The 72,089-nt window shown below is 41.1% G+C and overlaps 2 protein-coding genes across 10 annotated transcripts in view; one reads left to right on the top strand and one right to left on the bottom strand.

Moving 5' to 3' along the window:
* The window catches only part of LOC135252467 (kynurenine--oxoglutarate transaminase 3), a 9,654-nt gene extending 2,035 nt beyond the window's left edge, over positions 1-7,619 (top strand). For 6 of the 9 annotated variants that reach the window (XM_064330543.1, XM_064330544.1, XM_064330545.1 and 3 more), the window contains exons 2-14: positions 1-72; positions 363-427; positions 541-685; positions 1,084-1,233; positions 1,448-1,534; positions 1,632-1,757; positions 2,553-2,673; positions 2,789-2,865; positions 3,620-3,709; positions 4,277-4,463; positions 6,202-6,275; positions 6,468-6,554; positions 7,251-7,619. The exon at positions 1-72 is cut by the window's left edge and continues 29 nt beyond it. In XM_064330543.1, the coding sequence (XP_064186613.1) occupies positions 1-72; positions 363-427; positions 541-685; positions 1,084-1,233; positions 1,448-1,534; positions 1,632-1,757; positions 2,553-2,673; positions 2,789-2,865; positions 3,620-3,709; positions 4,277-4,463; positions 6,202-6,275; positions 6,468-6,554; positions 7,251-7,310 (1,341 nt within the window). In that variant the 3' untranslated portion in view covers positions 7,311-7,619. The remainder of the gene's footprint in view (positions 73-362; positions 428-540; positions 686-1,083; positions 1,234-1,447; positions 1,535-1,631; positions 1,758-2,552; positions 2,674-2,788; positions 2,866-3,619; positions 3,710-4,276; positions 4,464-6,201; positions 6,276-6,467; positions 6,555-7,250) is intronic. The other 3 variants (XM_064330547.1, XM_064330548.1, XM_064330550.1) reach the window with 2 other exon arrangements.
* A 7,399-nt stretch (positions 7,620-15,018) lies between these two features.
* LOC135252466 (serine/threonine-protein kinase N2-like) lies at positions 15,019-51,538 on the bottom strand. Its single transcript, XM_064330540.1, has 22 exons — positions 51,118-51,538; positions 40,578-40,878; positions 30,637-30,791; positions 26,775-26,898; positions 26,258-26,400; positions 25,352-25,565; positions 24,102-24,287; positions 22,940-23,049; positions 22,199-22,342; positions 21,858-21,933; positions 21,048-21,207; positions 20,438-20,561; positions 20,084-20,220; positions 19,745-19,820; positions 19,539-19,630; positions 19,261-19,437; positions 18,801-18,863; positions 18,450-18,526; positions 18,139-18,281; positions 17,747-17,854; positions 17,317-17,397; positions 15,019-17,223 (listed from the first exon to the last, which is right to left on the bottom strand). The coding sequence occupies exons 1-22, from the start codon at positions 51,136-51,138 to the stop codon at positions 17,020-17,022; spliced, it is 2,916 nt and encodes a 971-aa protein (XP_064186610.1). The 5' UTR covers positions 51,139-51,538; the 3' UTR covers positions 15,019-17,019.
* Between the last annotated feature and the right edge of the window lie 20,551 nt (positions 51,539-72,089).

The following is a 72,089-nucleotide window of genomic DNA, read 5'->3' as shown; positions in this document are numbered from 1 at the left end:
TGCTGCAAGCCAGCATGGCGTGTCCTTAGTGTACATTCAAAGAGAACATTGCGTCAGTTTTCTACCACACCCGTGAGTTATAGTTATGTTTTTAGTGTTTGTTTTGAATGATATTTTCCTTGTAATGTCGGTGTAGGCTACTTCAGTGTGTAACAACCTACAGTTGTTTAATAACATAGGCTACTATTTTTAAACTGTGGAGTTCATTTATGATTCTATTTAACGCATGAGGCCATTAAAGCCTACTTAAACTTTATTTTTTTTCTTCTTTAAAAATAAATAAAGACGGGTTTTTTTCCATACATAATCATATTTATTTATTTATTTATTTTAATTAAATTCATTCATTCATTCCCTTCAAGCATGCAATGGCGTCTTTTAAGCATAAACATTCCAAGAGAATAGAGGGACTGGATAAGAATGTTTGGTGAGTAGACTACGTTCAATGATAGCTTGAAATGGAAGGTTAAAAAACCTACAGATCTGTTCTTACCTATTCCCTCATCATAACCATTAAAGTTCCTGTTTGTCTGTCCCCAGGGTGGCCTTTACCTCTGTAGCAGCAGACCCTTCCATTGTCAACCTGGGCCAAGGGAACCCAGACATCCCTCCTCCAGCGTACATCAAGGAGGGTCTGGCACAGGCTGCGGCACTGGACAGGCTGAACCAGTACACAAGAGGATTTGTAATCGCTTTTATTTGTTCTATTCCATGCACTTTGGACCAATAGTTTTATAATAATAATAACAATAATAATAGTAATAATAATTATTATTATTATAAGGACATGTGCACGCACGCACGCACACGCACACACACACACACACACACACAGTGTGTGTTTGTGTTTGTGTGTGTAAAGTTCTTGTGGATACATTTTTTTTGACACCTAATGTGGATAAATTACCATCTCTTTCAAACTTACATGTGGATTACTCTGCTTTTTGTAGATTCAGTGCAGAACCATTATAATGGTGCGTTCTTCCAAAATAATTAAATAAGGGAGCAATGGCTTAATTTTGGTAGTTAACCACTAACTGCACAACTGATGGCCATTTGTTGGTGACATTTGTTTCAAAACAGGGGCATCCATCTCTAGTCAAGGCACTGTCCCAAGTGTACGGGAAAGTATATGACCGAGACATTGACCCATTCAAAGAGATTCTGGTGACAGTAGGAGGCTATGGCTCTTTATTCAGTATCATGCAAGGTCTGGTAGATGAAGGAGATGAGGTAAGGTTTTCCCATCTGTGTTTCCATTCTTATTTTAAGGCATAGCTAGAAGCTTGATTTCAGTGATTCTGTTTTGTTTTTATAGTTTACTTTGACAAGAAAATACTCAGTTGCTCAGTATATACACATGAGTGTAGTGGAGGCAATGAGTATTGAAAACAAAATGTGCAAGTAAAAAACAACTAATTTTTGTCACTCTTTCTATCCGTTTAAGGTTATAATTATTGAGCCTTTTTTTGATTGCTATGTACCCATGGTTCGAATGGCGGGAGCAAAGCCTGTTCTAATTCCCTTAAGACTTGTAAGTTTGACCAGTTTTTTTGTGGAAGTCATATTCACCTGAAAATACAACTTATGATCGTGACAGCTTCACAATTTCTTCTGTTTGCAATTTTCAGAAGTCTGAAAACAAGGCTAGCATCACTAGCGCTGACTGGGTTCTGGATCCAGATGAGCTTGCAAGTAAATTTAACTCAAAAACCAAGGCTATAATTATCAACACACCCAACAATCCTGTTGGGAAGGTGAGTGTTCTATAGGTCACCAAAGAATAATTGTTAGGCTTTATGTGTTTAAAGGAAACACAAAGACAAAAAGCAAATTTCCTTTCCTATCTTACCCATAGTTAGATGATAAGATTGATATAATTTCATCCATGTGTGTCCTGTGCTAAAATATTAGTCTATTTATGGGCTGCATGCTAACTGTGCTCCCACTATGAATGGCTGCAGAAACAATGTTATATTAGCAACGTTAAATAGTCTTTTATTTTAGTACTGGGTGGACAGGAATGAAATGGTATCCATCTTTAAGATGGGTAAAAATCCAAAAAGCAAATTTACGAAGAAGTTGTACTATCCCTTTAACTTTGTTTTGGAGTTCATGCTAGCTTGAAGCCTGTAATGCAGTGTCTTGTGAATGTGCCTGTTCCCGTTCCTCTTTTAAGACATGTAACGTCATGAATATGAGCCTGACCTGAAGCAACACATTGAGTGTGAGTGTGTGTTTCATTTATAATTGCTGAATTTTAAATGGTCTCATGGTTCAAGCACTACAGATTTAGAATACTTTTACTGTAGTTATAGAAACTCAATTCCCAGTGGGGTCCCCCTAGCATCCCTCCAATAAAGAAGGGAATGCATTGTTTCCGTCTTCCTTTTCCAGGTGTAGGCAGTTTTCTGTTGACTTACAGTTCCTATTATTGTCTTCAGATATTTCTCCCTCTAAATAGGTCACGTAAAAAGAATGGTAATTGGCAAGAACAGTCATTATAGAATTGATTGACATTTCTAGACCCTCCTTTTGCGTGTCCCCAACAGATTTTCACCAGAGAGGAGTTGCAGGTGATTGCTGACTTGTGCACCAAGCACGACACGCTCTGCTTCAGTGATGAGGTTTACGAGTGGCTGGTGTACAAAGGCCACAAGCACATCAAAATAGGTACTGCTATCTATTTAGGTATATTAAATATGTCTAGAATATTGTAATACAATCTATTACAATGATAGCAATTCTCATGTAGCTGTGAACTGAAGTTCAACTCTGTCTCTCACAGCTACTCTCCCTGGCATGTGGGATAGAACCATCACTATCGGCAGTGCTGGGAAGACGTACAGTGTGACTGGATGGAAGGTGAGAGCTAACGCTTGATGCTGTCTTTCCTCAGAAGCGTGGCGTACAGTATGATGCCTTTAATCAGCCACACCGTTTGTGCGGCCTGGTGGAAGTGATGAAATAAATAAAAATGTTAGTCACAGCATGAATAACATTCATATACTGGTAGAGTTTGGTACATGGATATTTGACCATTTTGGGGATCTTTCCAGGGAGGATCTGTGTAGGACTATTGCATCTCATTGGTGCAATAAACTACAAGTTCAAAAAAAAGAGATGTATTGATAATTGTAAGATTCTATTCATATTTGTTATATAATTAGGGAAAAGTACATCAACAAATTGAGATTTGATTGGTACACTTTACTTAATTGCAAAATCCAATGGACCAAACGGCATTTTGACCTCAGGGAGAGCAGGATTGCTGCACTCCTGTGGAGGTGTTTAGCCTTTAGCTGACTACATTCTAAGCTATCAAATGAATACCATGTGCTCCTTAAAGTTCCTGTGCTCAGCATCGGTCCTTGGTTCTTAATGTAAAATGTACACATTGATCCTCGGTTCTATAATATACATTATAGTAACTTGGTTCTTCATGTATAATACACTCATTATACCTAGGTTCTTAATGTACAGTATACAGTACACATTTGTATCATGGTTGTTTAAGTGAAATATGCCCTTTTATCTTGGTTCTTTGTGTTTAATATGCACTGTTCACATTATGCCCAGCAGAACCACATTAACATATCTTTCCTTTTTTTCTATAAAGCTTGGCTGGTCCATTGGCCCAGAACACTTGGTAAAACATCTTCAGACAGTCATGCAGAATACATTGTATACCTGTCCAACTCCTTTACAGGTAAACCCATTATAATACATTTTGTTTCAGTTAAATCCACTGTAAATTAACTCTGTACTCTCCAAGAAGGTCTAGGACAGTGGTTCTGAAACTTGGTCCTGGAGTACCACTATGTATGCTGATTTTCATACCAAACTTTTTGATTCACTGTTTAAAAAAAATCAGCAGCGTCTTAAAATTCTGAGATTGAATTGTGGTTAGAATGAAAACCACCATGCAGTGGTACCCCAGGACCGAATTTGAGAAGTGCTGGTCTAGGATATTCCTTACATGTTTCAAGAAGCTTTAAAATTGAAGAAGCTTGAAGAACAGTTGCTCCAGTACAAAATTCCATACTTGGCAAAAAAATGGCCTGGAATCCTCCATGTTCTCAGCATCGTCATGTAATAAAGGTGGCAAAGGTTAAATTGTTTTAATGCCTTTGCAGTAGCCCCTGCAATCCCTTCAGGTTAAATATATTTAGGATTTCACAAAGCTTTGTGACAGTCTGTGGTGAAAGACATGTCGAGCAGTGGCGATGCACAGGAAGTCCCAGAGCAAAAAGGGCATGTTGTGTCTGCTGCGCAGGAAGCCGTAGCTCAGGGACTCCTCCGGGACTACAGCCTCATGGGCAGCCCGGACTGCTACTTCTCCTCGCTGGCTGTGGAGCTGGAGGACAAGAGGGAGCGCATGGCCGCCATCCTCCGGTTGGGCGGCATGTCCCCCGTCGTCCCCGAGGGGGGCTACTTCATGATCGCTGATGTCACTTCCCTCAGTGAGTTTTCTAGAACTTTAGCATACGGAAGATGATCTAGAATCAATCAAAGCGTCCTTAATTTATACTAAATCAATCAGTCGATCGATCATCCTTTATTTATATAGCACATTTCATACACCTTGGTGCAACACAAAGTGCTTTGCAGTGAATTAAAAGATAAATTAACAACATAAAAGGCATTAAAATAATTGAAAGAAATGCAACAAAAGTAAAAATAAAATTAAAATAAAATAAGATATAAAACATTTAAAAAATATTAAATCGGGGCCAGTAAGAATTCATATAAAAGCAATGTTTAAAAAGGTATATCTTTTTAAAATCATCGAAGGACTGAACAGCCCTTAGATACTGACTGACTATTCCAAAGGTTGGGGCCAGAGACACTAAATGATGCCCTGCCAAAGGTCTGAGTCCTGTATCTGGGTATGAATAATAGGTTACTGCCTGTGGATCTGAAGGCCTGTTAGGCACATACCTTAAAAGCAAGTCAGAGGTCAGAAGGTACTAGGCCACGAAGAGACTTATAAACTAAAAGAATATTTTAAAAATTAATCCTAAAACGAATAAGTAGCCAGTGATGTGCTGTTATGTGCGCTTTTGGACTAACTGTAAATGAATGATAATGGATAATGATAAAAAAAGGGCATTACAGGAGTCAAGTCTGCTCATAATAAAATCATGTATTAGTTTCTCTGCACTCTCCTGTGTTGAAAATGGTTGTACCGTAGCAATGGATTTAAGATGATAAAGAGCTGATTTCTTTATGTGCTAAATATGCTTCTCAAAGGTTAGCTCAGGGTCCATGATCACAGCAAGGTTCTTCAGACTATAACTGACTATGCAAAAAATCAGGTTACACGTGTAAATGCAAACTGTTTGGAGAGTAATTTTGCATATTGCTGAACTTGCTAAACTGTGCTACTGAATTAAAAAGTGGAAACTTTTAAACTAATATTTAAGGTTAATTGTAGCTTGAATACAGGCCATTGTTTTAGTTTTGCAGTTATAGATTGAATGGATTGAGATTGGTATTATAATGCAGCACACGCATAGTAAAGTATTTCTCCTGATAACATAACATACATACAACCTAAAGTGTATACAAGTGAACTGTTTTACAGTGTATAATGTATCACAACTGTGTACAGAATCTATTTGAAATTGCCTGTAGCAGGGCCTCAACACAGGTCTGTTTGATATAACTGGATCTTTTGGAGGAGAAATTGAAGTAAAGTACTGTGCTCAGTGGTTCGGAGCCACAATTGTCTCAGATCAACCTTAACCCTCATTTTGAGAATCTATCTATTCATTACTATGCAGAGAGCACTACATTTAAATCAGCCTGTCCCAGTTTTAAAAACTGTAAATACTTTGCATACCAGTTCACCCTCTAGTGGTAAAATGTCATTAATGCAGAGACTATGGAGGGAGGGTAATTTTTTTCCCATAGTGCTGCTTGTTCCATTCACAGCTGAAAAAGAGCAGCAAACGATGTTGGCAATGGGTTAGGCTGACAACTGCAAGGCAGTTTTATAGAATATGAAACATCTATACTGATACTCAGTAAATCATTCACTTTTTTTCTCTATAGGAGCCACCTATACATTTTTCTCATCTAATGTTAAGTGCAGGGTAACCTGGAATGTATATAGATTTTAAAAAGTATTGAGCATTTAAGTAAAATATACACTGCACAATTCTTTAAACCGAGGAACTAACACTTTGTTTTTTGCAGACAAAGATCTGTCACACATGGGAGACAATGAGCCGTATGACTACAAGTTTGTGAAATGGATGATCCAGGAAAAGGTGCCACATAAATTTTCCTTGTTTTTGTAACCAAAGGCCATAAATAAATGCACCATTATGATAAAGCCCATCTGTGCTGTAATAACTTGGTACTGTTATGCATGTTCATGTATTAATTTGTATATTTACAACACACCGAGACCAGGGTTGTGGCACACACCCTTCCTCACTATAAAATGTTTCATTTTTTAGAAACTGGCAGCTATTCCAGTGACGGCCTTCTGTGGGGAGGATTCTAAGAAGCAGTTTGAGAAGTACATCCGCTTTTGCTTCATAAAGGTAACTTGGTTTGGTGTCTCCGTAATGGATGTTGCAGTCATGTGCGTTGGAAATGGAATACCCCCCCCTTCCCTCCCCCACTCCCCTTCCACCATGTGACATCTTTCACCTGCCAGTCAGATTGTTTGAGTTGTTCAAGGGGGTTTTAGAATAGAGCACTCTGGGATTATGAGTCGTGTGATGCAGGATATGAAGTATGAGTATATGATTTAGTTCTGTTCCCATAATGTGGGGCTGTCAGTCTTGCGTTGTGCTTCTGAAATTCACCATTTAAAAAAAATAAATAAATAAAGAAACTGAAACTGTTATAGGTAAGAGGAATGCTTCAGTTCCTCTCAGGAAGCTGTTTATTTTTGCAGTATGATCAGGCTAATGGTTTACTGTTGGAACGTATTGTAAATTCCTAAGAAACCATCTGGTTTCTTAGAGCCCAGCTGTGAACTAACTAACAAGATATTGTATGACCTGTGTCGGGGTGTATTACTGTATGGACACATTGTGCAGTGTATTTTAAAATAATTTTACTTGGTGCGTTTTAAATGTGTCACACAAAGTTCGCTCTACGCGGCTTCACACTGAACTATTTATCTTTATATTCTTATTGTGCGTAAATCATAAGTGCACTGATTACGGCATGGAAACATGTGAGGATGTGATGCATTTCATATTACACTGACATTGTACTTTTTTCTGCAGCAAGACAGCACTTTGGATGCAGCTGAGGTTATACTGCGTAACTGGAACAAAGACTCCTAATTCAGCAATAAGTGAAACACTGTCCCTGCTTCCGAGGTTGCAACTTCTTAGTAGAAATGCGAAGCATGTTCTTTGACAAAATACTGTTGCAGTATGTGCCACAAAAAACAGCCTAATCCAGATTTGTAATTTAAGTAAAGAAAATAATATTTCATCCGTAGGCCTTATGCCCTTTCGTTGATGTCATATGTGGAACCCTTGTATGACCATCAAGCAATAACAAAAATAAAAATAAATAAACTAAACAAAATCAAAAGTGAAGTAATGTGTGTTGAGATCAAAAATAAAATGGGAAATGCTTTAAAAATACATTTGAAAAGGATTCAGTTGTACACTTGTGTCATGGAGGCAGGGTTGGAGAAAGGCATGACTTTGGTCATTTACACTTGCAGATTTGTCAAAGTGATTCGCATGTGGTTAAAGTGCAGATTCTCAGCTTTGATTAAAGCTTATTTCATGTTTTTGATTCACCATGTAGGGATTACAGCACTTTTTGCACACGATTCTAAGACAAACACAATGTCTGCTCTTTCTTCCTTTTTTAGGTTTTTTTTCTCTTTGCTCAGAAGGTCAGTGTCATCCACAAATGAAGTTTGGTATTCCAGCCAATTGATAAAGCTGTAATTGCATTGAGATGTCTTTTTTTGGAGAAATTAGATTATCTGTAGCTCTAGGCTCTAAACAGATTCAGAACTTCCCCATAGGAAGGCACTCCCAAATTGCATCCTGCAGCCTTGACCTCTGCGTGGCTGTGGGAGGAACAATTGTATGCTTTCAGTCTTATGCAGTACTGGTGTGCATGCATGCATGTGGATGTGTGTATATATAGTACACAGTGCATTTGTCTTTGTGATGAGGGGTTTATGCACTACCACCCTACTATAATATCCCTCTCTATGTAGTTGTCGACAACCTGTTCTTGCTGGCACAGTCTGATCACGTCCTGCATTGACATTCTCAGTCACCTGAGGAAGAGCTGCTCTTCTGTTTTTCCTTACATGTCGCACTAATGCGTGAGCATCACAGTCATTGACTGTGTTTTCGACCCTATTTACTGATGTCTTTCCCATAGGTCTAAGTGCAGATGTCTTTCAAAGTCACTTAGATCTATTCCTCTCTCCATCTTTATCTAACATTGAGGTCAACTAGGCCTGCTTAGCATTTTTATACATGCCACAGAGCATGATGGGATGTTAATTCCTTAATTGTATCATGCAGTACCCCTGTATGGAAGCATCTGGATTCGTTGTTTTTCTACTCATTTTTTCAGGTTTTTCCTTTGATTTGTCACCCATCTGTATATATGTTTCGGGCCTTACTTGATGTGTTAACAGCCCAGACTCACCCACTGTACAGCACCTTTAGGCCACAGGTTCAAAGTCCCACTGACAAGGAAGGCTTTATATAAATGATTCCTCAACCCTATATCACTATATCTGCCTTTAGTGTATCCAGTGAATCACCAAACAGGGCATTAATACAAAAAAGCACTTTTGAGAACGTGATTTAGGCCCCATTATTCTATCAAGGTTGGCGGCATTAGTCATGAAGCCATGGCAAAAGTTTCGCTTTTTATTGTGAAGTGGACAATGACGCTTTTGAGCCATTTACCATTTTGAAGTATGCTCTTGGATTTAGCACTTGGCACTGCTGGGGTTGCAACTAGAAGGGTGGACAGAATTATTGCTTAGCCCATAAATAATTTCTTATGGAGGTACTGCTATCTACGTTACGTCTGAAGGCGAAAACACTCCTTTACATTCAATGTGGAGAGATGGGGTGGTTATTACCCCCATATTTACACATTGACACTGAAATTTTCTTCCACCAGTCCTCTTGTGCCTTGGCAGCTGCGACTGTCTTGCATTTTTGACTAGTGACACTTCTACACTCATATTTTGACATGAGAATAACTTGCTCTTCAGTGGTGAAATACGTGGCACTTGCTCTCTCCATGATTCTGTGCGATTGGCTTGTTGATACAGTACACCCATTATTTTATGTGAACGTGTAGATGCATGATTACGATTTGGTTAGGATTTGTTGAGCCAGCTAAGTTGGACTTGGCTCAGATAAGCTGAGCTTCTTTGGTGATACAGGCCCATCATGTGTGTACTGTATATATACAATATAATTAACAATGGCCATGGCAATGTTGATAGATATTTACTGTTGTTGGTTGATAGAACACGCTGTCTACAGGCATGTGATACCCTAGATTTTAGTTTTACTGCAGATCCTTTTGCATTAAATTATGGATGGTGGTTGTGTTCTTTAAAAGCACATGAAATGTGTGCATTCTGAATACCACTGCATTTCATGTAATTTATATATGCATTCTTTGCATTCTGCATCCTGTTGTTAATCCAGTTCAACCAATTTCCACTAGATGGCAGTGTACTCTTGATAACCTTGGTATGAAAACATTTGCTTTCAATTTACTGGGACTAAAGATTAAATTATAAGTTATACTGATTTACACCACTTGTGCAGCCAACAAGGATTTTAATTATGTGATGTCAAGTTATTAAAGTACAGATGCTAATTAATATTTGTATTTGCAAGATAGAATGCACAAATTATAATTCTTTCATAGGATTCAAAAACCTACCCATCGAAATAGCCCCTATATGTATTCACACCCTTTATAATCCTAAATGATCCATACATGTGTGGTGCTATCCATCTGTTCCTCAGTTCTAACCAGCGAACCAGGACCAGAACAAACATCCAAAAAGAAAATTTTTTAACTCAGTATTTTTTTTTTCTTCAAGGCTACAGCATTCTGAAACAGAACATACTGCCGATTCTCAGCGTTCGTTGCTGAGAACATTTCAGTTGCTTTTCAGTTTCTGTCTCATTAGTCCCCAGTGCCTTTTAGATCCGCCCTGGTAATTATACAACCCACTTTTAGGTGTGGCCTTCTCATAGCTCATCTGTCTTGAACACAGATTCGTACAGCCACCATCGACTGGTTGTTTATTAACGTTGCACACGTATTCTGAATATGCCAGGCTTTTTTGAGATGCAATCTCCACTAGTTGCCCTTGAGGTTCAGTTGGTCACTTAACTAACAGCAACACACTGTGATACAGTAGTTGTATCCTCCTCCTGCCTTTGGCAATGCCAATGTTTCCCATAGAATTTCAGGAGCCTTATATAAACTTGAGCTTTTATACATGAATAATTTATTTATATATATATATATATATATATATTCTTTTAACCAATAGGATTCTGACTTTTAACCAATAGGATACTGAATTTGTAATCATGGTTAACATTACTAATGGGAGGCTTTGTTGCGTAACATCACTCACAGAGTTGTCATAGGGCACAGAAGCTTCTGGTAACTTCCAGACAGCAGAAGACAAGACAGAATATAGTTTAAAATTGATCTTCTAATCAATTTGATATGAACTAATTTGGTGCTTTGTGCAATTATATAGGACTTTCAATTTATTTTAGCAAATGGCTGTGTACTTTCAGCAGATTTTTCCATTGAATATTTGTTGTGTAGTTCATTGAGGGTATTGATAACTTTGGAGGCCTCTGTATATTTATAAAATATCAGTAGATGAATGTCCATTCGTATGCAAGCTCTGCTAGCTCTCCCTTCCTGTTTGCCCATTGACTACAGTAGGTGAGGGTTCCACTATTACTGACAGGTGGGTCCAGATTCCTGTCTTTCAAGTCTCACCTTTTCACATGGAAATTAGTCATGGTTTAAAAAAAAAAAGTTTACAGGATTTCCTACTTGCTCTCGACAAAATGAAGGATTGCATCACACCAATCAGCAGGCTCTGGTTTGTAAGAAGCACACCGAAAGGGCTCCCACTCCATTCAGGGATCATAAACACAGATTTGAGGTAATGCACATATACACGAGCATCTGCTGAGCCAAATAATCCTGAAAGAAGAAGAATCCAAAAGTTATTTGAGAAATTACACTGTTACTCCTTCCAAAAGCTTGCTTTACCCTTCGTGGTTCCTTCTGAGTGTTTTTGGGGTGTTTTTAGGAGGTCAGTGAAATATGGAAGCAGCTGGTAAAGCATGTGCAACTCTCCAAATGTGACAAATGGACCCTGTTTGTCTTCGAAAAACCAGCAGGTGACTGTGACACTGACATGGGGTCCCCGTGAAGGACATTCTGTAATGAAAAATGCCCACCCTGTACAGGTGACAACCAGGACCTACTTCTCAGTGAGGGAGACCTGAGGGTTATGTAAAAAATTATTTGCCATGTTGCCAAAAAGGCTTGAACACAGTAGCGAATGGTACCAGCTGGTTCAGCCTATTCGGACACACTTTCAAATGTCTAGATCACTGAATCATGCTCCAAAAAGTCGACAATGCAACAATAGCAAATGCGTGCAAAAATTAGGATTCCACAAACATGTAGTGAAAATACTAGATTTGCATGCTTTGCTGAAAGGGAACTAATATTCTCAGGAATTTTACTACATTTGACAGCTCCAAGTACAACAACCACAAAAACACAAGTAGTTCAACAGATCATCACCAAAGGGAATAGAAACTGGCCATACTGATTCTATGTTGTTTTGCTATGTTTTATGCACCAGCTAATTAGGATCCTGCAGATAGTAAATTGCGCCTTTTCAATTGTCATGGCAAATCAAATAGCTGATTTTAACAAGCCTTCTAAGCTTAAATACTCAGAAGTAATGAAGCCAATACTTCTGCTTGTTTCTGTATCGCATAAAGAGAACGGGGCCCCACGCATATTCAAAAGCAGGCTCCCCAACTTAGACTGAATGCAGTTGGAGCTTCTACAATTCAAGGATTTCCTTTACCTTTTTAGATGTCAGGTTACTGATATACATATCATCAGGGTCATTTGCATAGCCTTCATAGAATGATCTGATGACACCTTAAGCAACCATGTTGTAAACTCGTTCAAAATGAAAACTAAGGTTCACTCTGGAAAGTGAAGAGTTAGACAGTAAGAAACTGCCAACTATTAACTTATTTAGGGGAATAATGTATCCAGTTTAATATATTGTATAATTTATCGTTCCGTATACTTCTTTGGCATTTAATTTCAGTCTTACTGTGAAACTTCTCCATCTCTGCCACTGTCCTTTTTTACGACTGTGTGTCTTCTCTCAAAAGACCCATCATTTATACCTGTTTAAATAAGTACACCATATCACATGCAGACTGCCCTCTCCCCCTTCTCTTCCTCAGTTGTTTTTAGAAATATCCTGAGACGGAAATCAGTCAGCACCTCACAGTGATGTTTAAGGCCTTAGAGATGAGCGTTGATTTGATCATGACAGAGTACCTGACAGCATTTCTTCTCCAACTTGGGCCTGCCCAAACAGATATGGGTGCCAGGTACCCCCGAGGAAGGCTGCAGAGGTGAACGGTATGGACACAGCCTCCATCCTCAGCACAGCCGTATACATGCTGAAAAGGCCAAGAAAGATAGGGGCATCTGCTCCTCCCCCCATGCCCCAGTCTCTCCTGGGACGAGAGCCAAGGATTCTTCAGGGCATTGACCGAAACCCAATTAATAAATATAAAATGGCATTCAGTGTTCTGTGAGGATGTGTCCAATTTTACCCCCCAACCTCCATTCCTTGCTAATTATAGGGCAATCGGTGCTTTTTTGCAATGTGCTTATTCGCTGCACTCATTCTTTGCAAAGTAACTGACAAACCTACCTGATTCAGTGCGCTTCTGGAAACTAGACACCATGGGAGTCGGCGACATCATCGCCTGACTCACCTACCCCCACACAAGCGGTCTTCTCCCACGGATCTTCAGATATGACACATCGGAGGACGCACTGGCTCATTTCTCCGTCGGGTGCTTTTCCTTCGCATTCCTTCGTGTCAGGGCCGCCCATCCCTGCTCCCAGAGATCTATTGTCCTGTGGATTTTCGCTCCAAACCTAATTTGACACACCTGATTCTACTAGTTAGCAGCTCAACCAGATCTCTAGCTGTCGATTGAGGTGTGCTTTGAAAACCTACAGGATGGTAGGCCTCCAGAAACAGGGTTGGGCAGGCCTGCTTTATGTCAAGTTATATTTATTTAATAATTAGTGCAAGTACATGGCAAATTCCAAGATTACAAAATATATAAAGTCATAAATTACTGCGCAAACTTAAATTGGGCGCTAATCACTGAATAAAGCAATAAATCAAAAAGAAAAGAGGCTCAGAATAACAAAAAATGGAGGCAAACTTTTCAGTGTAAAGCTTCCTTCAGTGTTTTAACAAAAAGAACAAAGGAAGGTCACTCTGTACAGATGAAGATTAAAAAAAGAAAGCAAATATACCCCAGCCATAATAACCAAGTACAATGCAATTACAGTAAGCATTGCGTCAAAACATAACATAATGCTGAGTTTTCAAAAAAAAAAAAAAAAATCTTAAAAGAACTTGATGTTACATGAATTGAAAGAAAAATGGAGAAGAATGAAGGGAAAGCAAATGGTTCTGTTAAGAATGGACGAAGTTGGGCTGCTGGGTGGTTCATTCAATTAAGGCACCATGCTGTGGTGCACAGACAAGCCCGTGATCTCAGATTGAATCCGGACTGTGCCAGTGTTGACTGTGGCCGATATATATTAGTGTCATTGAGGGGAAGCAGGGATCTGCTTAGTAGGGGTGTAACCTAACCATTTGGAAATGCAGATAATGCACAGTATTTCTGCAAGGTTTTTCCTCCTGGAAGTGGGTCACTGATATTGAGAATATTTTTGAAAGATATGATTGGTGGTGAAAATGAGAATTAACCAGAGAATAAAACAATGGTAAAGTATTTCACGGATGTCAATGCATTCCTGGCAGATGCAGTTATTAAATAACAGTTAGCCCCTAGCCTCTTCCGGATACGGATAATTTTGCCGGTTGAACAGATACAGGTAGTGTTGTGTTTCCGCACACCCCTACCACTTATCAGTTCCTATTGTTATGAAACATGCCAGGAATGTTTCGGTCATATCCATTTTACCGTTTGTCACACATCCTCGATTAAACCATAGCAATACCACCATTCCTTTGTTTTCCCAGAATATAATGGCTGCTTCTTTCCCCTCCTCAACACGGCCTTTCAGGACGGCTGGACGAGTTTAACAGGTTAGCGCATACTTAAGCTTGGTTCACACCACACAGCAGAAAGCAATGTCATTATTCAGAACCTTCAGGCAAGGTCTGCGTTCTGCATAGCGCATCTGTTCCTACACGTAGATTCCCAAAAGGCACAACTGGGCCCAGAAACCACCATCGTTACAATCGTTACTCTTTTCAGATCCACAAAGACCCACAAACCTTTTTTTTTTTTTTGCCAGAGCAGCAGTTTCTGCAGAGGTTTAAGACAAGTAAAATGTCGCTTGGTGGCGTTTGCCGCGTAGTGGATCGGCTAGCCTAGCCCACTTTCTGTTTTGAGTTAAATTGTAAACAGCTGAACACTAAGCTCTTTTTTCAGCCGTCCTCCTCCTCCTCCTCTCGCCAGCTGGGGTTTGGCGGGGGAGCTTTTCGTTCACAGACGCCTATTCAAACACTAAGCCGAGCTAACCCCCTCCCCCCCAGGCCCACGGGGGCCCCCCACTCAACACTATAAACTTCCTCCTACTCTCTGCAGATATACTATACAGGAAGAGGATTTTCATCAAAACACCAAACTGGGGTGAGATGCACACATTAGAATGAAACAAAAATGATGAACAAAGAGTATATTATTTTCAATTACATCTTTTTTTTTTATTTGTGCATTCATGATATCAATGACTGCAACCACTTTCTCTCATTAGCACCCTTATAACTTCAACTCAGAGTACCACTGAAAGAAACATTCACTTTTCACAATGTGCTTAAGAAGCCAATTTATGTACAGTATATAGAAAAAGTTATTTACAATCCATTTCCATAATTAAGCTAAGAAGTTCATCATTAAAAAAAAAGAAACAAAACATAAAATTAGTGCTTTGAGCTTTTGTACGTATACCCTGACATCAATACCTCCCAATACCCCTTATCTTTAAAAGCCTTCTGTACAACTTCTGTTACAGTAACTGAGCTAGTTTTATCATCAGTTTAGTTTTTGTGTTGTGTGTGTGTGTGCGTGTGTGTGTGTGTGCCTGCGTACGTGTGAGTGTGCATGTGTAACCGTGCAATCCCCTCTGTATCCACTGGACTGAAACAAATGGAGATTTTGCATCAAGTTGCACTGGGTGTATTTATAGGATTTTGGTAATTAGCTGTGTGGGATTCTTGGCTTGGCACTGCTTCACCTTCAAACGCCTTGATCTCAAACCTTGCCTGAGCTCATCCTAAAGGATTGTCTTGAATCAGCTGGCTCTGTTATACGTGTTGGCATACAGACATCCACTTTGTCAGAGTGTAATGGGAAAAAAAAAAAAACTAAAACATTCAAGCCCTGTAACAAGAAATACCTGACTGAAAATGCAAACAAAGATCCATGTTTCCGAAAGTGCCACTCGCCCACAACTGGTACTCATGTCAGCTAAGTTACAGGACTAAAGCCTTCGACACAGCCCCCACTACACATGCCACTTCGAAATCACAATAAAAAAACATGGCCTGCTTTGGCATATTATGGTATACGCCGACATGTATCCTTTAAGAATATTCGTTTTTACATTCCATTTTACAATAGTCCAAAATTGGTCTCTACCATTTGGCCTACGCTCGTGATCTTGACATGTCCTAACACCCTTAAGTTTCCACATAAAACACACGGTTTTCCTATACAGCAGATGCTAAAACTCGATATAAAACTATAACTTATTTTATTCCACCGACTGGTATGCGGTGGAGAGAATTACGAAAATGCATAAAACCAGAAAACCACAAAGAGCGGAAGGTATACAGTCTCGTATCAATGTAGAGAGATTTTAAGAAGGTTCAGGCTCCTCCATTGGTGTAGTCATGGTCGAGGTCTCATTGGAGATCCACACAGGGATCAGAAAAGCACAAGCCTATTTGGCAGCTGGCTAGGTTTTCAGGACTGTAGTAGACAGTTGTTGCTTGAAGGTCCTTAACAAACACATCTTGGGCATCGTGAAAAATGGTAAATTCATGGTAAATAGTAAATAAATACGAAGGCAAAGAAAGTACTAAAGCTAGTGTTCTGAAAGAGAAACTTAGGAAGCTTGTCAGTTTGAATAAAATGCACATTTCTATGCTAAGTGGAAAGTAGTAGACTTGGCTGTATTGGACTTGATGAGCCCAAGGTTCAGTGTTGTTTAAAAATAGCATCTCGAGTATCAACGGGGAACGTTCACGCTCATCCAACAAATGAAATGAGGATTGTGACAACTGTATTTAAGGCAGAAAAATGGGGGGTGAAGTGCATTGTGGGATGAACTTAATTTAGTTGTAATGAGGCCTGTAGTGGAGCCATTCCCTGAATTAGTTTTTTGAAAATCTCTCTCTATAGTGCTAAATATTTTATAAAACAGACAGCTTGAGGCCACTTCTGTCAGTATAATGACAAATTCTTTTTTGTAAGTTTTTTTTTGTTGTTGTTGCAACTTTTAAAAATACATCTGAGTTTCGGTTCAAAGGCATTTAGCGGTTCCTTTGGGTGGCACAGACAGCAACGGAAGGTTGGGAGAGCACAGCTGCTGATGTTCGCAGGGAGTCGCGAGCCGCCGTCAGCCGTGGCGAGTTTACAGTGTCGAGGGGGCGCGGCGGCGCGTGGGGGGGGCGGGGGGCTAGCACCAGTCGGCGATGTAGTCGAAGTCGGCGAACATCTTCTGTTCGTCCCCCGTCAGGACCCTGGGCTCCCTGGGCGGGGTAAGAATCGGTGCCTCAGAGGTAAACTCGTCGTCGAAGTTGCTGACGTCCTCCCGGCCTTTGATGGTTGGCACGAAGGGGGGCTTCATCCTCTTGGCAAGTAGGCCGCTCCAGTCAACGTTCTAGGAGAACAGAGAGAGCAGAAAGGGATGTGAATGTTGCCCCGACGACCGTTTTCTGGACTGAAGACCAACGGTAAATGAGTGCTGACGTACTCTGAAGAGGGGGTGCTTCTTGACCTCCTCCGCGTCCTGCTCTCCTGCGCCAAGACGTCTTTCTGGATTTCTTCTCAAAAGCTGCATGTGAGCGGATAAATGATGTCCATCATTAATACTGGTTTCTTTAGACATTCACCAAGAAACTGAACTAAAAGAGTCATCATAATGCACTCTTCATTCACACATTGTAAATGGAGGAAAGAAAAAACCTTCAATATTCTTCAATAATTATCAACAGAAGATGAACACTACTTTATGTATGCATGTATAAAATATAATTCATTTGAAGTTTAGTTTGAAGATGCACATATCAGACCATATCGAAGGCTGACCTGTTTTTAAGTTGCGGTTTGTAAATTTGTAAAAGGAAATATAGAACAAGACAGGAGAGATTGGTGCTTATTATCTATGAGTCCTGTAAACTAACCCTTCTCATTATGGAGATAGCCTCTGTAGACAGGAATCTCGGGTAGCGGACTTCGTCGTTGACAATACTGTCAAACACTTCCTCTTCATCATCACCAGGGAAAGGAGACTGCACAAAAGGTGGAAAGGGCACAGACACAGATTAAATAAGAGAAGTCTGTGTGGCATAATTAAAATGTGACATCATTCTGAAGGTTACATCTCATTCATTAATTGCTATGACTGCATTTGCCTTGATTAAGTTTAGCTGTTAACTGCTACCTAGCATGCCACACAAAAGGTCTTTTTGGGGATGGTGGTATCCAGTTGCATTTCACATGGTGCCTCTAAACTCACCCTGAGCACAAGATCTTGTAAATGAGAGACCCAGGAGATGAAAAGTTGAATGCCTACCTCCCCAACCAGCATCTCAAAGATGAGGACACCCAGCCCCCACCAGTCCACCGCCCGAGTGTACGAAGTTTCTGTCAGCACCTCCGGGGCCAGGAACTCAGGCGTACCGCAGAACGTGCTGGTGCGGTCCCGGAATCCCATTCCTAACAGGGCAGGCAAATGATTGGTTTAAATAATCAAATCAGACATGATTCAACTGGCCCTCTCACCACCAACAGATTTAAATAAACAAGGATAAGATAAATGGCTAAATTGTCGCGTTGACCAAAACCATCCCCTTGATGATAAAGCCCGCTTAGAATTTTTCATACCTTCTTTGCAGAGGCCAAAGTCGGCGATCTTCACGTAACCCTCAGTGTCAAGCAGCAGGTTATCCAGCTTTAAATCTCTGGTGGGGAAATTGGGGCAATGACTTTATTTTGAGGAACAGAAGACAACAGTGACCCTGGAAGGCTATTTTGGAAGCAGTCTAGCAACACATGCTGGTGAACAAAGATACTGTAACCATGTGAACTGCAAATTACTTTATGTGGAGGACAATGGTACTTCAAGGGTCCCTAAAGTAATATTAAACACAGGGAATGAGAAAGGGGCAAAATATAAGGGAAATCTTGAAGAGCTACAATGAAAAGCTGAAAGCATTGTGGACTGTGCAACCTTACCTGTATACAATCTTGTTATCATGCAAGAACTGCAGCCCCAGGATCACACAAGCAGCATAGAAACTACAAAGAACAAAACATGATCGTTGATTATAAGAGCCCATTAATGAAGTCACACAGGAAAATGATCCTAGTTCTAACATTTTTTGTTTCAAATGTCACGGTGTTCCCGTTTTAAACAATGCTGCAATTGAACTTTGTGCCACAACTGGTTCAGTAGAAATTCAGGAGCTTTAAAAAAAAACACTGGTTTCAGTGCAGTGAACATCACTACGGTGCGTTACTGATCCAAACCATGCAAGTCGCTCGAAGGGATGGCATGAACATACGAATATTATTAGGCATTCCAAATTGGGAAAGAAATAAAACAACACCGGCAACTGGTTAAAAAAAAAAGACAAAAACCAAAAAATGAATGCAAAGGCTGGAACTGATTCTAGACCGGTTCCTTAAATCTTACACGGCTCGAGTTTCGGAGAAGACGTCGGCGTGGATGTGCATCATCAGGTCCCCTCCTGCCGCGTACTCCATCACAAAGCACACGTGATCTTTGGTTTGGAAGCAGGCGAAGAGATTGACCAGGAAGGGGTGACGAACGCTGTTGACCGTCTCAAAGATCCTCTTCTCACACATCAGACTGACGGGAAAATAACGAGAGATGGCAACACCAATTGAATTTGCTCAACGTCCTCGGGCAAACTCCTCTTAAAGGAGGGTCGGAGTTCAGAGTCGCCTTACCTGTCCACCTCATCGCGAGTGACGATGTCTCCTTTCTTTAAGGCCTTGATGGCGAACATTTCTCCCGTCATTTTGTAATCTGCTAGCAACACCTGTCGAAACAAATAGAATCACTGATGTGTGAATTACACAAGGAAGGCTAACAGCTTCTTCAATTCGACAAGATGCGGCATTGATCAATCGATAAAGATGTGAAATCAAGTTACTTTTCCAAAATGCCCCCGGCCGAGAACTGCAACACACTTGAAATCTTTGAGATTAAACTGGAATTGTTCTTCTTCCCTGGAGAGGGAGAGAGAGAGAGAGACAGCAAGGGGGTGAGAGAGAGAACGAGAGCAAGAGAGTGCGAGAAAGAGAGAGAACATACAATTCAGGGAGCGTCAATTAAAACTCACCCCTACTCATCTGAAAATCCCCAGAAACATGGATTTATATACCTTCATGTACCATAAAGCTTACTGTAAACACTAGGACAAGAACTGTAAATGGTTACTGAAATCCCAATGCATTTACTGCTAAGACTTTGACAGTGTGGGAGATGGTACCTTGTGTCTGTGGTCTGTGGAGCAGTTATCAGCTCAAGATCTGGCTTCTGGATCTCATTCTCCACAATTCTGTCATTGTCCAGTTTGACAGCCGAGCTGTTCCTGTTGTTCAGGAAATCAAACGTTGCTAGCGCATCCTGTTCAAAAAAAAAAAAAGTCGTGTTAGGAGGAGGAAACCGGGAGACCGTCACAGCCGGGGGCACCGCGCTTTGCTAGTGTGGCAGCTGTCATTACAATGATACCCATCGTCATGTAAACAGATCGTTATAGAGTTTTCCTCTTCCTTTTGACCTTACGCAACCCAAAGCCACGCCGCCGGTGTTTGGGCGCCGGTGTTTGGACGCCGGTGCTCACCTGCACTTCCCGTTTGTCCGGCGCCTTGATCCGCACCATGGGCTCTCCAAACTCGTCCGCGGTGGAGTGAAACTTCGGAGAGGTGGCTTCTTTGTCGAAGTCCAATTTGGTCACCGTAGGGTCACTGGAAACATTTATTCCATTTTAATTATTTGGCAGGGATCGTGTATACAGCCATTTCCAGCATGGATGTTGTGAAAATACTAATTTCAACTCTAGCAGGATAATCCAACTATATAAAGTATACAAGTTTCCGTGGGAATAGAGAACCATACAAAACTGTATGATACAAGGGCAGATTGACCAGAGATATAAACACAAGCCTGCCGTCTGTGCTACCTAAAAAAAGAGGGAACAGTACTTAGAGGCTTTAACGCTTCACCCTCGCCCTCCTCGCGCCGTTTGCACAGCTGGGCTCTCGCCACGGCCGTAAAGATTTAGCGGCGTCGCCACGGCGCTGAAAGGCCTGACGCGGCGCCGAACCGTGACCTCACTCCTCCGCGGCGCGGCGAGGTGCGGGCTACTCCCGCGACGGCTAAAGCTCACTCTAATTAAAGAAAGAACAACACGGGGGAAAAGCCCGAGGTGGGGGGACAGGGGGAGGGGGTACCTTGGGGAGGCGGGGAAACCAGACTGGACGGGGGAGTCCGGGGTGAACCCGGGCACCTGGGGGCTGTACGAGTTGTGCACGGAGGGGATGGCGCGCCTCACCAGCCGGCCCCAGGTGGCGATGTTGATGTTCATCTGAGGGGCGCGGAGGAAGGTCTTTCCTGGGGGCGGGTGGGGGGGAATCGGTTACATTCGGCACGTTGGGGACTGTGGACGCACCCTTTTTGCTATCTACCTCACATCTGAATGATTTCATTGAAGCCTGTGATTGCAGGGGCAGCTAAATCACCTGCGTTTCCAGGGCTAAGTCAACCGCACATTTAAAATTTGCCTGTGAAAACACTCCTAAGCCAACATTTCCATCCGTTGTGGCCGGGCCTAGTCCACAGCTGGTGTGCGACATTAAACCCCGAAAAAGTTAACTGCTCCCAGAAAGCTGAGGCATCCTGCAGTTTTCTAGTGTTTAAAGTCTCTGTGAACCATGGTTTACTGAACACTGTGAATGGAGTCATTTACACTCGTTAAGTTGACCATTATTATCATTTTAAGCCAGCTACAGCTTTCTATGACCCAACACTGGACTGGACCCTCAAATTGTAATTAGAAAAATCACGGACGCATGGAAGAAATATTCATTCAGTTGCAACTGTTAAACTGCTCTACAGACATGCTTATCAAGAGTGACTATCCTCATTATTCCATCCACTTCATCTTGCAGCACACTTACGCAGCTTCATGTTTTGTTTTTCAACTCAATTTAAAGTCCGGTGGAAACAACTACAGGTGCTGAAAGGCGCAGTCCGATAGTTACCTTGTTGCTTTGAGAAAATCTTCTTTTGCCTTTGCAGTTTGGGTCTCCTCTCAATAACAGGGTTAAAAAATGTAACCTGTGCAATCACAAAAAAACCCAATCACAATTTTCCACATATATGCACAACGCAATACTAATAAATCAACTCAATTCTGCAACCCATTTTTTATGACTCCAGCTCTTCTGGTGGCACCAAGGTTGAGGGGCAATTAGGGGTCGGGTCCTGATGACATAAATCACTGCAACCCTTGGAAGATGTGGTTGAGGTCTGTCTTGAAGTAACTGGAGAATGTACAAATGTGTGTGTGTGAGGGAACATGGAGGGGAAAAAAGTGAAATACCTCAGCGAAGAGTGTACCTTGCGGCTCAAGGTACAGGCACATCCCGTGTCGCTGGTTGTCCAGGAAGTCCTCCAGTCGGAGGAATTTGACGGCGCACAGTGCCCGCCAGTCCCTCCAGTACACCGAAATCTCCAGTTCGCGAGACTGTGGGATGCATTTGCCCGAATTAAAACTTTACAAGCGCTCTTTGTAACGAGGCATACTTTAACAGCCAGTACGAAAACAAGAGCCAAAATGGCATCTAAAGTAGCATTTTTCATTGTCCTATACAATGTTTATAGTTTTACAAAGAAACCATGAAATAACAGATATAGGACAGAGGAAGTCAGTAAGTTGTGTTACAATACTACTGAGGTTCTAGAGGAATATAGCCAGATAGGCCTCTACCTTTTTTCAAGTTTGGAGGATAATTTGCTTCCTAAAACGTAGGAAGTCACACCATAACCTTAAATATCAATGTCAGACAAAATGAACCACACTGGTGGGAAATGTGAAGGTTGGCACATAATTCAGAGGACCAATACTGTAAGCAAATAACATCTGCATCATTGTGAACAACCATATCAGCAAAAACAAACAGTTTACAGATAAGGTATAGCAGCTTTTTTCATTCATCTTGGAAGCTCCTTCTGCAACTTTCCCTAAGACAAGCGAGTCGCCAGATTAAAGTTTCCAGGTTTAACTGAGGTGTGAGTGGGCTTGGTGACGCGTTTGGCACGGGAGGGGCACCGGGGGTCATACTCGGTCAAGCTCCAGCGTAAACTTCTGGTCCCACGCCTGATTGCTGACTGGCTTCCAGCTCGTCTGTCCCACCACGGTGTTATCCAGCTTCAGCACGGCACTGATCTCATCTGCAAGGGAGACAAAACGCACAGCTTGCTAACTGCTACGCTCACTGGGGTGGTTTTAAAAAAAAAGCATGCTGGACTGTTCAACTGCCACAGCGTTGCTTCCAGGTTTGCTTCCATGTCTTGAAATACATTTCATTTATCTCACTCAAAACGTAGGGTACAGTATTAACATACAAATGCCACGTTAAAGACACTGCATTTTAGCCTTGTTTAGCCTTGTTGCGGTCCAATGTTTACAATCAAAGAAGTCTCCTTCTCTGTCTTCAACCCCGCATCCTCATCCACAGTACCCGACCACCTAACACAGCTAGCTGGATAGCTAGAGGCAACGTTACTAACAGGACCAAACAAAAATCAAGTCAGCCAACAACTGATGCCACAGAGGAAATGGTTAACACTAGTTCTTGAATGAGCCCTGTCGGATTGTCTTTTTGCTTCGCTGTATCTGGGCTTCTTCGCCTCCGCCACTGTAGCAGCTAGCTAGCTAGCGACACACTCTGTTGAAATCTGATTTCAAAATAGCTGAGGTTCAGGAGAGGGACCACGCCACAAACACTCCCCTTCCGCTTATTCCTAAGGTTGCACATAAACTTCAAAGCAGCCAAAACTTAAACTTGGAATACAGTACCATTCATCAACAAATTGTACCAGTACCTGCACAGGCTATTCCAATTTCTAATTTTATGGGTGTTTTTTTTTTTTTTGCACGAGATCCTATAGGTGGCTTGAAAAATCACTTAGGTGGCCCAGCCAAAGACATTTCAATGCAGGAAAAACCCTGGCTTCCTGGCTCTGTCTTGATAAAAGGAGAAAAGGGCACTTTCCAAATTGGCTCATAAAGAACACGTTCAAAGTGTTTCTACAGGTTGGCAGATTGATATGATGAAGAAAAAAAAAAAAAAAAACAACCACAGAAGACAAATGCATTTCAAACATTTCTTAAAAGACAAAATGAGCAAGAAAATACTTCAAATGTTACAAATGTTAACGAGAGCACATTTTACAACGACCGCTGCCGTACGCTAGAAAGATTAATTCAAGGGCTACTCAACTGGATATATTGTCGGTCTTCAGGACGTTCCGGGTGCTGCCCACTCTGTTCTTGTTGGCCCTGATCAGGAAAGAGGACCTGTTTTCGCTTGGGCTCCAGCCCGGCAGAGCCACAGAGGTTGCTTTGACCCGGCCCGGAACATTCTCCAGCAGGTCCTGACAGCCCATTAGTCTCACATCCAGGGTACCTGTTTGGCACACAGCGACGCCCGGGTCAGAATAGCATGGGGCATACGTGCCAAAGTAATGCCAAGGCAAGCAAAGTGGATGGGGGTGGGGAAGGGATGGGGGGGGGGGGGGGGAGGGCTTTGCCAATGTAAACACAAACATTTGTAAATCCCTCCAGACAACTTGGCCCGGAGCTGCATTTCCACAGGAAGGCATGTCCCCTTGTGTGAGGTGAAGATTTAATAAGTTACCAGAGGCCGGTGCGTTTGAGGGGAGGGTGAGGAGCAGTAAGTCAGCGAGCGAAGTCTGCGGGACTCCTCGAGCGTGTGTTTTTCCCTCCGGGCAGACGGCCACGACATTTACGCATGTGCCGCCGCACGTGCGTCTTAACGCACGTCTCGGCTGCTGATTAACGCGGCGGCCGCCATTCTGTGCGTGCGCGCTAAGTAAACCTCTCCCCCGGGAGCAGTGCGTTTTGAAGCGCAGCGGCCCGGGTTGACCGCTGGAAAAGGCCAGGTCTGCAGGGAGGTGATGCTCCGCTCATGCGGCTGTCGTAGTTCAGACAGCGCACAGAGCGTAGTTCGCGCACAGCCCCTGCAGAGCAAGCACCACGATCGGAGCGTTGCAGAAAGGGACCCGCTTAGAAACGCGAATCAACAGCCTGCAAAGAATCACGAATTCACAGCATTTTTCTGTTGGTTTTTGCTTTTTTTTAAACAGCATTAACAGCATTAAAAAAAAAAAAAAATCACTTTTGTTATATTTTTTTTATTATTGTATGGGGCATGCTGCCTCGACAAGGCGTAACTTGGCGGGATGGCATACCTGCCATTCCAAAAAAGTATGTATTAATGTATTCTCTTTATGGTACTACTGTACTTCTACTATACAGTACTAATATACTGATATATTTTACTAATATGTATAATACTAGTATAAAATACTAATTAAAGAAATAAAACAAAAAAAAATGATGATCAGCCTGCAGAAAGGCACCACTCTACAACTGAACAGGACAAAGACGATACCGTCCTAGGTCCTTCGGTTTTGAGTTGCGTGTGGCAGTCAGGCCATTCAGCCTCACCTGTCAGGGCGGCGGGCTTGTTGACCGTGCTGTACTGGTGGTGCGTGGAGATGACGCTTTGGCGGGGGCCCAGGGTGGGCGACGCCACCAGCGTCAGCTCCTCCATGATGGCGTCGGCCATGGGGTGGTTTTTCGGGAGCTCGCTCAGCCTCTGCTCCAGCGAGTATTTCAACAGGTCCAGCTTCTGACTGGACTCATCGAATCTGGCTTGAGCCTGGACGAGAAGAAACAATGACTTAAAACAAAGCAAAGCTGCATACGTGTGCACAAGGAAATCATGGCCTTTCCTTGGACACAGTTTACTTTGTAAAATTTTTTGTATAATTTCTATATGATTACTCGTATAATTTCTTTGGCACTTGATTTGTGCTTCTCACAAAGTGTGACATGGCAGTGCTGCCACTGATTCTAGTTACTTCATTGACAGTACAGCTCCAGAGTCCCATATTGTGCCCTCAATATATGAACTTGCTTCTTCAATAAAAATACAGGGCTACATGCCTAAAGATAAGGCAACCACACCTCTTGAATGCTAGTGATACCGTTTCATCTTAAAAGGGACCATCCTCCTTTTGTGGTTGCTTGTTTTTAAACAGCATCTATACCAAGGGCAGTAGCACTGCTGGTTTCCATTCCTCCCCCCTAATCAGGGACTGATTTAAACCTGACGCACCAGGTGAATGTAATCTCTGGCCACTCGGCGACATTACTGGCCTATGGACTATCCAGGCAGAAGAGAAAACCATTAGCACTACGGGTCGGACCCTGAGGACCGGATTTGAGTTTCCCTGATCCCTACCGACAGAATAAGTTAAATCCCTGTCAGTGAGCATTGTGAGGTGCTCCGCAGTAACTGACGGCGGGAGGCGGTGAATTCGGGGGGACTCGGTGACTTTCGGCGAGTACCTCGGAGTACGCCTTCTTCTCTGCGCCCAGCAGCTTCATGACGTTCTTGGTGCCCTCGAGGACGGCGTTCTCGATCTGCAGATGATGGCGGAGCTCTTCCACCCGGAGGTCCAGTGGGCTGAGGAGGGGCTTCGGAGTGGAGGCTGCAGAACAGCAAATGACCCACGGTGTCTTACACTCTCCTCTATGCGGTTTACCACTGAATATGTACAGGTACTTCCATAGAAACTTCCCATCCTGCAGATACCAGGTAATTATCTAAAACCCCAAAACTGTCTGAAATATTTGACTGACTTATTATAAGCTTAAAATAAATATACAGCATCATTAAAAAGGATAGGAATCCTTAGGGGAAATATCTCTTTTATAGCTCTTAGTGTTCGACAGCAGGTCATTGGCTCCTGACAAGACCCCCTGACAAAACAATCACCACAAAGCACAGAGGACACACACACACATAACAGAAACGGTTCACAAAGCATGCTGGCAGAAGCGTTGGGGTATGACCCATGCCTACCGTCACTGTTATCCAAACCCATCTCACTGGTCTGGCTGGCTTTCAAAATCTGCATCCGGATGAACTTTATCTTTGTTTTACTGTCCTGTAGCATCTGCTCAGCAGTTGCAAGCAATTTGCGGTCCTGCAGAAGAATGAAAACATTGAATATCGGAAACATGTTTCCTCATATCCTTAAATGACAGTCACAACAGTTGGATATGAAACTACTGGTGCTGAAAGTAAGTACAAAGTTGGTACGTTACTCAAATTCTGTCATGTTATTGATCATTCTTTAAGCTGAAATGTTCTTATTAAAAAACACATAAATTCCAAGCAGCACATTTTACGGAATTGCCCTGATTTTGTTACTCAGAACACAGTATGTTATTGCTGAAATTTGAAAATATGGCAACAGAAAGCTGTCCACTTTCTGTTAGCTGCAATGCAATTGAGAGCGAATGCATAATTCATAGTTTAAGTTGCTGTGCACAAAATTCAGCTCCATTTCCAAAGAAAACAGTATTCTTTACTGTGACACACAATCCCAATAACCAAAATAAACCATTTTTAATGTTTAATAAATTAAATTAAAAAGACCTGTACTCTGTCAAACTGTTGCTCAAAAGCACTGCTGTTGACAGCATCACAACAATGGATGTTAACTACTTTATTTTAAATAACCTTTTTCCCCATCTTTAAATATTCTTTGTTAATTATACTGTTATATAGTGAACACATTATGCACTTAATACCGTTTCAAAACTTTGGTTTGATTGATGCATCGCTCTGATTAATATGCTGATCTGAACATCACAATTAATCATAGATTTTACCATTAAAACTACATTGTAAGGTACATGAAACCACATTCAAGCACTGGAAGCTCAACATTTTGAATGTGATGATGCCTAGATTAAAGAAGTAAATGCAGATTAAAAAAATAAAAAAAACCCTAGTTTCTTCTGCTCAAGTACTGATGCCTGGCGAAGGTATCTGCGGTCACTCAAATCTTCGAGCAGGAAAATTAACAATAAATCAGTTATGGTGGCTTTGGATGTGCTTCATGAGTATTTTCAGTAAAGACCCTAAATCTAAGTGTGGCTGGATTTAGAATGGAGCACCATATTTTAACACATTTACATTCAATGAAATTGTGTCTAATACATTTTGTATTATTGTGTCTAATATTGCAAGGAGAAAACAAATTTTCCTTCAGGACTGCTTTTTCGTCCAATTCCAGATTATGTTCCTGCCATTTCTGGCATTTCATGACTTCCTTTAGCAGTAACTTCCTGGCTGACAGCAGTTTTGGGTTGTTTCCTATAGAATGTGTTGCCCACTGAGGCTTACAGTCCTGATAGAGAGAGGCCAAGAGCTACCCACCCTTAACACCAGACTCAGTGTGAAAACATTGCAAGAGCCCTCACAAAATAGAAAAATACTGTTTTGTTTGGCCCTTCCAACAATAGTTTTTTTTTTTTTTTTACATGTGTTTAATCCACAATGTTAATAGTTCTTATTAAACTATATTACCTGAACTTCCTACAGTAAAAATTATGCCACGCGTTGCCCCTACAATACAGAGAAACTACGACTGCCAAGATTGTTGACAAGGAGTGGATTAATGTCAGTGGATTCTAGCAGAATTCAACTGAATTACAACCTCCAAAATCCAGGGTCCTAGGCGTAGGACACATCACAAGATATATCACAATTCAGAATTTAGCAGACGCAGTTTTCCAGAGTGACACACGGGAATTACAGACGACCCGTTTATACAGCTGGATATTTTCCTGAAACAAGTCAAGTTAAGTACGTCGCTCGAGGGCACAACGGCTGTGTCAGAACCTTTGAGTTACAAGCCCAGTTCCCGACTCTTTATAACTACACCGCCCCCGCAGCCAACACAATACGAACAGAGCCAACGACTGGGCAAGCGTGTGTTATGACACACAGACAAATCTGACTAAAAGCAGGAAGAGAGAGAAAAAAAAGACCCCAGCACCTCTGATATACGAGAAAAAGGGAATGTAGTCATGGATCAGCCACGGCATTTGAACTGTCAGGCCTGACTAACCAAACTAATGAAAAGCCTTGTGTGTGGTTTCCTGAGAATAAATGCAGTAATTCCAACATAAAGGCCAATTAAGTGTTACTTTGGGGGGAAGAAGGGCCACATTTTTCTTTCCACCAGAAAGCGTAATAATTCAAATAAAACGTCCGAGTAGCATTAGGAAAGGATTCTTGCACTGTTAATCCTCACAGGAAGTTTTAAGCACTCCATAATTAGTAGAACTAATAGAATATTAACCTGACGATTTCTAAACGCTGGCCCCGCAGTGTTTGAATAACATAAGGACTAGGACCAAGCCGAGTGGATAGTTTTCTTTGTCAGTGATGTGTGGAGAGCAGTATCCCTACATGGGGGAGGTGCATGCAGAGCTATCCAATGTTAATTACAATGCACATTGCTCAGCTATTACAACAGGCCTGCTAAACAGGGAACAGGGAGGAGGAAGGCTAGATTGCTCCATGACGCCAACTGCACTGGAGCTATTTCATCTGTGGTTTAGCAGCCAGGACCACACTACTGTAGGCTGAAACACAAGTTCTTACCATATCTGACACTACTTCATACAGTCGAGATCTGACAGTTAACTTATCTTAATTTTATTTAATTAATCACTCGGCTTAAACATGGAAATATTTGATTGATGATTCCTAACGATTCTCAAATTGAGACTGTTACATTCCAGAATGTATTCATTTTTAAACAATATGATACAAACAAAACACTTCCTGGAACTGGTGGAGACTGAAAAACAGTTGATGGTCTGAAATAATGCCTGATTTTTCAAACTGTAAACTTCCTAAATGCTCCAGTCCAAAACCAAACGTTTTTTAGAAACGCTACTGGGAGAGATTCCTGAAAACGGACATAATGAAATCCAAACCATGCCATCCGTCCGCTTCCGATTTTAAAAGCGTGCACGCTAGAGATCGTATTCGGAAGTAGCGCACAAGAGAAAAGGCCGGGGACAGGGGATGTGGGGTGAGGGGATGCATAGTTTGCATTCCGTCGACATGAACAAAGAATGCGACGAGGTGATGTCATGTCTTGCACAATGCAAAAATCCCATAGGAATCAGCTGGTTGAAGGTCACCCCCTCTGTTCACTAAAGAGAGGCTTTTCTCATTAACTAATGTCAGAGTTTCCTCACTAGCTTGCCTCATTAGCTTTGAGTTCGCTCCTAATTATTACAAACACTGTATGCGAAGGCAGATAAAGGAGAAGCAGGCCGTGTCAGGAATTCAGAATGCAAAAGCGCGGGAATGTGGGGGAGGGAGTGCCGCGGAGGGACTCGGGTCAAGTCGGCGCTGACATCGAGAGAAAATGAGCCCTGCATCTTGGGCCTTGCTAACTACCGCAGCACGTCGTGCACTGCGGGGTGAATCAGACCTCAAGAAACCATTCAAACGTTTTTCAGCAGTGCAACACTATTTAAGCATCGTGACTTTGAAATGAGCACAATAACTTGAAGCCCTTTTCTTTTTTTTGTTTGTTTCCATTTCCCTTACTTCATCACAATTTACTAGTGATTTCATTTGGTGTCACATTTACTTAGACTTAAGCTTACTAGAATCAACATTTTTTGTTTTAAGCTATTTTATATTTTGCATGTAGAACTCTAAATATTAAAGCTTATCAATGTTTTACATATGTACTCTGGGAACTGATGGGGCCTATACAATGCCCCTGCCTCAAAATATGTTTAACGAAGCAATGAAACCAAATCCTTCACAACAGGACAATGCACAGAAGCACAGAGTACGGGTGGTCAGAGGAGAGTATGATGAGAGACAGAGGGAGCGGAGCTACCTTTGAGGAGCCATTGGAGTACATCTGGATCATATTCTCCGCCCCCTGTTTCACTTTCATTTCGATGTCGATCTGCTTCTTCAGGGCAGCTATTCGGCTGCTGTTGTTACTCGCCCGCGTTTCGCTGTTGGGGGCGTCTGGCGTTTGGGGCGAGTCTGAAATTAAGGACAAAAAAAAAAACAAAACACAAAAAGATAAATAACAGATTTGAAAAATATGGAATTCAGAGACTGATAAGACAGACCGCGCTTGCTCCACGACGGTGAGAAAACCTATTAGGGCGACCGTGATGGTGTGAAATATGCATGTCGGTGCTGAACGGTTTTCACGAACGTTACGAAAGATTACACCAGAACAGCTTGTCATCAGCACTGCAACGGTGCTCCTGTTACTAGAACCTAGGTGCTGCTTGTGTCAATTTGAAGACTCATGTCTTCTCCCTTGAGATCCTTCACCTGTGGTGAATCTCTGTCACGCACCTGCAAACTCAGAATATGTGCGCCTTACACAACAACGCAGTGCCAGTGCACTGGGCATTGCAAGATACTTCATCAGAACAAGATACTCAATCTTCACTCAATCGTGTTCAGAGTGACCAGATATTGGAGAGCTTTCACCAATAAAGGCCTTAAAAGCTTAGGTTGATTTCTAAAGAAATTCATTACCTCAAATCAATTTCAGGCCAAGGTTTTAATTAATCCACATTTCTCTCTTCTCCCTAATGCGTAGCTTGCAGTATGTGCTTGTGACCTCGTCTGAACCCTGCAGCATCCTGTTCATTTGGGCGAGTACGCACGAACGTGTAAACACACGAACGTGTTGTGCCAGCTCCCGCTTCTGTTTACCATTCACAATCCCACCGACCCAAACTCTCCCTCCCTGGGAAACTATGCGGTCAGTTAAGTGCTGCCCCGCAGAGCTCCCAGCCACAGTTAAGCACAGTCCGGATTCCATACCAGAGAGTGGGAGACAAACAAAACCGAACCCACTGCCTTAACAACAGGAACCACCAAGCAGCTCAGGCCAGCATTTTTTCATATGATTAATTCAGTATGAAGTGCAGGATTCTTCACAGACTTCACCACCAATGGCGCATTAATCATTCAGCATCTCATATCTAAAATGTTTTGGTAAATTTCAAATTTTGCGGTTGAAAAGGGTTGAAATATATGAAGGCAATCTAATTTGGGCAACAGTGCACACAACAGTACTGTAACTGAAGCTATAATATACTGTAAATGTGGCAATAGGACAAAACACTTCACAAAAAGGACAGATATTGCGAAATCAGTTTACAGTACGAAACTACTCTAACATTTATTTCCTGTTCTGTTCATAAGCAGTACAAAAATGAAAACACAGAGTAACAGAAAATATTATATTGACAGATTAATTAGATGGAGCACAACTAGAGGCATGTGCTAACAAGCCCGGTTTCACTCCAAACCACAGAACAGGTTTTCAGGTTTATTTCAGTGAGGATTTCCCAGGTGAAATGAAAATAGTTGCAGGCATGTCTTTCAACAGAAAAAAATTCAGACCAAATCAACATTTTCCTCCAAAAACACTCGCCCTTTTCTCTTTGCTTTGTGCAACAATTCCATCCTGTGTTGTGAATGCCTACAGAAAATGATCAATGATAATGTTTTTCACATTATAAGGTGCCTGAGAAACAGCGAAAAAGGAACAAAATCACAAATTAAAGCTGTTTTTTAAAATCTAAAAGAATAAAACTCCGCATATGACAACGTCAGGACCGTAAATGTCTGACAACATTTCAGGCTCAGTACGCGACCTAAAATCAGTACGCGATCTTGCGTGGCTATACAAGCGCCTCCGTCACCGTTCGGTTACGCACGTTTCCTTCGTCCCTCCCAGCCGGGGGGGGGGGGGGTTGATATACACCCAGCTGAAGTCGAAAACAAACGTTTTCTCTGTAATTCCAGAAAGGCTGGAGCCCTGAAGGATGAGCTCACGATTTTCGTGCCTGGGCTAGAGTCTCAGCCCATCCCTCCAGGACCGAGAGCAGCGCTCAAAGGCTGCTTTTCGCCGAGGGGGCTGCCCCTTTCCCATGAGCTGATCTAAAGCACCGCCGGCAGGGTACGGGAAAGGGCGTCCGCTGCTCTCCGCTCCACCGCCACCTTCAGAGCCGTCGCACCAAACATCGGCCCAGTTCTTTTTTTTAACTTAATTATTGTCCGTGCAAATTTGCAGACAAAATATATATTTTCATTTGGAAAAAATTGCAAGGAAAGGCTGTGTAAAATAAACAAAAGGGGTAATGAGCTAGATTCTGTGCTTAAAAAAGGAAATATACATTTTATATCAATACAGTTTATGAAGAGAAAAAAGATGTTGCTGAACAAGTTATATTTTTTCCCAAAAAAACAGTTTCAAAATGATTCACACCCATAAAGATTCCTTTACAGGAGATTCCTTCACAAATGAATTAAATTAACCAGATGCCACTTTCCAAATTAACTGTGCCATTATGCACCCTTACATTCTGCATACATCCATGTTTGACAGTATATTCTTCCAAGCTTACAAGCTAAAACATACTTCTTAGTACGCGATAACACAAGTATACTTTGATTTTGTTACATTTGGACTCATTTGACAATATAGTCGCAATCCTGTACTGAATACTGGACCTCTGATCCAACTGGAAAAACAAAAGTACTGTACTTGTACCTGAACTGTATTGGTTGGTAGCATTAATATAAATAAGTGCTTATTAACCAGGTCCTACCAGCTATGAAGACCAATAACCAGTGTGTGAATAATTTGAGGGTACCTGCACATACATAAAGTGCATTATATCACTCACACGCGCTTTAGTTTCTGGAGCCTGGGAACCAATGGGCACTAAAGATTCCACTACCAGGAAGCCAATGAAGCAACAGCCAAGTTTAATGAGGTCTTACATCTCCATAGTTACATAAAGCAGGTTTTGCAACTTTCTTTTGAGACAATATCAGTGAGTCACAGTTCAAGATAAAAGCCACACGATGCATGTCCATATGCAAATTAACCCTGGTTAAAACTATGCCTAGTACAAGTATTTCCTGGTACAGAAAGAAAAAAATAAATACGCCAAAATACACTTAGTCAATAACCACTGCGAAACTCTTTATTACTTATTAACTCTGAGTCCCTTGTCATTTTCATTGGGTTTTACAGTCTACAAACAGCGTGTGAAGATTATTTTTAGCACCATCTGACCCGGCCCTCAGCCTGAAGAGCTACAGTACCATTGCTGTGGGACTGGCCTTCACACTTCAGAACAACAGCCAGTCCTCCACACACTCCCGGATGAACTCAATTCACATGGACCTGAGATCTCTAGCTGAGATGCTAGCAGAATCACAGAAGTGACTTTTGGTGATGGATCACTGGCTGCGCATTATAATAGAGATTGATTAGGAAGCACTTTTAATTATCTGGGCTATTGTAATGAGTAGATGCACACATTGACTGATGCTTACCTAAAATATTACAAACCAATGAACAGGCAGGACATCACCAAAGTCAGCTCAAAGCAACTACAACAAATGCACATTAGATAAACATTGCATTGCTGCACGGGTGTTTTTTTCTTCCCTTGCACTCACTTAACATTGAAAGTAATTTACTTTTCTACGTGATTCAACATTTTGGTGGGCCAGTCTTGGATAGTTTGAACTAATCTAGAACTACAGACAGGTGAATCTTTAGATGACAATATGCATCTTTGCACAACAGGCCTAATTTATAAATGGTGCTTACGCAGAAAAAATCTAACTTGACCCCAAAATATAAGCACATTTATGCAAACTATGACCCCTGTGTATGCACATTATGGAGACTGTGGGATTTGGCGACTCCAACAGAAAATTAGTGAAATACAGTTAAATGTCCTACAGACCCATTTATCTCAAATCTAAGTACACAGCCTTCTAATAACCATATCCCTCATCAGAGGAACATCCAGACCTGAGTGGTTTCTGTCTTTTTGTTGTTAGTCTATCTTGTTAGTCTTATGCTACTGTATCAGGGAGGTGGTGTAGAGTCGCACAGTACAGACGCAGATAATTCAAGTGCTCTTATCCCAGAATCCATGCAAAACCCATATGCAATTATGTGACTTGGTGAGGGGTTTAATCAAGGAGATTTGGTGGATGCAATATCTGCATTTTTGATGCGGATGCATCTGTCTTTTATGTTTGCAACTCAGACAAAGTATTGCATCATATTTTGAATCATGTCTCATCATGGGGTGATGCTGTGACTGAAGTGCAACAATTATTATTAATTCCTGGCTATGGTAGTGTATCCTTATAAAATTTAGGGAGGGGACAAATGCCTATCTGAGAGGGGCATTGCTCCCCAATGTCACTGGTACTAGGCACTTAAACTTGCCGGTGTACAGCAATCCACTTCCGACCACTCCTTTTTAATTATCAAAATGGTTCCACTGCAGCGACACACTGCCACGCCACAAATTTCATTTTATTGGTTATGCCAGAGCTATTTCCACCAAACAGTACAGCCCGTCTGGCCTCTACATCCGTAATGAGCGTCTCGATTTCACACTCCGGTAAGTATCTCTTCTTTGTTTCGCGGTCTGCCTTCCCCATCGTGCCTGACGACGAATCGCAACGACGAGCTGATTTATATGCGTGTCACATTCACGTTGGGTGTTCCATTAAACCATTTGAGGTTAACTGTCAGAGGTAACGGGGCGGGATGCCTGGCTCGTGCACGTACGCAGAATTTCAAGTTGATTGTGGGAAACTTGCATGCAGATGAGTGTACAGACGGTTTTACAAAACAAAATATATTTCCACTGTACACAGTTATTTTGTGCATACGTAACCTTTTGTTGTAGAACGGTGTTAGGCACTGTCCAGTCTGTAGATAATCAGAGCACTAGGTACAATTTAGTCAGGAAAATGGCGAGCATTGTTGGGCTGAATGGCCTGTTCTTGTCATTATAACATAGCATGTTATGAACCTCTGCAAAGTTTTGTGAACGAGGCCTCAGGACTGATTTCTAATCAATGGGAATAATTTTTTTTTTTTTTTACATATAAAACAAACATTAGCTTGAGGAAACAGAGGGTGGAGGTCCTCCCCCCCCCCCCCCACCTCCACCCCACCCCACCCCTGACACACACACACACACCCTGCTGTTCTAGGGGGAATTTAAGAGCTGAGCAACAGCGCATGAGATCAGCGCTGGAACACTGACAGGGGCTTCTTCTTTTTCCCGTTACTTCTGAGAAAAGGGACCTCAGGACACCCAGGTCCCAGAGCAGGCCTCTGTCCCTCCAGGAGGGAGCCCAACAGTGCATTACCAAAACTTTCCCCAGCAAACACAGCAGTAGCACCTTTCTCCACAGAAAAACACTTTCAAAGCCTGGCAGAGCAGTGTAGTGCAGTGATTGCAGGCCTGTGACACGAATGCAAATTTTAATCTGTAGCGTGAATCTACTGTTGTACCCTTGAGCTAGGTATACTTAGCCTGCTTTGGTTTCGATAATTTCCAGCTCTATAAAGCATCGACATGTCTAATGTTTGCACAGTTGGATAAGGACCAACAGACGCTTTTTACCAGAATAACCTGAAGTCACCGAGCCGTAATACGATGGCAGATTGCCCTGTCCTATACAGGCCCTGTCCTATGCATAATGTATGGTACCTTTGTAGTTTATGAGTCATATCACATGATTCAGGGGTGAGTCCGGCCCTGATGAACCCTACACACTTCCTCTCTACTGAGAGCTCCAGAGTTGGTTTGCTTCTGCCAGAACAGTCCCAGATTGCAGAAGCAAAATAATAATATATATATATATATATATATATATATTTTTTTTTTTTTAAAGTTCAATAACCTGGGTGAAAATTGGAAACCAACAGAAGAACCAAAGATAACATTGTAACATTCATTTCAATTTCCATGTCCATACCTTTGGCCAGTCTAATTAATGTACAATTTCTAAAGCAGACATTGACCAAGGTATTGCAGTTGAAATTATACCTTAAATTGCATTTAACACATTATATTAAAATGGAGGATTTGCTCAGGAAATTCTTAAATACTCAAATACCAAAAAAAGAGAACATTTTAAAATTATTTTAACCCATCAAATCTTTAAGCATTTTAAGTACTTTTCAATTTTGAAGCTATCAAAACTGATTTACAAAATGACTTAAAACCAAGTGTCATTCATGTACCAGCTTTCAAACAGCACTAATTGCTCAGCAGAAATTTGAAATCCTCATATTCCTGAAGAGTAATTTAACTCACGTGGCTTTGAAATGACTTAAGATATGGCAGTAAGTGTGGGGAGAAGGTCATGTAAATGTGTTTCTCTCATTCTGAAAAACATGCAATTGTATATTACAAAAGTATATTACTATGGTTACGTACATAATTTGAAAATGTGAGATTTGTGCATGCATTTGACCTTGGTCTGTTAGCAATGAGCCTTCAATGAGTGGCTTTAACTTGAAGCACAGGCTATATAACCAGCGGCTTCTCAAAATTAGGTTTGCGAGCTAAAAATGTAACTACTTTATCTCCGAAGAGACCTCTGCAAAACCTGAACACTTCCAGTTTCCTTCCTGAAATAAATCAGATTAAAAATAAATAAATAAAAAAAGCAGGAGGAACCCGTGTTACATAATGGGGCATACGGAATTTAAACTTTAAATCAGCCACCAGCATCAGCCACCAGACCCCTTCAGCTCATCCAGAATGCAGCAGCACGTCTGGTTTACAACCTCCCTCGTGACTCCCACGTCACTCCCCTCCTCATCTCCCTCCACTGGCTACCAGTGCAAGCTCGCATCCGGTTTAAGACACTGGTGCTTGCTTTCCAAGCAGTCAAGGGGTCAGCTCCTGGTTATCTGCAGAAGATGATCAGACCCTACAAGCCGGCCAGATCGCTCCGATCGGCTACTACAGGGCGGCTGATTCCTCCCCCTACACGAGCAGCAACAAGGTCTCGACTCTTTGCAGTTCTGGCCCCACGATGGTGGAACGATCTTCCAGTGGAGGTTAGAACAGCAGAGTGTCTGAGCACCTTCAAACGGAAACTCAAGACGCACCTCTTCTCTGTATACCTCTCTCCTCTTCCCTAAACCCTCTCCCATAACTATAAAAAAAAAAAAAAAAAAAAAAAAATTTTTTTTGGTTCAGACTATCTTGTTTCTCCTTACTGTATGCTACTATAGTAAAGGCTTCTTATCTACATTTTATTCAATGGACTTAAGTGGACTTGATCCTGAGTTTAGTTACACTGTTGTAAGTCGCTCTGGATAAGAGCGTCAGCTAAATACCTATAATGTAATGTAATGTAATATAAAATCCTTTATTAACATCAAGGCCTTTGTCCAGTGTTTCGAAACATAGAGTCAATGCACAGGCCTACTGTATACATGTTAACATCTGGCTGTGATTGCAGGTCTCAATGCTTATCACCGCTTCTTCTGTAGAGGTTCTATGACATGTGAAAAGCACACAAAGTATACTTTAATTGGTACAACACAGAATCTCTAGAAGGCACAGTGGACACCCAATACAGCACAAGTGCATCTCATAAATAAATTACTGTTTGATCACATGACTGGACAAAGTGACATGGATGCCTAGTTTCTGAGTAGGATGGCCCAGGAACCTGAAACGTATACTTCATCCAGCATAAATGCTCCAGTCAGGAAGACATTAGGTGGGTATAAGGCCATTCATTGTCTTCTGTGCAGTAAACAGACAACTGCTTATCACCAGCAACATCACTTCACCTACACTGTCCTGCTTCTACTGCAACAGTATACTTACTGTTCATTATGTAACGCAGAAACAAAACATTTATAGGCAATTCCATCATGGTTTCTAGAACTGAAATTTTCCAAGGCAGAGATTTCAGTGAGTCTACAGACAAGACTATGGGTAACTTAAGATGGCTGGATCAGGTTTCTAATAAACAAACAGGCTCTACACATAAACCCTCTTTAGCCAGCTGCAGACACCCTTAAGGCAGAGCCTCTCAAATGGAGTAACTGAATCCAGACAGTTTTCAGACTGCTGTTTCGCAGCCATGAGAAAGGATTTTTAAACAGAAAAGCATATATACTGGTCTTTAGGAAAATCTAGATGATACATATTAATTTTAACTATTTAAAATTAAATGTCCAACAGTATCTTAGAATGGACTAACTGACCGAATGACTGACTGACTAACTACAATTTAGCATGCTAAAAGTTGGCGACCCAGACAACAGGTTTAAACATGAAATGTAGGTTTATCTTATGCCAACTGACCAACCAGAAGCATTCCGTGGTGTCAATAATTCTATGAAATCACATGTTCATTGGCCATAACCTCTTACTTTCATCATTGAGATACAGCAAGAAAATGAGTATTTATTAAGATTAAGTGATATGGAGGGTCTGACTGAATTGAATTGTGCCCTTAAAAAGTCTACAGTAAGTGCCTTAGGCTGTACTAAACCTGAATGCAGCCATCAGTGCACATTTACGGTAGATAGCTTAATGTTACAAGTACGTTTTAACAGACATTTGAGCCTCAGGTGAAAAGGTACAGAGCGGTTGCGGTCAGGTGAAGATGGCTGTCTGTGGCACAACAGAGGCCACAGGGGAGGTTTATCATCCCGCCGTGCCTCATGACCAAGCGCCACTTCCTGTCCCAATCTCACTTCTGGTTGGGAAAGGGGGCTGGAAGCAGCCGCCCGGGCCTCCTTTTACACCGCTGTCGCCGCACATGAGCTTCCAATTAAAGCGACGGCTCTGGGCTACGCGAGAGCACCCCCCCTCCACCCCCCACCCCCGCGTCCCGCTCCTCCACCGTCCCCGAGCCTAACCCCGCCGCGGGAAAACTAATATTCCGCTTCCCCCCGGACGGGCCGGCAGAGTAATCCCAGAAGCCTTTTTCCTGCGCGCGCTCATTAGTTTTAACAGACACCGCAGAGGCCTAAACCCCTATTTTCATTAGAAGATGTTCGATATGAATACAGACGCCCTGCGCATTCATCATGGCTGTGCAGCTAACACAATGCAGGAATTATGGCACATGAGGTAAATCCTAATGATCTACTCCCTGGAACTGACATGCACACTGATTATATAGTTTTCCTACAAAGGGGAAGAAAATGCATTGCCTTATTATACAAGACACTGCCTTCTACTGTTCTCAAGACACATCTACACATTTTTTAACATCATTATTTCTCATGAAAACGGGGTAGCGACAAGAAACACATTTATCACGTTAAGGATATTTATCATGTTAATGATTTAAGAAAAATGTAAGGTCAGTTTGATATGCACCACAAGACAAAAAATAGGGAAAAATCTTCAGAAAATATGTTAACCAATGTAAAACTATTAGTATAGCTTCTCTGGGTCCAAAACATTGCTGTTTCTTCTCAGCTTCTACTTTTAAGCTACACAAGAAGTAAAGTGCAACAATGCATTTAAGCATCCTAATGTATGTTTTTTCTGTCTCCACCAAACTGAAAGATATTATTCTGCTAAGTAATTAAGTGTTCTGATCATTTCTTGCATCCATTCCATTCTGATTTAGAACAATGAGTGTGGGTGCTGATTGTTTCACGTTTCTGTGTTTAAGATGACATTCTTGGGGGAACAGAGGAATGATGGTGAGGTGACTTCTAATACATAGCAGTAAACTAGAAACTGTTGATGGGTGGGGGGGGGGCACCCATCCCACTAATGTCTACAGCAGGGGAAATACTGAAACAAATCTTTCCCTGCATGACTCCCAAAATAAAGCCAATGAATGGGAAACACTGAATCAGTTAACACAACAAACATAACACTAATTACGGTCATTCTCTAATTAAGATTCACACCCAAATAACCAGCCTGTAATGTGGCAGAACTTGTGTACTCCGAGCAAGAAAATTTGCATTACCTAGCAAATCCTCAGGGTCCTTCACCACGATGTGAGCGTTGAGCTCCTGGAGGTCCTGGTGCAGGTCATCCACCTTCTTGCTGGACTTCTTGAGCATGTCGTCCACGTAGGCCAGGCTCTTCTTGTCGGTGGTGACCTTGCGCAGGTTCTCTGCGCCCTCCTTGATCTTCAGCTCCTTGCGGATCTCCCTCTTGATCTGGTCCTTGATCTCGTCCAGCTTCTGCTGGACCATGGTGTCCGACAGGTCCAGGTTTTGCCCCAGGCCCAGCTGCTCCGAGACCAAGAGGCCCACATCGTCTCCCTGGATTAGGAGAAGCACAGTCGACAGGTCAGTAAGGGGGGCAGGGTTCGAGGCCAAGAGCGTCAGGGCATAAACACTCCTCGCGGATAGTGACTATCAACATGAGTCAATGTGATTCTCAGTCCAATTTAGTTCTAGGGTTCTCATCCACAAAAACCTACCACTTGTGTGATATACTCACTGAACTGTGAGTATATCACACAAAATATATCCCAGAATAAAGTAAAAAAAACCTGTTACCCAATTATATGACCTAATTATGTTTCAGGAGAAAGATTATTATGTGGGTTCCTGCAGAGTAATCTGTATATTCCAAAATTATTCCATCAATGTAAAGATAAAGCTTAGCTGCATATTTGTGTAATTTGATTTATAAATCTTATTGCAAGCAAAATAATTATAGTATAAAAACTCCAGAAATTCAGGAACACGCCACTAAACAGAGCGATCAGAGTTTGTGGGATCAATTTGATGCTGCCTTCAGTAAAATCAACTCAACACTAGCCTTGAAAAAATGGCAGACTTCTTCTGCTGTTTAAGTACACAAGGATGTTTTTTTTTAACTGTTATATTTTCATTAACAGATCGATTATAACTGAACAGAACAGCAATTATAAGAACAGGCCAGTATGGTGCCTGTGCCCAATTGGAGAATGCTGAATGTGTGCGTTAGGTACTTGCACCAACATAGGAAGAATAAACTAAATTCAACAGAATATAATAAAGCACAAATCCTAAAGTGCACAGGTGCAAAATGCTTTCGGTTACATCACTGCTAAAAGACACAAGACACGTATGAGAGGTGGAAGTAACATTGCTATTACATTTCAATTAAATTAAATATACCATCAAATAAAATATTATTAAATTGAATTGTGAAGTTTTAAAATGCTATAAAATTAAATAATCCCTCAGTGATAAAATTATTTACAAATATTTATTCAATTTGATCACCTTGACATTCATTTATTCACTAGCAGTTAAATTAATTCAGTGCATTGCGATTCTAATCGCCTCAGACACGCATTTACAAAGGGGTAATCACATGGCGAAGTACTTTCGAATTTTCAATTATTCAGTTGTAATTTTCAAGTATACCATCTTCAATTAAAACAAAAATACATATACATAATATATAAAACAATAAAATGCAGTTTATAAGCATCATACTACTACATAATTTAAATTAAACCTATTAGATGAATACAGATAGAACATGTATACAAGTGTGAGTACCAGCTGCTATTTTACCCATAAAATGTAGACAGATTCATGGCAGCAGACTCAATTACCATTGAAGTTTTGAAAAAATGCATTTTAATCTCAAACTTGTGTTTCTCTGAAATGTTTAGCCTTCTTAAAACTCGTCTAGCCACCCCCGGAAATGTAAAGACTAAATTTAAGAGTCAATCAATGAAGGCGCTTTATTATCCCTACCAAACACAGCGCTTGCTGGTCATCGCCCCCGCTATCACCGGATGGGGTGTACTTTGGCTTCTGTGCTGTAGTAAACATAGACTAAGAGATATTCTCTAAAACTCGACGAAGATCAACTTCAAACAATGAACCTCACATGCTACAGACATTCCTCACGTAAAATGCAGAACAACATATTTGTTTTCAACTATGAATCAGGTTTGGAAGTGAAAATGTATTCACGTCATTGTTCGGGAGTCCCAGACTCTGTTTTGAAAATGTTGCATAGTGAGGTAATTTATGGGTCTCCAGGCACATTTGAGAATATTTCACCTTAACAAATGTGAAACAATTACAAATAATAAAATTTCAAATGAAAATATTACAGACCTTACAGATCCAAGACCAGTGTTGCCAGATCAGGCAAATTCCTGCCCAACTGGGCCACTTTTTTATGTTATAGTGCGGGGAAAATAGCTTTGGAAAGGTTCACCTTTTTAAAATCTGGCATCACTGTCCAAGACCCATTCCCAAGACCAGAAAATCTGAAAGTAAAGATTATCCCTGAATGCAGTGACTTAAATATGTGGGGAGATTGGGAGACCATTACCTCCACCCCCCCTTCTGGTATAACTCATTTTCAAAACATTAACATTTTCAAAAGCTCCGCCTCCTTGCCTAGTTCTGCACAATGTCATGGGTTCAGAAAGCCATTGCAGTCGACTCAAAGGGCAAAGCGTGTCGGTCCTGAGCAGTACTCAGTATAAAACTGTCACAAAAAAGGGGTTACGTTTGCTCACAAAAACCCTCCTGAAATCAGAGGGACTGGTAAGCAGGTTGGAGAAGCCAAATCCTGCTTAGGCTCACGCTCTATGAGATCAGACTGATGCAAACAGCCGACGCACAGAGCAAATGTCTGTTTGTGACAAAATCTGACCTGGGGGGGGAAGACTGGTCTTAAAATAAACATTGGTGAAAGTAGCAGCAATCACAGTAGCATGACTTCATTAAAATGCCAGGAGCTGGCCTGGTTGAGTGTGTGTACAGTCAGGTGTTGGGAGGGAAACACGCTTGCATCATACGGTCGTGTCACAAACGTGTTTGCCATTCGCGTACGTACACGCACAGAATAACTTACTTAATTTCTCGAGGAGTGATGCAATTTAGCAGTTCTAAATGCACGGAAGAGTCCTGCTAAGAACAATCAATGGAAAAATCTGTCAAAGGACTGCAATGCCTGTTTAAACAGTTGCAGGTAAGCCTACCAGAAAAACTGACGTACAGGTTCACACCCCTGGAGCAGTTGGAAAGTCCACACTTCTGCAACAAGCGGGAAGTAGCTACACAATGCACTGTCTGGGTCATGCATTACATTACATTACATTACATTACAGGCATTTGGCAGACGCTCTTATCCAGAGCGACGTACAACAAGAGAGAAGTACCGTTCCAAGTGCAGGGAACAACTGCATAGTTTAACTTGGACCCTGTAGGTTAAACTGATTAACACTAACACAAACAAGAATAGCAACAATGCATACTTAAAATATGTCATCTACATACATTTCAGTGCTGAAATGACTAATTTCTATGCAATCGGACAGAAAAAACAGCCTCAGATCAAGTGGTGTCCAGATACTTTTGGTCATATAGTCTAGTTGCAGGAAGACACATCTACCACGTCATGCATTCAAGAGAGTGGAAGTTCTGTCAATTATTTGCAGGCCAATAAATTTGATGTCCTTGAGTCTGCTTCCTGTAATTTCTTTACTCCGGTAATTTAGGTAGGATGTTTCATTGTAGGGGGACACATATCTTGACAACTCCAATAGCCATGTTATTTAAATTAAAACACAATGCACTTGAAATGATCTAATTAATCCGATCTAGAATCTGTGGTGCAACGGATTCTTTTTGAAGTCATTATTATTCCCGCAACACTATTTGTGCAGCAAGTCAAAATAAAGACCTAAAGTAACGGGCAAGTTTCCAGTTATTGTTACTGAATCAGCACTTGCACAACTCGAAAAACAAGTGTGACCAAAACAGCCTCTTACTTTATTCACACATTCGAAGTGGAGCATGACACCAAGACTGGTTTCAGTTTTTTTTTTTTTTAAAGATCAGACAACTTAGCAGAGGCTCCAGTCTCGAATGTCAACTATAGCAGCAGAGATGATGAAGCTTGCTGCAACCCTTGCTCAAAAAGAAAAAAAAAACTCTTATGAAGGCTGATCCAACAGGCGAAACCTCATGTTTCGCAACAGAAACTGTGACGTTTTATTGTCTCACTTGAGAACTACACTTGCTACCTATTTGGGCGTGGCTCCGTGGTTGCTTAATTTGAATCAACACTGTCGTGAATCGGCCGTTAATACGGGGTTAACAGCCGTTGTGCAATAAGCAGCACAAGCCGTGCTCTGACTTTTGTTTTTCTTAGTGGACCTACCCCTGAATCCCATGTGACAAAAGGAAAGGGAAGCCATTGAGCAGATACACAGAGCGTGAAACACCATTTTCTGGCAATTTGTGACAAAAATATTGTACTTATGGAAAATCGATTCTTAAAAAACTGCAATTCAGTTTTTCAGGTGAAACCATCCTTAAACATTTCACATCGCAGTGTATTATTTTCTTTGCTTTGCCCAGTCAGTTGAAAACCAAGCATACCAACACAGCTACATCCCGGCTACCTCTTCACTTTCTGATAGAAAGTCATCAAAACGAAAGGCATAAAGGTGTCGCGTATCTCCAAGAACTTTGGGAAACAGCATTTTACTAGAAAAGGCACAACCCCATGTTCAGAATTCCAGCAGACCGATTCAGTGTTCTTTGGCGTTGACTTGCGACCATTTGCCTATCCAGTAGTTTTAGAACCAGCCGGTCTACCAGAGACTGATCTCAAGGCAGTTGCCTCTTACAGCCCGGAAGCAGCACTTACTGTAGTAATGCAGAGATGCACCGTTGTCTACATTGGTCAGGTTTATCAAAAACGGCAGAAGCCGTGCTTGCTGATTGGCACAATGTGAACAGGCGGTCCATCCCACAGCTGCCGGTTGGCTGTCACACAGAGTGCCATGACTCTCTTACGTGAGGGGATGGTGTCTCGAATCACATTCCAGATGGGGAACACAGTAATACTGTAAAAATGATTCCCCTTTGAGAAGAAAGGAGAGACAGTTCTTTGAAAAGGGGGAGAAAAAGTGGAAGCTAAAGTTCAACTGTTCAACAATGAATGTAAGGAGTGTGCGCAACACACCTTCATTTCAGTCATGGACTTATTTGAGGACAGAAGATGCCTTCTCTTATGTGACTCATTGATCTTAATTCAAAAAGTCGTTGAAAATATTCAATGAAATGTCAACCCCTTATAGGATACTCCTTAAACCACAATACCCTTATTGCAACGGTGGATTGTGCAATGTTTTCCAAAATAAATAGTGAAGGCATTTAGAACTGTCACGATCAATGGCCGCTTCAAGAGAAATATGTCTTGTTCCCATCACAAAATGTCATGAGCAAACAGACATCATTCAAAAGAGTAAAAAGTGACATCACTTCCACTGCAGCATCAAAAAAACAGCAATTTTCTCATCCTACTGGGATCATTAACTGTCCACTTATCAGTGGATGATGTTTCTCCAAAAAAACTACCACTCCAGGTTATTTCTAAGCAGAGTACAGGCAGCATCACCATAAAGTCTGCAGCTCTTAGTCTTCACTGCACATTTGTGGTCCACTGACTTCCAGCCATATCCCCAGATTAATCTCTGGTCATACACAATAAACAGACAATTCTGAAGTACCCACAAATGCACATAGCATAAGCTAAACCACAGAAGTTCTCACTTATGACTCTTAATCACTGTTCTGTACAGCTGCCTTTTTAAAACTAGGTACATTTCCCCCCTTTAGCATTTACCCATTTTGCAGAATGCCGTGCATTATGCTATTTGTTTGTTATTCTTTAGAGAACAACTGTGTTTGTTGCTGAAAAACCCCTTGAAAACAAAAGTCTAGATCTAACCTCAAAACAATAGCGGCTGTTACAATATGTTTTCCTTAAATGACTTCAATACCATCTCCTTTCCACTAGTAATCCGGACGGAGAAAGTTTCAGAGGAAATGACTCACAGGTAAAATGGAGGTCATTTTCCTGTTGCACGTTTACTATGAAATCCCAGTCACACATAAAGCTTGATTCAGCTTACCTGCTGCATCATACAGAATAGAGCAACATATCTACAACAACTGCAGTTCGATGATCCTTGTAATTTTGGATAGGGCAAGAGGGAATACTGGCAATAACCATCCAATGTGTGATCTTATAGTTACAGATTTTTTTGGTGGGAAAATACTCATCATCACATTTTGCTATACAACAGATTAAATACCCAAATTTACTTCATAAAATAGTTTACACCATATATATTAACTGAAACATAACAATGCTGTGGTATGGAACTTGAAAATGGGATTGAATTCAAATTCATGATATCTCAACATAAAATAGAACCGTATTATTCAAAGTTCTCAAACAAAAAAAACAAACAAAAAAAAAAAACTATTACATTTGGTAGGGAAAGCGACAGAAAACTCCTCTTAAGTACTTGAAAAAGAGGTCAGGCCTCCCTTCTTCTATAAAAGAACATTTAACTCCACCCAGCAGCACTTTCTGAAAGCAAACTGGCAAGTCAAAGCACAGACTAAGCGTGTTCTACTGTATTGCATAAGAAAACCTAGCAGGTGCCCACGCGCTCATACAATGTGTCAAACAGTTTGAGGCATTAGACACTTGCAGGACGACTTCATTGGTTGGACGAATTCAACAGAATGGACCGAAACAAAAAAAGACAGTTCAATATAGACATATACACATCTTACATACCCTTCCAGCTTCAGTACTGTACAAAACCATTATAATTAAGAATAAACTGAGAATTTCTAGAGGCCTTCAATTTAGTCATTTTTTGGGGCATGGCCACATTGGCCTTGACAAAACAGAGATTACAAGGGGGTGCCAAGGCCCAATCAGAAGGCAGTAAGAATCAAATAAAATGTGCCTTGAGAGCACCAAGGTCAAAAAGCAAATTGTAAAAGCATTTAACCCATTCACACAATCAAGTTGCACGAAAAAGCACCATATACCTAAACTGTTTAACAACTACATCTGGCAATATTGATAAACAGCTGTGGAGCTAGCTAAATAGAATACCTGAAATCTGTTGATTTGTAACATGATTCTGAAAGCAAGTGTATGGAATGCTTGAGAGCACAATGTATTAGCACAGGGATATAAGGCCACTACCAAAAGCACACTGAATCCTATGATGAGAATACCATGGGAAAACACTGTTAAAGAGACAAATAGATTATAAGGCAAGGAAATTAAATGCACTATATATGGCAAATCAACTTCCTGCAAAGAGAGCCTCTCAAATCTGACTTTGACCTGTAACTACAGACAACTGAGGGGGAAGTGAAATCACGTACCATACACTTCCTCAACAACAATAAACAGAAATTGGAATCTACTTTGTTAAAAAAAACAGAGGAATGACAGCAAAAGAAAAAAAAAACAAGAACTATACACGGTTACTTTTTCTAGGAAGGTAAAATAGCTTAGCTTAACAGTTCCTTGCCTATTATACCCACACCCCCTATTATGGAACAGACAATATTTTTCTAAAGAACATAACCCGTAATCATGTTTTTAAAAGCATACCATTGCCTACACATGTGTATGCTAAATCCTGCTATCACTCGTCAACTGTCCTCTTCTGTTTTGAATGTGATGAGATCTGTTAAAGAAATGTCACCTGCTCTGCAAGTTGTTTTCAAAAGTAAAAAAAAAAAAAAAAAACCTGAACTGAGGCCACTAAACACTGGGTTTTGAAATAAATAAATACAAACTTTGACGAAAACATCCTCAGAGAAATATGCACGCATGGGGTTGCATAAGGAACAGATTTAAATGTTGGCAGAGTTTGGCTCTGTAATCTTAATTTCTGGCAACAGGCCATCTGAAGGCTCTCCATTCCTCCTTTAAAGAACTGAAGCTCAAAAGGCCCATATCTGAGAGTCAATCCACAGACCACAAAATACACCAACCACAAATAACAAGTCCATAAAATTAATGAGAGGGAGACATTCAACATTATTTTACATTCAGATTTAAAATGTTGAGCAATAAAATGTATGATTGTCACAGGCTGAAACTGTATGATTATCCCAATTGTAAGATTTCATAATGAAAAACAGATATGGGTGTGCAAAGAAACCCCTATTTCCATATGCCCATGCATGGTTCACTATAATGAGCAATGACTGAGTATTGAATATTCTATTCTGCAGGCCATTTCATTAAATCCAACTTGTAAGACCAGATTGTCTGCCGACTTGCAAACTGCCAAATCTCCAATAGGGTTCATAAGAAAAAATACACAAAGTGGTGACATCATAAGTGCAGGTAATCTTTGAGCCTAGGATCCCAGGAACTGTCAATTAAAATTCTGCCCACAGCAGTTACACCAATAACAAACTAAAATCATCTCAAACTACTTAATCCACAACAAAAAAGAAACGTCTTCGTAAACCTCTTCCACCTCCCTGCTAAATTCATTAGGCACTATCAAACATATCTGAGTAACACAGAGGTCTAATAGTAGATGGAGGCTGCTCAAAGGGTCCCTGTGGGACCAGTGCATCTTCAGGAAAAAGGAAGAGGCACAAAGGTGACCCTGGTGGCTGTATCCTTTCCTTTGAAGACATTCAACCATAGCAGTGTAGTATAATGGTTAAGGAACTGGTTTTGTAACCTAAAGGTCACAGGTAGGACACTGCCATTGTACCCTTGCGCAAGGTATTTACCCTGCCTTGCTTCAGTATATATCCTGCTGTATAAATGGATACAATGTAAATGCTATATAAGTTGTGTAAGTCACTCTGAATAAGAGCGTCTGCTAAATGCCTGCAATGTAATGTAATGGAGTTCTCATCTCCATCAGCAGATGCAAGCAATTGATGAACAGCATGGAAACAATTTCAATTATACTTAACGGTAAAAAATACAACACAGCAAGTGGTTTCCAATTACCCTGCCGTGCCATGAATATATGGTTTTTGCCCACTATAATGCCATTTGAACTCAGGTCTTAGCTTTTATAAGTCTATACAAACGGTATACAAAATATATTCAAATATTCACCCTAAAGCATTGGTTGGATTGGGCCTTAAGGAGAAGTAAACCATGTTCCCTAAAAATATCACCCACGAGCACCAGTGTATTCCACTAAAAATGTGCATATTAATCACATCAGTGACTGGTTTCTTGGAATGACTGCCATACCTCCTAAACCGGACACATAAAGCAGCTTACCACAACTATAACCACCTCAACAATCAGTACGCAAATATAAGCAGACTTTGTTGAACTATGCTTTGCTTTTGACCAGTCGACTAAAACTCTTTTCGTACAACTGGGTGTAGACACTGAACTAAATTAATTGACATAGGCTAAATGTGAAACAGGACTTTCAATGCCAAATCCGCCTCATAAAATGCAATCAATTAGTACAAATGAAAATGTTGGAAATAATAGGTTTCACGCAATCATCAAACTGTTAAAAGTTCATGTGTGTTACTGGAATCAATCTTACGTTGCCTGCACCTTCAATAACAACGTAGCCTAATTTGCAGCAACAGTAGCTATCAATACGATCAAAGCCACCGCCAGCGACATTGTTGCCACCAATACTGATACTTCGCCACCGTTTTTGTTGCCATCTTCCGAGAAGAAAAAAATGTAATGCCTGCAATGTAGCCTACAGTTACAGTAGGCAACACATAATTTGTACAAATCCGTCCTTGCTCGAGAGTAGAGAAACGATTGGCACTAGAATATAGATCTGTTGTTAATCTATTCCAGCAGCACAATATTTATGTATATTTGTATTTATTTAAGTAATTAAAATTATATCTTCTTCCGAAAATACGCTCAAACGAATTAAAGAAAAGCCGAAACCAGAAATAAGACGCCTTGGTCAAGCAATTGCGTCAGGCATTTACTGACAGCGCTGTCAAAAAGCCAATGCACTGAGCAGCTGTGACTACAGCACTCTCGAAAGAAAGCACATTTTAAGGGGGACGACGATGTGATTAGCCACCAGTCGCTAACGATAAAGTTATCAACACTTCCAAGTATAAAAACTGCTTGAACTATTTATCAACTATATCACAATTGTTATTAAGAACCATGTCGGTGATAAGCCTAGGCTACAATCACAAAATAGCAATCAGCTGTTAGTTAATAAATAATAACTGCGAACCAAAAGAGCTTGAGAATTTTTTTCATTGCTGCACTAGCTACGGAAACTAGTTAACTTTCCAATCAAGTAAAATATATCAGCGCCAGACCAACTGCACTCTACATGCAAGATAGACGAACTGACAAGTTGCACATGGACAACCTCTTTTTGTCAAATATTTTCGTTAATATTGTCTGTCAGATTTCACATTGATAAGACGGTGATCCATAACTTTCTGTGTTACCTTTCGGTTATAGCCTGCAAATAAATTGTGTGACTAGGGAAATTCAAGCCAACGAGTTGATTTGCAGGCTGGTCCGCAGTTGGAATATTGTTTGATTATTAGCCTACCCAGGCCTCAATCCTCTTGTCCAAAGCAACACTTTGGAAAGGAACACTTCTTAGGAAATCCATCAGAAAATAGCCCATAATGTTATTGACTCAACTGGGAATCCTCAGCGGCAGCGGTCATTTCTTGTGAATTCATCAGCTACAAGAGTTAGCTAAGTTTCCTTACCTGCACGGAATCGGCCGCCATCTTGGCTCTCAACTTTGAATCAAACTCTAGAAGCGTATAAAAATAGTGCTACACAACTCCCCGGCTTTTCTTCTGTTTCTCTTCATGCGGGTACAACGGGAAACATCGGTAGGCTGCTTTAGGAACCAGACCATGGGTCAGCCTGGAAGCCCCGCATGTACCATGGCACTGCTTTCCCTTTGTATTGATTAAAAATAATGCAAACTAAAATAGCCCGTTTCTTTTGAAAGCTCTTAGGAGCCCCAGCCTCACTGATACTGGAAGGCAGTAGTTTGCGTGTTAGCTTTGCAACCTCCGCCCGGACAGCCTCTAGCTGTGCACTGTGCTCCTAAATCCTTTCACTCCCAACCAGATTCAATTCTTGCACTCTCAGTCATGTGATCATAACTCCATGCAAGCATATGAGGCCAACAGATTTTTCCTACAGGAGCAGTGCGATCACACTGCAGAAATACTTGTTCTGCCTCTCTTCAAGTCATGATTAAGTAAATCATTGTGCTCCATGACAGAACGTCATCAACAATAATAATGTATTGTCTATGTGTGTTTTTTAAAATTATTTTATTTTTATATATTACTTAATGATTAGCCTACTTGTCTAGTATTTATTTATTTATTTATTTTATAAGTCACGGTCTTTCCTAACCCGGAAATCGTCAAATTTATTAATTAGGTTATAGACTGATCCATAGTCTACCGACAAGCTAAGTAAAATGCCATATTGGCATATTTAAACAATTTAACAACATCTCAATTAATTAGAATGTATAATAACCTCAGACACCTGTAGTGAAAACGTTTCTTTCCTTGTGTGAAGCCACTCGATGCTGACGACTGGAGATTGGTGTTCTCATTACAATCAGTATTGTGCATGTTGCTTTGAGTTCACAACACATGCAATGTATGCTGTTGCTCTTTGTTGACACTATTTGATGTTAGATATTTTGGTTTTATAGCATTCAGTAAAATATCTAATTGGATGGTAAACTGATACGATGGCCACTGTATTAGACTTATTTGTCATTGTTTTGCCACAATATAGACTTTTGGCAGACTGCTAAGAAAGATTGAGTTCTGACCTTTTCTCACAAAGGCTATGGTAAATTTGATAGCTTCTGTAAATCACAGTCAGTGACCTGACCTTAGGTGGCTTGGAAAAACAGACTAGTTAGTTCGGCAAACTTCTCCCAATGTCAAGGGGACAGTGAAAGGGACTGTGTGGTCCACTGTTCGTGTATGTATGTGTGTGTGTGTGTGTGTGTGTGTGTGTGTGTGTGTGTGTGTGAGAGAGAGAGACTATTTAAGTAGTATTTATTTATGAGAGAGAGAGCATTTGTGCATGTGTGTGTGTGTGTGTGTGTGTGGTGAGTGTACTGTTAAACTGAAGGGACAGATAAACAAAATGTATGCAAAGCTCTGGATTATTTGGCCAAATGAACCATTGTTTATACAATGTATGTGAAACAAAAGGAAAAGGTTCTTCATGCAATCCATATAATATGATGTATAATTAATTGTATTGTTGAAATCAAAATTATAAATATGAAATTTCAAATAAACAGCATAGCTCTCCCAAATATGCAACATTAACATGGCTGTTATTAGTTGTATTATCTTTCAAAATGTATCAATTGTTGCTGTATATTTAAATAAACAGGTTACTGCCTTACCGTATGTCAATAAACTGTAGAAACTTGTTACAAATACTCTGCAGTAGTAATGGAAGAATGAGGCAATATAAAACCAAAAATGGGTTGAGATATTATATGCTATAAATGACGCTGATTTGAACCAATTATTTAATTCAAATATGGAGCGCTGAAAGATTTGATTACTACAAACAAGTCAGTGATTGACAGCTCCCTGTAGCTCCACCTTTTATGAGATTCATAAAACCCCACTCTCTCCTCAACTACTCCATACCATCTATATTCCTTGAGAGCTTCCTGTCTCTAGGCAGAAACAATGTATTCTGAGGCCAGAGGGATCAGCTGCCCCCACAGCACAAAAAGAGGCCACATGATGTGGGGAAAAATAGTATGCCTGTTGTGTACCTTAGAAAATTTCAGTATATTTACGTTTATATAATTACAGCTAATTTTTTGCAAATGCATGATATTTCTTTATATGAGGCACTAGTGCTGGTGAATGACTGTCATCAATGACTGTTCAAAAAGTATAGCATGGCCTAAGATGGACAAAAAGTGCTAATAGGTCCATTGTTCTAGGTTTGAGTTTTAAAAAAAAAAGTTTAACATTACCTCTTAAATTCAACATTTGAACTGTAAAATGTTTGTAATATGGATGGCTCTATCGATTACTGAGTGTATGAATATGTTTATGAACATATTAATTCATATTTGGGGCATATTTCCCACAGTTCATCATTGCCTTTTCTCAGTAGCAGCAAAATTTACTGTGCAGAATTATTGTGTCTTTGGACTCCCCCTGGTGGAAACATAGAATCAAAATGAGGTTGGCCTCCAGTGTTTCGTAACAATCAATACTACAATCACTAAGCAAAGAGTTGGTTGCTTGTGCTTTAGCATAGGGCACAATATCAAAAATGATTGCCAAGGATTTTGGATGAGATGCAGCAAATGCTGAAATAAATATGTAAATTATGTTAATATTTTTTAATTGGTAGCACATTACAGTAAATTTATGGTTAGAATATCTTCCTTGACAAAAGAAGGCTGTGGGAATTGTGTGCTTCTGAGTGACACAAAATACATTACATTTTGTATCCATACCCAAAACTCTGTGGTGGGGTACAAGTTAGACACATGTCAGCTGTTGTACTGAGATTGGTCTTATACTGATGCACATCTTCTAGATTTAATTTTGGTATCAGAATATCTAATGAACATAGATTGATAGATTGATTGATTGATCAGAAAGCATATTCACCCAATTTGACATCTACAGCATTACAACATAATAAATATTATAGTTAATAGAAATAATGAGGTGATTAGATTTATATGATTACTCAAAGACACAAGCAGCCTGCACAAACTACAATTAAATCATTAGTCTAATGTGTCAGTTTTAACTTTAACGTTTTCCTTCAGGTAAAATAAGAATGCTTATAATAAAAAATAAATATTCTGTGCGGAGGGGGGGAAATTCAATTGAAACGTTTCTCGGAGTGGCTCGTCTTATCAGAGAAATATGAAAAGTCAAACCTTTAGCCTCCATCAATCACTGTTCTATTTCATAAGGACTGTTCGGTAAGGAGAAAGTTCAGAGCGTTGCATTTCAAATGTGCATGTCGATGATAGATTTTTCAGTCTGGCAAAGGCAGTACAACCTCTCTATAAGGCATTTTCATTATCATAAGGTCTTGATCAACCATGAAAAACAGGGCCTGTTTTTCCTGAGATAAGTGCTAGAAGATGTGGACTGATAGCAAAAAAAAATAAATAAATAAATAAATAAATAGAAAACATGAATGCACTGAAAGAGTGCTTAAGTTATAAATGAAGACACTGTTCTATAGAGTTTGACTACTCATAATTTCCAGAGTACTGATAAAATTCTCAGATATATTCTAGGTTTAGTCAAAACACTTTGAAACGATAGCTTCTCAAACCACATCTGAAATTTCAATTAACATGCATGAAAGTATATACTGAGCTATACCTCTGTGCAGATAAAGAACTAAAGGTTTTTGGAGTTATACAGGGTTCCAGTGTTCAGACGGGATCTTGCCCATCACTTCACCACCTGGAGATAATTGGTCAGCACTGGACTATCTTGCCTCGGTGACTTTGGGTGATTGAGAAATAAACATGCTGCAAATAAGCTTAGTCTGTTCCATCATTCTGTCAGGATGAACTTCTGCTTTATACAACTCTTCTAACACACTGATGACTATGCCTACTTTGACTGGATCAGGGCACCATACGATTTAGCCTTTGACTCCTTAGATATCACACTTGCTGTGTATTGCCCTTGTTTGTCTTTACAGCTATGCAGAGCCCCTGACCCCAGCCACAGGCCCTACAACTCTCCTGATTATGCTAATCCATGTGAGCAGCAACATTTCTCAATATACAGAAATTCCATATAACCAGCTGGCTTTACAATCGGAGGTATAGGGCATTTTGGGGTTCATGGTCGAATGCAAGAAAATGCATTTCAGGTAATTCCACAACAGCTTGTACATTGTGTTTTCAGAGGCCATATATATAATCATTAACTCTATGGTATAACATCTCTTCATTATAATTAAAAATATGAACATCAGTTTTTATATCTTGCCAGTACTTATTACCTTGAGCACATCTGTCTGAGAAATTGGATATATAGTGCACATACACTGAAGTGCAACTGACAGGTAAAATGTGTTAAGCAGTATAGAACAATTTTGGTTTTGCCAGTAGGATTGCTGGTTGATAATTGGAGAGGATTTAATACTGCATCAATTTAGCCAGCAGCCAAACACTTTCAAGCATCTCCAAAGGCGTTTGAGTGCAGAAGTTAGAGAATTCAGCTAAAACGACATAATTCCACACAACAGGCTGGTAAGCAAAACATCTCTGGTTTGCCCCTGTCCTTGGTTATATTCCCTCGTGATTTTAAAATACTTTTAAAAGTAGGCTACGAAATCCTTTTTTGGTTCGGTCATTTCTAAGTACACCTTACAGATGTGTCACTAAAATTCCACCAGCAGGAGGAGACAAAGCATTACTTTTCTCGTAGTATAGAATAACGCCTCACCCTAACTTTCATTGAGTCCATTCACTGTAACAGCATGGTAAGACCAAATAGGGAGTTATGATTTTATTGAAGCCATGTCCTTACACCCATATTCCTAAAATCTTGGGTAATTCAGTGTATGTACGTTTAGGAAAACTCTGGTGTATTTAAAATTTGCATCATGGGAAGCCACGATTCCAACTCAAACTCTACATCGATAAATACCAATACCAGAACATTTCCATAATATAAGTTGTCCAAGTCAAGCATATTATTGTAGAGATAAAGGCAATATAAATTAAACTTAACGCCACCCTGACATTATACCATTCTGTGCCACTGCAAATAAAAGGAAAAACAAACTTAATTGACTTTAATCCTTAATATTTGTTTATCAGTGTTCTGCTTATTTTCTTCTCATTTACCCAGGTTTGTTGGATGGCGAACACATAATTATTTACATGAAACAAAATCCCACATCACATTTAGCCGTATTGATGGCAACAGTAGCTGGACATGATTTTGTAATACCCCGTGAAAATGAATACTGGCATTCAATAAAAATTGAGGTGGACAATATCGGGTTCTGTGAACTTGAAGCCGGGGTGCATGCATAATCATTGTCAGCTGTGAAAAGGATCGAAAACAATTACACCTTTGAGGCAAAACACATCCGTTCTTCGTTAAAATATACATACGGGAGGTAATGTAAACGCCGCTTTTTCACCCGTCTGTACTCTCCCCTTTCAGGGGGCCAGAGTTCCAGTTACAGACACAATGCACATATTCATTTAATGCTCTGGTGCACTGCGCCCGACGCATAGTTACGGAGCATTCGTAAAATAATAACAAACACCTGCTTCCTCCATTGCATCTTGCGCACAGCGGCTGACATTATTGCCTGACTTCATTTTAACAGATATTCGATGAAAAAAAAAAATGTTTTCTGCAATCAAATTGGAGATTCCAGCGATGGATGAAATTAACAAGGGATACAGCCTGCGAGTGCCTTTACTGGTATCGTCACAGTCAGCGCCGAGGATCGTCTTACACGCGGGTTCGGCTCCGGCTTCTTTAATGCAAGACCTGTGGCACGTCTCAGCCCAGAGCAGATGGCAGAACTCATGTTTATCAAACACTTAATGCGGGTCCTGGAGGGGAACAGGAAGCCAGAAGCTGAGTGACGTTCATGGGTTTTTGGTGACACAGCTCCTGCCCGTGTCATGATGCACTGGTTACTGTAGCATTTTATTTCATGTACTGCATATGATTTCAGAGAGGTTTATACAACATGCAGTAAGTAATAGGAGAGCCTGACTCACCCGAAGTCTGGCCCCAGTTACAGCGATTGACTCATGGCATGGAATAAAGTGTTGGTGTGAATGGGTGTACTCTGAAAGTCTAGGTGCGATGTCTCTCGTTGTAACGGGGTTGGAGGGCAAAGATGTGTCACCTGAAGCAAGTTTGTACTGGAGCATTTGAAAGAACCAACTTGTACCTAGGAGAAACATTATTTGATGTTATTTTGCTCCCTAGGTGAAAGGAATTTGAAATAGTCAATTTATCATTTCTTGCACGGCATCATAGTATGTCAAGCTGTGTATTCTTAATGCCATACAAAACATCTCATCAAAGTCATGTACATGGTTTCTATCGATGGATGGCCTTTAAGTACTGACTGAAAAGGACTCATTACTTATGTATATCATTTGACCTCTGAGGGGCGATGTTGCACACAAAGTGGACTTCATCCGAGCCGACCTTGTTTATCTAATAGTTTGCAAAGAAAATAACACCATAGCTTACACATAAAACGGAATAATTAACTACAGCCTTGCAGATGTTCAAATGCCCATTGCCATTAAGGGATTTACAAATGTGCTCAGGATGGAATCGGATTCGATAATGTGGAACTTTTTTTTGTAAGAAAACCAGTCTGACAGAGAACTCGTCTGAATTATTTCAGAGACCCCCTCGTAACTTTTGGCCATGTGAGCGTACATGAGCTGTGAGATCCGTGAGGATGGAGGAGGTGCCCTACAGCAGCTTCGCTGTCCCCTCACACATATGCCATGTGCCACAGTGGGCCGGGGCTTCACCGCTAGCCTCGTACTGCTCACTGGGAAACAGCTTGGTGGGCACATAATTAATTTGCTCAGGCGTCTGCCATTTATTTTCCAACCTACATTTTGTTAATTGGACGGAGGAGGTTAAAATCAAATTAATGGCTGTGGGTATGCAAGTCGGACTAATTACATGGCATTTGTTAAGACATATTAACAAGGCCCTCATGGGGAAACACGATTGTGCTGATAGGCAAAAGTAAAAATAAAATAAAAACAATGCTATGTATGTATGTGTCATTAACAGTTATAATGTATTGCAATATTACACTTATAGTGTTTTCAATATAACCCCTAAACTGGATTTGAAACAGATATACGTGGTTTAAAAGTGGCCATTATTACAAGCAGTGACACAAAGAAATATTTGAGAGTGGGGGTGCATGATTTATACAACGAGCCCTCAGGAAGGTGGAAACATTTGAAAAAGCGGAGCAAATGAGTCATGCCGTGCAATGAGTTTCAGTTTGCTGAAGCAAATCATCTCAAGAGTTGTCCAGTGTTCATGGAGCAAAGGACATCCTAGATTCAGTTGCTGACCTGCGGGGAGTCACCCTTTCCGGGAACGGCCAGGCCCATCTCCTCAGGTTGTGAGGATTGATTCGGAAAACGTCGGAAGCAACCTAAAACGGCTACTCAACACCGCGGCTGACCCTTACAGTAAATGCTTTCCGAAATACATACACTCACTCGTCTCCGTGAAGAAATACTTAATTTTAATATCCGGGCAAGGAATATGATGGCTTTTAAAAAGTGCCAATTTTTTTTTCAGACCGTTTTGTACGGAAAAGCACGAGACAAATTTAAGAACCACGTTTTCTGGCCGGTTTGAAAAATCCCTCACCATCCATAAACCCGTATCCCATAATTTATTTACCAACATGACATCTGATCCGTAAGCACCGTTGAAAGTTTAACGAGTGGGCAGTTTAAGATGATTAAAACTTGTAACGCTTTCTCTTACTCTCTGTAGTTCAATCCGGATTTGACTTTATTCAGCAGAAAGCGAATTAGTGAGTGCTAATTGCCTGTAATTCCATGTTTCAGTGGTCCCAGGCTTGGTCATCATGCAACCACACAAATAAAATGCCCAGAGACAGGAATGATTAAAGATGAAGAAATTTAGACATTTTTAGGATGCAAGCATTTTTTAAGCTTGAAGTTTCCATTTTAATTATCATTTAATTTTGAGTCGGGTTATGTGTGCGATTGAAGTAATACTTCACATAGGCCGACCTTTATGCTGCCATACAGAATCAATGGGGACAGTATTAATATACTTGTTTTCCAGTGGAGTCTGATTTATATGGAAGAAGAATGCATGGACTGCATGGCTGCATACTTAAGTCCAATTAGTTCAGGCCTCGGTCTCATCAGAGATATGTGAACGTGTGTTCAAGCACTTGGACAACAAGCCACTGAAATGTTCCACAGAGCATTCTTTCATCTCCCATCTGTTCTTTCGAGGAGGAATTTTTACTTTTCTGTCTTGCAGAAAAAATTCAATGTAATATAGGCTTCATTCAACAACAATAAACAACACATTCAATAGCATTTAGCATAAAATGTGCCTCCCATTGACCCCACTCCCTCATTGTGGTTTCCAATAGTAACATATACAGTAGTGTGCACAGACTCACTATTATATAATTGTTCTTCTGATGATGGTTCTATGTAATGACCTTTATTGGTAAGATAGATTTGGATTTCTTTTTTTTTCTTTCTTTTTTTTGGACCGTACGGTTACACATGCAATGAATCAACTCGCTAATTTAAGGACAAAACAAAATCAAAATAGAAACCAGCACACAGGAAACCCATCCCATTAAAACAGGAACTCACACAGGGCCTTGGGCAGCTTCTTCAGTGTGTAAAGTTCACCCGCCTGTATTATTTATATGTAATGAAACCTGACACTGGCCACAGTATGGTTTAAAGAATGTTGGCTCTCGGATGGGCTGCACTTTATTTTGCTGGACTTTCATTCGATTTATTTAAGAGGCTATTGAGGAACTCTGCTTCCTCCCAAAGTTGAATGAGTATGAATATGACTTTCATCAAATTAATTTGGCTATGAAATACAAGCTTAATTAGGGGCATCATAGACTGTGCACAAATCTAAATAATGCCTTGTTTCCTAGAGTCTGTAAGCATCAAAAATATGAGCGCTGCTATTTAAAAAATGATAATTACAAAGAATCTCAATCACGAATGGTTCTATTAAGGAAAAATCCTGGGTATGTTTTAAAAAGCATGTTATACATTCCCATAATAGGTCTGCACAATACACAGCCTCGGGCTCTATGATGTGCTGGCCCCATTGATTTAAATGTCAGAGATAGGAGGATTCCCTTTCAGTGCTCGAATGAGAAAAGCTGGAGCGAAGTTTAGCCAAGCTGCCTTCCTGCAAAGCCCTCACCGATTTCAGCTTGCGCTTGAGTCTCCACACCGGGGGAAAGGCCGCAATGCGGTGGAGGAGCATTAATCTGACACCTCTTCTGCTCCTGTAGGCATAAACCGAAAATCTGTAAGCATGTATCCCCCTCAAGGCCAATCGGAATCAGTTTCACTCTTCCCCGTTTCCCGGAGTCCCTGTTCCTGACACCTCAGCCTCCAGAGGTGTACGAATGGGATCTGGGAAATGGGCGAGCTTTCCCGGTGCTAACTGCAGCCTGGATTGATGTACCTTCACCGCGAGGCCACCTTTACCTGGAGCGGAGGCAAAAACTATTACGGAAGTGTCGTTTGTAATTCGCAGTTTCGCTGCGCGGAGGCGGCCTGTATGGGATATTATGGCTTTGAGTGAGAATCTTTAATTTTTCCTATCGCCAGGGACAAAGGCGGTTTTATTATGCTATTTAGTATTACAGTATAATCCATCCACTCATTCCTTTTCAATAACCGCTGAATCCGGTAGAGGTGTGTAGTGAGCCAGAATCAGGCCCAGCAGGCATGTGGAATTGCGGGACTACAACCTGGATGAGCTATCAGCATGGAATTTAATGAAACATCAATCAATTAGTAATGAAATCAATCAATAAGTAATGAAAGTACAGATTTCAGGCACCCCTACGTGTCTGTGTAAAAGATACTACTGTACACATTAAAATAAGACATTCCAATCTATAATTTACATACTTGCAAAGAATAAACATAAATCACTACTTTTGGGGGTGTGTCAGCCCTTAGGCCCCAGACTCAATTGGCAAAATATATCAGCAGACCATGGCTGACAAGCCTGACAAGCTTCATCATAATTATTATGTTATCCCATAACAGCCATGGTATCATATTTCTCATATCATTTTTTATTGAATTGTGCCGTTGTTCATTTTGTCTATTCGTTGCCCACTCAGGCAATTTACCAATAGTTAGTGAGAACCTTTGTTGCTGAGTGGAAAACCTACCCTTTCCCCCACCTTCACCATCTTACTGGCTCTCTTGATTGCCAATGGTTGACCGCAACTGCAAACTTCCACTGAGCAGGTGTGCTACTTAGCATGACCAGTTTGTTTCCCTGGGGATCGGGGGAAAGGTTACACTTCTAAGTAGAACCATAACATCCACATGAAATAAATGTATTTTAAATAAAGTTTTACGATTGATATACTGTTACCCACAAGCGATCGCCCTGCGGCTTTGAAGCCTAATAAAGAAATGGACACATAGTTTTTTCCGTGGCAGAGGTCCGCGCACAAAATGTCTTCCCTTCCCACTTTCTACTTAGTTTCCTGAGCAACCGGAGTACTCAACCATGATTGAAGGAGGAGGGACGAGGAACGGGGGGGGCGGGGGGGACGGAGGGAGGGGGGGGGCTGGGTGGGTGGAGTGAGGAAAAAAGGCTAATGAGTGTTTAAGCCGGGAGCCGGTGCGTGAGGGGTTAATGACAATACAAATTACGGTGGAAGTGGGCTGCGCTCCTTCAGGGCTGCTCTGCCAGACAGAGCCCGCAGCAGCTGCGCGGAGAGCTAGCTCGCGCGCGGCCCTCAAGCTGCACAAACAGGGCAGGTTGTCTGCCGCAGCGGTCCCCGGCGCGGTTAATCACGAGGCTCCCCCCCTCCTCCGCGCTGATTTGCAAGAGCAGATTAATCAGGGAGCGGGGCTTGATGAAATTTTGCTGTTATTGTGGCCAATTTTAGCAACATCTTTTATTATCTTCATTATTCATTTACGGGGGACTGGCGTCAATTATGCAAATGACGTTTCGCACTTCGCAGATTACTTCATTTGCCGCTATTGTTTGTGGAAATTTAATTATTAAATATTATTAAGCTCACATTTTCTTCAATTTTCCAAGGCTTAGTTTCAATTTGATTTTTTTCTCCAGCTGCTCTTCCTTCCGTTTGGTGCCAAAAAGCGCTCATCAAAGCAGCTCTGGCATGTGAAGGCCAAATAAACTCCCCTCAATTTAATAATTTTGAAGTTAGTCCCTTGTTCTCCTATGCGAGCTCAAAGCAATGATGGGAGAAAGGCAGAGCACATTCAATTTAATGAGCAGAAATTGAATTCAAGTTTGTTCAGAATTGACTTCAATTAAGCGGTGCCTTAATGATAAATTAATCTCTTTTTCTTTTATTCCCAGGAATTTGTTTTTCAAAGGCTGTGTCTGGCAGCAACAGAGAGACCTAATAAAGAATACCAATTTGAGCTAGATCCGTCAAATGATAGCGGAATTAAAGCTTTTATAGTTAAGGCATTCAGAAGAAAGAGGATGTACCCTAAGTAGACAGTCTAATTTCCATTCATTATAACCACCACTACTTTTTTTTTTTCCAGACATGTATAAACCAGCAATTTAAATATTGTCATGCATTTGAGATTGAGTATTAATCCTTCTTACAAGCCCTTAATTGAACGTACATTCTGAGGTTTAGAAGTGTGTGAAATCCTGTGATGTGTAAGGGAGGGGTTCTTTAGCTCGCCAACTGTTCTGAGGCTGAAATGTACCTTACTCATATTCTCTGCTCCTAAAAAACAATTTTCAAAGGTTTCTTTAAAAAAGAGATAAAACATACCGCACCCCGACATAATGCATGACTCTGTAGACAGTAAGTGAATATGGCTATCTGTGTCTACGGCACGGTCGCTCTCATGTGCCGCCAGAAGCAAACAAAGACTCTTTTGTGCTCACGGAAACCTCCAGTGCTAATTTGGCACCACCCAGGGATGCCAGCACAATCGGTGGTTCTCTTTGCCCTTTGCTCCGATGCAAGTTCTAACAACCAAACGCTTCAAGTTTTTTTTTTCAAAATATTTTTTAGATGTCATCTGCCCAATGATGTCATCCATTTCAGAGAGAGCTGGTGAGGCAGTAAATGCTCTCATGCTCACCCAGTTCATGGAAGAAGTTCTTCCGAGATGGATTCAACTGTGATTTTATCTTAAGGGGGGGGGGGGGGGGGGTTGGTGGTGGTTATGGAGGACCTGCAGATGATGTGGAACCTGACCAGTCGTGCAGGTAAGGAAACACAGAAGCCGGCTCCTGTTGCAGAACTGGGCAAGGTGGGTGCCTGTAGATCCATAGATCAGGGAAAAGCATCACAGGGCCCATAATGGCCCATTTCCCCTTCCCTAAGTCACACCACTAATTCTAGCAGGCTCTTCACCAACTGGACGCCATTCCGGCAGGGGCAGTAGCAGTAGCAGCCTGTCCGGGCGCCCCCTCCAGATCGAGGGCTCTGGCCGGAAGGAACAGCTGTTTTTGTTAACGAGAGCGTTTGGCAGAGCGGCAAGATGAGGTCGCAGACCAGAGCCAAGCCCAAGACATGCTTCCTCCACAAGGCCCCGGGATACATAAACAATGACTTAATGAGAAGGCATGCCATTACAGTAATTAACACGACTCATGTGAAAAACTGTCAGCTTCAGAGAGCTTTCAGGAAGGTTTCACATTACACTGAAAAAGCAGCGGGTAATGACTGGGGCCCTTCCAGAACATTCTGCCCTTCAGAGCTCTCCCCCATCTCTGGTGTCCCAACGGTTTCATGGTGAAAGGAAAGTGGATATTTTCCCATGAAAAATTTATTTATTTGGTCTTTGAGTATCATACACTCTTAATTATGTTGCATAAATTGAACACTGAGTTGGGGGCGTCTATATTTATTCTTGTTGGGAATAATGACCATGAATCATACTTTAAATATATATGTGTGTGTAACAGATGCTAGAAAAACAAACTGTCATACTAATATTATTTCTAATGCTCTTGTAATATTGTTCTGTGATGGCAAGGGTTAGTTCAACAAATGAGTCAAATTGGTTTCGGTAGCTCAATAGTCAGGTCAGCCTGCAGCCACACACTGAGATTTTTCTGTCCTTGTCAAACTGTCCCCCGTCCAGGGGACTCAAGGCTGGGAGGGTTGCTGAATGGAGAAGAGGCCCATCTGGCCACCCCCGTCCCCTTCCCCACCCCCCTCCTCATCCAATCTGCATAAGGCAGAACTGAATACAGTACGCTTCTGGGATTGATGGCGCCAGTCCACTCAAAGCAGTTGTGTATTTTGGGGTATTTTTAATTAGCACTGACTTATTGCTGGTTAGCAGTTGGCAAAGGGGAGAGACTGAAAGAGGAGTGGCCTGGATTTTCTCCATTTCCAGTCTTTGGGTGACTTCCTGCGGTTTCCCACATTTGTCCCATTTTTTCCCCCCTTGGAGCCTTCATGCATCATGGGTGTGATTTGTGGGGGTCCCGTTCCTTGGGGGTTAAGTTAGCAGTTCATTAAATGGGGGTTGGGGGGAAGGGGGGGTTAAGTTCATTCAATGCCGTTCCAGGCTCTGCTTAGAGCAACCAGAGCTTCGGGAAAACACTGTGCTCTGCACGTGTCAGGAAGAGGATGATGAAGAAAGACAGAGGGAAGACGAGGTGGAGCGGGGTCGCTGTTGACATTTTTAATCGGGCACATTTGGAGTTTGGAGCAAGTCTGCGGGTAACGGGTGCACGTCTGTGTGTGCGCAACTGTGTTGTTAGTCTAGGTTCAAGGGGTAATAATGTAGCTGTTGTGTCCAGAACTGTTTTTTCCCCCCCTCTCTCTCTCCTTGAGACGAGGTTGACAAAAGGCTGCATTAATGAGTCAATGCAGAGCAGTATTATGTTTAATTAGGTACAGTTTATATAATGAGGTGTTCATTTCTAATGGAGGGACATGCTGTGAGCAGCACATCTGCAAGAATAACTCACACAATCAGCGGTGTGAGGACCCATGGAACTGCAAATTAGACTTACTTATACTGAAATGAATTACATCTCAGTGCCCGTCCTAAAGCTCATTAATTAAATCCACTGGCATAAAGGTCCTTTTCTTAATTTCATGTACCATTAGCATAATAAACACAATTTGTGTTACCACAATGTGATCAGTTTAATGGATGCTATTTATTTTACTTTATTATTTAAAGCTCCAGTAATAGAGGCGAAACATAAATATACTGTATGGCCCCCTTATTAGAAATTCCCATCAGCCCCCCCCCCCAGTGCCCCCCAGACGCAGATGTTCACTCCCGCTCCATACATCGGCGACGTCCCTCGAGTTCATTAATTTGCCATATGGAAAGGTGTTGCGTGGCTTTCATTTCATAAAATATCTGTGAATCTGGTCTAACGCTGCTAACTTTCACAAACGCAATTAATTAGAAACGGGACCTCAGTCAGGAGTATTAAATGCACATAATGCACGACACTCGGCCGTAAGTATGTTTATTCGGCTCGCGTTTATGGGTATGCCAGGCGGGCGGGGGGGGGGGGGGGGGGGGGTGAATGGGGTGTCTCCTGCAAGGCATCGCGCTCTTCGCACTAGCTGGACGTTAAGCCGTCATTAAACCAATGCTGGGTTGTAAACGCGCGCCGACGAATTTGTTCTGACCCCATAAACCAATGGCCCCAAGGTGAGATATGATTAGCGTTATTGCTGAGGACAGGTACATCATTATCTTGCTCTTCCTTCACCACCTCCTGGTTACACAATGATACTCTGGATCCAGTTCGGGCGATGGTAAGCAACTTAGTCCCCTCTTAATACAAGAAATGTATATAATCATCAGTATTCAAGTAGCAGTAGCTGCCCTCAAGTACTCCTCAGCTATTAAAACTACAGGAACTGCCCCAGAGTGATCTTCACTTATTTGTAAGTTCCTAATTTAGCTGCCTAATGTGGATAAGCGGATATTGAGGCTCCTGTCTTGAAGAGAAGGTCCTTCAGTTGAAGCAAATGGAATAAATTAGACTGGGAGAGGGCGAGGTGGAATTCATATTTATATTTTGAAAGCCACACTACATTTATTGGTGACTAAAACTGGAACCTTCTACTGCCCAGCCACCATTTGTGGTTCATTAGACAGCTAAGCACTGTGCATAGGCTGGCAAGGCCAGTGATTCGTTCAGTGGGAAAGGAGGCCAGTGGGATTTACACACACACACACACACACACACACACTGAAACACACACATGCACGCACACCTATACACAATCTTGCACTAATGCATATGCACACACACACACACACACACACACAGACAAATAGTTTCTCTCTTTTTTTTTTTTCTTTTTTTCTGGCCTGTAGTTCCTGGAATGCAGCCGCAAAGCCATCACCACCATTATAATCTTTCATTTTTCATTGTGGAAGTTGTCAGAAATGCATCAAGGTTAATTTACTAACCCTCTGCCTTCCAGTCAAAGGTTGAGTGCGAGGACCACAGAGGCCCCCACATACCTTCGCCTCCAACCTCTTCTCATTATTGGTGGAACAAAATCAAAGCTCTAGCCTCTGATGAGGTTGTTTCTCTCATTTCTAATCACTTGAGGCTATTACTCTAACATCTCTTTGGAGCAGTATACTACCTGGTATAGAATTTGTGACTTCTACTCATATTTATTTTATATTCAATATTCTACATTTTCTATTCTGTTAAACTTTCACACTGTTTATACTTAGTTTATACTTTCCAGAGTGCCATGAATTTATATGTTTACAAAAGTGGCACAAGAAAAATGCAGGGTGAGAGGTTGGACTACTGCTGAAACTCTCACGGACTAAAGTGTACAGGGTTAATTTAACTCTAATAGAGTTAATTTGAGTCCAAATGTCCAATATTATATTTGGTTTGACACTACTTTCCCTGTGAGGTGAGCACATGCATCTTCTGGCAGGCACAGCTTTACTGAATGAATGGCTCGAGCAAAGAGAAGCGGAACATTCCAGGCTGTAACTGCCTCTTGCCACTCTGTTTATAGAGGTAAGCCTTGGCACAGTAGCTCCAAAATGATTGGAAATGTCTCCACAGCATAAACACACTGCAGGAAACAACTCCTCGAAGTCCAAACAAAGAAAAACAACCCTTCCTGGTCCTTGAGTCTGCTATCTGAGGTCTCAATTATGAACCATCACCCGGAAGTGCTTATGTTTTGTGCTCCTGGAGGATGAGTGTCTTCACTTTTAACGACGGACTGTTGGACCGATGAGTTCCCTCAGCTGTCAGGACAGCATTGACTATTTTAAGCCAGAGGTGAGGGACCACTCATGCAGGGGAAGAAAGACATGCTCATGTGTTGGGCAACTTGACACCTTAAGAAATAAGAATGAATGATTCATATCAATCTCATTTTTATAGTATCTGATTAATTATGACATTAAAAGAGAGAAAATCCATGGTACAGAGTTTTGTGCTTTCTGGATAGAACCATGGTAGCTCACCCAAAGTTTTTTAACACTCACTCACTGTCAACTCAGCCATCAGAAGTGCTGGTCTTTTCCAAACTTTGGCTACTTTTTTCCACTTGCATTAGAAGCTGGGGAAATAAACTAAAACTGGAAGTATTATGGCAAATGGTGAGAGCTCTTAAAGAATGAGCCAGAGAGGGTCAATCAAAGAAGTCCATTAAGTGCCTCTGCAAAAGTCCCTATAGTGCCTCAAAAATCAAATAAAATTGGAGTATAGAGGCATATAATCTGTATGGCTGAACTACGGAAGGCTCTTTTTTCCCCTTGTCATAATGCACAAAGAAAATGGGGTGAGTAAAGTGGAGTGAATGCACGTGTCATGAACTAAGTGAAAGAGTCTGACACAGGAACCATTAGTGTCCGCTGGAGAAAGACAATGCAGTGAATTCTCCCACCAGAGGATCTGTGGGACTTTATGCAGAAAGTGTTCTATTAATATGACAGCTGAAAAGCGCAGCTATTAGTCCAAGGGTCAGATTGCACTCCCCGCATTTGCCTTATGGAAAACACAATGGCGAATGATGTCAAATGCTGGCCTATTAAAAGAGAAGGGCCGGACAATACCTCTGAGAGAGGAGGTGGCATGTTACAATTCTACCTGTCTCATTAGAACATCATAAAATTTTGGGCTTGAAATTTTATTGAACACCATAATGCTCATTTCACTCAGGTAAAGAGTTGTCTAAGGAAGGAACGCTTCAAATAATATAAATGAAAATGTGACAGCATTATGTTAATATCTATCTACTGTTTTTTTTAATTTTTTTTTTAAGAAAGCAGCATATGACATCAATTTTATCAGAACACAAAATGTTAGATCTTCTGACAATATGAGACATGTGGTCCCTGGCTGATCTTTGAGATGATAAATGTGTAATTTTGGAGGAGCACTCCAGAAAATGTGTTTCTCGCATTTGGGAGAGCAAATTTTAAAAGTGTTAGATTTAAAATGCTGCACTGAAAGTGTCAAGTTAACCCCTCGTGGTGTAGATACTTAAACTGTCCATGTCTTATTTTGAAGGTCGGCTTATACAGTAACAGCTAGTCACATTAATAATCCCTTATTATGAGTGGCAGATGACTGCAAAGGCTTTTTCTGCATATACAGCAAGCAACAGTTCATACATTTACTGTTTGGCTCTTTGAATGACACATTGGTTATGCAATGACTCTTTACTTTATTTGCTAAATATTAATTAAAAACAATACACCTAGACACATCACCAGAGCATTAGAAAATAAGATATGTATCCAACGTGTATCATGCTACATTGGGACTAAAGATGATCCTCTTATTAAATGTTTTTTTAGCATTTGGCATTATAAATGCTGCATAAACAAATAAGATCAAAAATCATGGCATCAGAAGATCTTGATTATGCCTATAACTCTCTGTCTGCATTTGATTTAAAATCAGAGATAAATGAGCTGTCCGGTAAACTAAAGTATTTGTTCAGCTGCTAAACAGCCTTGATTAATTCTTTCCTAAAGAAAAAGCTGCTATATCAGACTGAACAAGCACACACACACAATGGAGATTTAGTGGTCTCATTTATTCTCATTACAAAATTGGTATAGTATTATAAAGCGTTATTACATATAACGATAGACACTTTATTAACCCCCACAGTGAAATTAGATTGTCATCACTGGCACAACACAAATTAACCAGAGACCAAAAAAAAATAAAAAATCACATTGTCTAATCTGATGATAAACTGGCAATGGGAAACAAGGTCCAACGAAAAAGGAAATACTTGAAAATAGTTCATTTCTGTGGCATCAGGAATTCAATAAAATGGAATTAAATTATATGTTATAAAACAGGTTATTATGTTAGCGTTCAGAGACCCCCCGGAGACAGGGAAGGACTGCTTAGTGTGAATCCAAGCTGTGAAAATCACTCTGGATGAGAACATATGCTTAATACGTAAAAATGTAAATGTAAAATGTAGTGTATACGTTTGTAGATAAGGTTATCTGAAACTGCAGGCATACGTCCTATTTTAACCCTGTAACCCTTAACCCTTAAGTTATCATCTGAAAAGTAAGAAAGATGTAACACTGCTGCCATTATACAGTGTACTGAAATACTTACCCATACATATTAAATGAATCACATGAATAAAAAGTAGCTCCTGTTTTTGTCTGATTCAACGAAATATTTTCAGACCCAGCTGGGTAATGAATAATAACTCAATACATTAAGAAACAAATTTACACGCACATGCACGCACACTCATACACACACACACACACCTAGCCTTTCCAGAGACTTGAGATTATATTGCATCGATGAGAGAAACTGTTTATAAGTGCACAGTGTGCGTCCAGTAAATATCTAACATGGGAACAGGCTGTGGAAGCTGCATATAGCCATAATATAGTCAATGTAGATCTCCCTGAAGTGAGTCGAAAATAGGAGTTCAGTAGAAGCCTCCACCTGAGGCAAACTGAAATAATAGCAATAATAATCTAGGGTTTGCGGTATGTTCCTTCTTGCCTTGAGTAGGGGAGCGGTTCACAGGAGCTGCATTCATCATAGAAGTGCTGGCACAGAGCAGCCATTCTCCACTAGTAACCTCCAAGATCATCAAACTTGGTGGATAATGTAGACAGTGCTGAGCCACAGAGAGTTTGATTAAGGCAAGTTTGCAGGCCAAACAATCGCTCCTCTTCTACAAGGATCATGTGGGGACTACTATTCTAGCAGAAAAGAGATATTTTCAAGGCACAGTAATTTGTTAAATGTTTGTGTGAAGTTACCGAAGTTGTTCTTTTAAAGAAAATTCTGGAAATGAAATCAGTGGGAGGCTTTGCAAGTCTGTTTAAAGGGCAAATTGTCATCTTGAAGCATATATTATTCTGACTTTCTCATTATACAGTGGGATGACAGGACAGGCAAACTATACATGCTTTTATATTCTGGATTCGGTTATAGCCTTTTCAACTAATAGCTGTAAAAAAATGCTCTGTTTCTGGGAAACAATTATTGTTGTATACACGACAACACGAAGATGCTATGATCAAGTAGCACAGAATCAATCGCCTGCAAAGTCATTGGGTGCCGTCTCATTAAGCTCCGGTTACACTACACAGTAAGCCCCCGTGACAGAGTGGCACAACACTCATTCCTAATGACTGGAGATCAATAACCAGTAACCTGATTGTTGGCCATTTCACTGTTATGTTTGCTGTACTCACGTTGGCTCAGGCACTGCGGTAGACAAAGTTATGTGCATGATTAATTCAGAGCTTGCACTTGACAGAAATTCAAGACACAAAATCTGAAGAGTGCCAGCAGATATTCTGTAGATTCGTCAGCACAGCATCATTACGAGTAGGGTTTATACGTTATGATTATATACGTAACAGTAAGTTTACAAATAATGTAATACCAAAGAGAGTTCCAGAATCGCACTAATATTAAGAGACCAGAAAACTCTCAGTTCGAGGACCAGGCCTGGAATATTGTCAGGCTGTCAGCAACTTGGTTGATTTTAATGGAAGAAAACGGTGGTGGTCCAGAGAATCGCAAGGGGAGCCAATGTGCTGCCTCCCATATGATTCCATGTGCTCTAAAATACATACTAATTCAATTATGATCAGCTAAGTATGCACAGGGAAATTTGAAAATCGTATTTTGACCGGGGGCATGTGAAAATGCAGGAGAAAATATGACTGTGACCCCTTTGGAGCCATTTTGTTTGCAGCGTGTCGCTGGTTTTCCTTAAATGAAGGATTACAGCTCCAGTAAGGCATGGCGCACGTCCCTACGCGGCTGTACGCACATTAAGCTTAATGATCTGTTCAAGTGCAGACTTACGCCAGCAGCTGCCTCGGTCTGGAGCCTGAAACCCGAAGCTGTCCTCAGGTTCTCAGGTCAGTCCCGCACAGGTAACTGGAGTGCAACCAACAGGGTAAATGCACACCTGCTGACGCCGACCCGTAACTCCGATCACCAAACCACTTGGGTGTGTTGGGTTTGCCTACCCCCCTTGTTGCAGTGTTGCTAATGGAACTATGGCATTGTCCTCTCTGTAAAAAACAACCTTTTTTCCCCTACCCACATAAAGCGGAAGACATATAGTATTCAAAAACAGCACAAGAGCAGTCTTTGGGATTCTCTTAGGCATTCCCTGAGTGGCAATGTGCCACAGACAGATCTGCTATTTTGACTGCTGGTTCTTTTAATAGTTTACACTGTTCAAAAATCACTTTTTTACGCTCTCATGTATCAAAGTGTTGATAATGATGCCTCATAATGGAATGGAGAAATCTTTAGAAAGCATTTGCCCCCAGAGCAAGCTCCCCTTCATTTAATATTGTATCTGTTAATTAGTAGCCAAAATTAGAAAATTCCTTGTTGGTTTCCATCTACTTAATACTCAGAGCTCATCCTCTTGGCAG

This window comes from Anguilla rostrata, chromosome 4, assembly GCF_018555375.3.
Source record: "Anguilla rostrata isolate EN2019 chromosome 4, ASM1855537v3, whole genome shotgun sequence".
Classification (NCBI taxonomy): domain Eukaryota; kingdom Metazoa; phylum Chordata; class Actinopteri; order Anguilliformes; family Anguillidae; genus Anguilla; species Anguilla rostrata.
The sequence above is the reverse complement of the archived record's forward strand: the minus strand, read 5'-3'. Positions and strand labels throughout refer to the sequence as shown.

Coding starts and splice junctions, on each gene's coding strand:
- LOC135252466 (XM_064330540.1), bottom strand. CDS start 51,138: ATGGCGGCCGATTCCGTGCAG. Junction 17,855..18,138: donor TTGAGATGCTGGTTGGGGAG/GTAGGCATTCAA, acceptor CCTTTTGTGCAG/TCTCCTTTCCCTGGTGATGA. Junction 17,398..17,746: donor CTATCTCCATAATGAGAAGG/GTTAGTTTACAG, acceptor GCTCACATGCAG/CTTTTGAGAAGAAATCCAGA.